Source organism: Malus sylvestris, chromosome 11, assembly GCF_916048215.2.
Source record: "Malus sylvestris chromosome 11, drMalSylv7.2, whole genome shotgun sequence".
In the NCBI taxonomy this organism is placed as follows: domain Eukaryota; kingdom Viridiplantae; phylum Streptophyta; class Magnoliopsida; order Rosales; family Rosaceae; genus Malus; species Malus sylvestris.
The window spans coordinates 29120868-29191913 of NC_062270.1; the positions used below are offsets into that span (position 1 = coordinate 29120868).

Here is a 71046-nt window from a genome sequence, read left to right on the forward strand (position 1 = left end):
GCTTTTCATGACACTTTTCCGAACTATCTGTCACCATTCTTTTGATAATATTTATCAAAATCTTGTTGCTGGCCTCTGCCTGGCCATTTAACCGAGGGTAGTAAGGACTGGACTTGACCATCTTTATTTTGTATTTGTTTGCAAATTCTTCAACTTCTTTTGAAATAAACGATGGCTCATAATCCGTGACTATAGTTTCGGGCACCCCAAACCTATGCAGAATCTTGGTTTCAATAAATTTCTTGACTGCAGCTGAGGTTATGGTCTTTACAGCTGAGGCTTCTACCTATTTGGTGAAGTAATCCGTCGCCACAATTATGAAAGTATGCCCCTTGCTAGAATATGGATAAATCTGCCCGATGAAGTTCATTGCCCACCCTCTGAAGGGCCAAGGCTTGACCACTGGATTTAAAGGTACTGAAGGCACATGTTGGAAGGGTCCATGCCTTTGACATTCTTCACAGCCTCGGGCATAAGACTTGCAATCTTTTTCTATGTCGGGCCACCCATACCTCATAAGCAACCACCTCATCTTCGTCCCAGCTTAATGTGCCCTGCATATTCCTTCATGTGTTTCGGCCATTACTCTCATAGATTCCTCTTGGCCTAGGCATTTCAATAGTAGTCCATCTGGAGTTTTCCTTAGCATGTTCTTCACCCATAAGACATACTTAGTTGCTTGCTGTCTATTTTTCTTGTTTGTGGGTGAAGAAGGATCTTTTAAATGATGAATGATAGGCGATCTCTAGTTTTTCATCTTGATTTCTAGAACCATTACATCTAGACTGAATCCCCTTTCTAGGATAGAAGAAAGATTTCTTCTTTGAATCTCAACATCTACTCCATATTTCCTTTCCTAGATTGGTACTCCTGAGGCTACTTGTGCCATCTCGTTGGCAGCCAGATTAGATCCCCTAGGGACATGATTAACTGATATATTCGAATCCCAGTAACTTAACAATTATGTGGCCGCCAAATAATACCCAGCCATAGTGATATGTCTATACTTGTATTTTCCATTTAGCTGGTTTATTTCTAACTCTGAATCACCAAACTCCATTGCCCCCAGATCTATCAAGATTTCCAAGCCAATTATTAAGGCTTCATATTCTGCCCGATTATTAGTGCTCCCTTGGTAATCCAAGAGGAACGAGTAATAATGGTGAACCCCTTGGGGATTTATTATGACAATCCTAGCTCCAAAAGCCTTATGAGTGCAAGAACCATCAAAATACAGCCTCCAAGGAGTAATCCATAGGCCAGTTACTCTTTTTATTTCTTGTTAAACCTATTCTTCTTTGCCTGAGATGCCCTTGCCTGGTGGGATCCAAACACTAGTCACCTCCAGGGTCCCCTGGATATTGATAATCTCATATTGAGACTCTTGATGCTCTGTCAAGAAGTCGGCAATTGCTTGGCCCTTGACGGCCCTTTGGGGTTCATATTGAAAGCTGAACTTTGATAATGCTAGAATCCACTTCCCAATCCTTCCTGTTAGCATTGGTTTTGACAACATATACTTTATCACATCTGTTTTGGCAATGATGTGCACATGACAAGGTAACATGTAATGCCTCAACTTACTAGCAGTGAAATACAGAGCTAGGCACAATCTTTCTACTGGGGAGTATCTTGTTTCTACCTCAGTCAGAATTCTATTGAGGTAGTACACCGCCTGTTCTTTCCCATCTTTATTGTTTTGGGCTAGTAAACTCCCGATTGATTTCTCTGAAGCAGAGATATATAGTTTTAAGGGTTTTCCCCTTTAAGGTGGTACCAACATTGGTGGAGAAGTCAAATAGGCTTTGATGCTGTCAAAAGCCTTTTGGTGTGGTGGTCCCCACTCAAAATTTCCTTTATCCTTCAGTCTCAGCAGAGGAGTCAGCGGCTGGATCTTGCCAGCTAAATTGGCAATGAATCTCATTAAGAAATTAATTTTGCCTAGCAGCCTCTAAAGTTGCACCTTGTTGGTGGGCGAAGGTGACTCTATTATTGCCCGAGACTTGTTCTTATCCACTTCTACACCTCTTTGATGAACCAAGAATCCCAAGAAGTTGCCTGATCTCACTTCAAACGCGCACTTCTTTGGATTCATTTTTAGTTTATGAATCCTTATCCTTATCAAAGCTTGTCTGAGATCTGTCAGATGCTGCTCTTCTATTTTGGATTTCACCACGATGTCATCGATGTACACCTCCATGTTCTGGCCAATTAAATCATGAAAGATAGCATTCATTGCCATTTGATAGGTTGCACCGACACTCTTGAGCTCGAATGACATGACTAGGTATTCATATGCCCCCACATGCCCGGGACACCTAAAAGCTGTTTTGTGTATATCTTCCTAGGCCATCTTTATCTAGTTATACCCAACATTTCCATCCATAAAAGATAAGACTTTATGTTTTGCCACTGCATCTATGGATAGATCAGCCATGGGCATGGGATATTCATCTTTTGGTGTAGCACCATTAATGTTTCTGTAATCAACACAACATCATACTGCTTTTGTTATGGCTTTTAAAACGGGTACAATGTTGGCCAACCACTCCACATATTTGGCAGGTCTAATAAATCCAGATTTTACTAGTTTTTCAATTTCTTCTTTAACTTTTCTTCTATTTCTTTTGACATCCTTTGTGGCGCTTGCTTAATAGGTTTATATCCCTCCTTGATGGGCATTCTGTGTTCCACCAAGGTTGAATATAAACCTGGCATCTCAGTATAATGCCAAGCAAAACAATCTTTAAATTCTTGCAGAAGACAAACAATCTTTGCCCGATCGTTAGTCTTTAACAAGCCACTGATTTGTATAGGTCTTGGATCTCCTTCTGTCCCCAAATTAATGACTTCCAAAGGATCCTGAACTTCTAGTGGTGGCTTGTCAGGCTCTGCACACAAAAATTCAACTAAATTCGAGCTTTCGGGCAAATCGTCTGGCCCATCCAAGTCACATATACACTCGGCCATTCGTATGGCCGCATCCAATTCTTTTCCACAAAGCTCTTCTCTGCTTTTATCCTGGTTGGTTGGAGTTCCTAGCTGCCATTCCTGCTCTTCTTTTTCTAAGAGCTCCCTTTCTTGCTTTCTTCATTTCCCATACACCAACAGTCTTTTGATCAGGGACCTAACTACCATTACCTGATCCTTTCTCTTTTGTTCTGTCATTGATGGCGTTAGGATGTTGGGACGATGCAGGGTCTATCCAATTCCTCTCTAGTAAGGAGAATTCCTTGTTCTAAGAGTTTTTGGCCGTCACCTTGGTAGGGCTGTCGTTCTTATCTGCCCTAAACACTGCAGAATTCTTACATTAGGATTGTAGAAACTTGCCTCCGCAACATTGGCGGTAGGGAGAAATGGCCGTGATTCGGCCTCCACCATCTCCCAAAAACCTGGTCCCTCCGTCTCTGCCTCATGGTAAACAACAATTTGTTGATGTAGAGTGAAGGGTATGCCGAGACTTTGATGGATCCAGTCCATTCCGAGTAATGCTTCATAGGTGGAAGTGCAATCCACCACAAAGAACGCCATCATGATTTGTTTGGACCCCAAGTCCACTTCTAAGGGCAATATCGCATGAGTTTTGGTGATAGTGCCCGAGAAGCTTGAAACCGTGAGGTCTGTAGGAATGAGATCTTCTACACATCTCCCCATCTTCTTCATTTGCTTGTCTGGTAGTACGTTAACAACCTCTCCACCATCAATTAAAACCCTTTTGAAGGGCACCCCCTCCAAATGAGCTGCGACATATATTGTCTTAAGATGGTTGGCTAGCAACATGTTTGGGCGGCTGAATACCATTTTATCTGTACAGATCCTTAATGGACTATCTTTGGATGTCTCGGATGATTCAGCTTTTCCCAACTCTCACTCTCCAGTTATTTCAACATTGACATGGGCCATCATTGGCTCTGCTGTCAAATAGTCACCTTCCATAGTGGCAGGTTGATCAGGCTCGACACCAAACATGGCAGATAACACATACGTCATGTTGATATGAAAATTGCTAGGCTCTGGAAAGTCTTCTTTCTTACTCTCGATTTGGCCCATAAACTTTTCTAACCAGGCTATCGCATCTTCTGGGAGTAGTGGTTCTGGTGCCCCCTTCTGTTGATTTATGCCCGAATCTGGTATCTGCTTTGGCACTTCGCCGAAATGATCCACCAATGATATAAAAGGGAGTCTCCTTTCGGGCGAAACAGTTCCAAAGCAAATAGGTTATGTCCTCTATTCGGGAGTTGGCATCATTATCATATCTTCTTGAGCTCTCCTTAAGATCCTGTACTTCCCAGGGTGTAGGCTTTGTGGTACATGGTTTCCTTCACCTTCTATTTTGCTATTAGCCATCTCCACCTCTTTTTTACTCCTCCAGTGGAATTGACTACTTCCCCCAGATGATGTTTTTTCAAACTTTTTATTCTTGGAGGCTTCAGATGTCGCGGGAGTCTTTAAAGAGTTCATGTAGGCTTTGTGCTGCCTATAGACCCTTCTAATCATGGAGGCTCCCATTTGTTTGGCGGGTTGCCCATTTTTCCCAACCACGTACCATTTCCGCCCGAGACGGGCATGATTATCCTTTTTGACAGGATTTGTTATCCTATCATTCATTTTGACTTCTCTTCCTGTATGGCCATATTGAGGATGCCCTATCTCCATTTCTTTTGGACCTTTGGCCTCCTTGTCTTCCGTCTCCTCAGAAGCTTCATGATTTCGAAACACTTCTGATAAAGCTCTAGGTTTGGAATCCCCTCCCAACCGCTGAAAAACACTTCAGGAAGTATCTCTTCCTGTTGTCCGCCTATCTTTCTTGCGAACTTATTTTCTTTCTTCTTCTTCTTTCCTCTTGATCAGCTCATGATCAATGAGGACTCCTGCTGGTGGTATTTCGAGCTCACATTCGCTTTGGCATCTACTGCACAGAACCATCATTTTGATTATGGCTACTTTTGGATGTTCGGGCAATTTGATCACCCTTTTGTGGATTTTGTTCGCCGACCTTTCTTCTTCTGTCTCCCTTGCAACCTTTCCTTTCCCCTTCTCGGCCCATGCTAAATTAATCATATTTACTGGGGCCTCTGAAAATGGATCTGCATGATTGTCCACCATTGCTTCGACTTGCCCCTGATCTTTCTGTAAGAATATTAATGGGCTAGGTGGATTTTTTACCAAGGTCATTTCTTCATCTGGCTGGCTGGCCTCAAGCTTTTTTCTTTCTTCTTCCCCATCATCTTTTTCCTCAACTAGAGGTAAAGATATGGGAATAGTTGATCCCATAACCAGGTCTGTTTTCCTTCTAAAGCCTGCGGAGGCGTTTTCCAATCTTTGCAACATTTGCAACAAGGTAGTTTGCAAGTCATCATTAATTATTTTTTATGGAACAGCCGGCCTTTTTAAATCTTCATGTATTTTTGACATATTTCTTTAACAAGTAAGATTTGATCAAGAGATCCCACCGGGCGTGCTAAAACTATGTTCGTCTGGAGGAATTTTCGATAGGGTCGTTTTCTAGCCGACAAGCACATAGCTTCCCAAGAGGTTGGCGCTAGTTGATATTGTCTGTCGGGCTTCTGCTTATTGGCAGGCTGTAAGAGAAGGACAAAGTTAATTCTGAAATGTGCCTTTGTGGGGCCTTAGGTGTAAGCCTTGAGGCTCACAATCAAAATTAACTTTAGGTATTCAGGCATGCCATTGCTATCTTTAGCATGACAGATGTAAAACAGATGTTTAGTTTTAATTGTATATGCCCAAGAGACCAAGTTAGCTATGAAATGTTCATTTGTAGGGTCTTAGGTGTAGGTCTTGAGGCTCGTAATCAAAACTAACCAAGTACTTGAACATATAGTGGTTGGTTCATTGTTCCAGAAGTATTACAACTGCTATACTTTAATCACCTGAGCCCAAAGAGCAGAACGAACCCAGATAGGTGCCTTTGTAGAGCCTTAAGTATAGGCCTTGAGGCTTCCCATCAGAATTAATTCTATACTCAAGCGTTCTGTGGCAATCATAATATAACAGAAGTAAAACTAAGAATAGGCTGATTACTTGCGCCCTAAGTAACTTCGGACTTCTTGTTATCAAGGATTGTCGTGGATGGGTTAAGTCCACATAAAGTTTTTTTTTATGCCTTGAGACCAAAGACTTTTGATTGATAAATCTTGTATGCCCGAAAGGTTAGAACTTAGATCTGGTCAAGCTATGAATGCGGATTCCAACTTTATCTTTTGCATGGTTGGGCACCATTAAACCGACCAAATCCAAAAACCAAGAAGCCTTTTAATCATAAACTTGCTAGAAATAACTTGGATACAGATGGAAGTATAAATCATATTACTAGATTTATGAATGAAAAGACAGAACAAAGATGGTCGGGCAAGGTTTCACCTTGTCGGGCAAGGCTGATTGTCTTGCAACTTTCTCTCTTTGTGATTTACAAAGGGTTTGAGTGCTAGAAGGGGAGATTGGGAGATGAGTTTACAGGAGGGAATCAATACTACATCAAGATTCAAACAAAGTGACAGAGTTTTTACAAAGGCTTTTGGTGAGGGTTGATCCTGAAAAGGATGAAGGCTTGGTGCTGATTACAGCTTTGTATGCAAATCTTGCTTGAGCAGAGTTTGTGTATTTGTTTGTTTGATTGAGTGTCCTTATCTCTGATTTCTCTTTCCCTTTTTATAGATGATTTGGCTTGGCTGCCTGCAGCATTGATCTTGCCCGAATGCGACTGAAGGGTAGTGACTCATCAGCTTTTTACTTGTACTGCCATTGTAAAGCACTTTTGGGCTGATTAGCTGGCTAGTCTACACCACTTGACTTCTAGGTAGGTGAGCAAGTGGCTCAAGTGATCTACACTTAGTCGGGAAGAGGGCTTCTTTCGCCTTCTGGGCTTCGGCTGAGCCTTGGGCTTCCTTCATTCTATACCTTCTTCTGGGCTAACTCCTTTTTGAGCCCAAAGTTCCAGTTTTAACCCAAACAGCTGGGAATGGAGATGGAGCTGAAATTGATGTATTACCTCGCCCTGGTAGCGGTTGGAGTCAGCGTATTGCTCGAGTGGTATGGATGGAGGGGAGGGTGGACGTGGGTAGATATTAGATAATTATGCGTTTCTTTTTGCTTTGTTGTACCTGTGTTGTTGCTGCATTTTGGAATTTGAACTAGTTAAGGGGTTTGAGTCCGAATGGGGCAAGTAGCAGCTCTTCTAGCTCTCTATTACATATGATTTTGTATGTAAATTTTCAGTGCGAACAAAAGACCAATCAGTAGAGTAAATTTTCTCACAACCAAAGAGAGAGTGAGGGACGACGGAATGAGTCTTCCGGTGCAAGGGTGAATGCTCTTAACAACTGAACTATATATAATAGCCTTTTGCACCCAAGATCTCATTTTAACTTGTGAATCATTAACATGAGACTGGTTGGCACGTTTAATTACGTATGTTCATCAAAGATGTGTAGAGGGGGTCATGTTGGCATGTGTTGTGCTTCGCTTGTATCTAGGAGGTTTGCAAGCAAAATATATTGGCTCATTACATGGAAGGATCGTTTTTGTCTTATCGACAAATAACAATTTGACACATGCATGAAAGCTTTTGTTATGTTCATTTTCATTTTTCTTTTGTCAAATATAAGGGAAAATTGCCAAACTGAAAACATTAAGCAATTCAAACTCCTCTAGGCTAAGATGATCTAGTTCAACAATTTTTGAATTTATCTGGGATGTTCTACTATAGGAATTCAGTTAATTAGACTTGCTTCTTCGTTAATTAATTCGTCTCAAAGAAACAAAAATGTGTGCTCGATCCAATAGACTTAGGTGTGTCAAATTTGGGTAAAAATTGTTATGTTGTTTTAGAGGAAAATAATTTAAGAGAGTGAGAGAATTCTATTCGAGAGTTTCATAGTAGTGTGTTACAAATGTGAGGCATAGCCACCTTTATATAGTGGTGTGGCTATCCTAGAAAATTACAAAAATACCCCTAATTCAATAGAAATAATCAATTGACTAACATTACAACAATCATACCAATTAGTGGACAGAAATAAATATCATGCGACTAATACCAATTAGTGGAAGTACATAAATATCTTGCAACATATGTCAACTAAATTAGATTAATTAATTTTAATTTGTGGTACTCTTCTCTTCCACCTTTGGAATAAGAAACAATAAAATGTCTCATGTGCATCTGGTGAGAATTTAAATAACATATATATTTATTTTATTTAGTAATGTTGACGATATTACAATAATTTGTGTAATAACTGAAGATCTTCATGCCCAGCAAATCGGCACGAAGAAGAATATTATTCATAAATTAGATACACGTAGAACAAATTTGGTAATGTGTAGCAAATAAGATTAGCAGTAATCAATGTTGATAATTCCTGCCACCGGGTTAGCAATTTTGGCGAAAGCCGGTTGAGAGAGGTCAAGTGTGGATTGACATCCAGGACAATGATCAACGATCTTTACTCTAACCGTCGAGTTGGTGCATGGATGTGGAACTGGATTTCGAGGTCCAGTGCATTTGACGTTATAAAACTTTCCACATCCAGCACCATTGTTCCATATGGCATCACCTGCAGCAGCGATCAAAATGCCTTGTGGTGTATTTCCGTAGCATGCTGAGGCTGTAAAAACAAAAAAGATATCCACCTTTGATCAATTTTCCTTAAAAAGGTCGAATATTGTTAGTTCTACCTATATACAGTTTATGAAAAGGACATTTCGTTAATTATATTTAGTTCGTGTTATGTCATAATTTATATACAATGTTTTCTTCGTCTCCAGAAGCTCAATATAGTGGTTCAAAGAAAAAAGAAGAGTGAAGAAGAAAGCAAACTAACGAATATAGCTTGAGTAGAAAGTAGCAATTCCTGGTGTGCCTATTGATGCCCAGATAAAGCTTGCAACAATGCATAACACAACTAAAATGTTCTTCGGCATTTGTTCTTCTCTCTTACGTTGTCAAAACTCAGATAAATATTATAACTTTATTCTTTTCAAAAGAGTTCATGCGTACTATAATACGTTGGTATGGTCACATCCCTTTATATAATGGATTGTATATTAATACAATACATGAATGCTAGGCGTTTCTTCAATCGAACAATGTATTTGTACCAGAATTTTTATTGGATGAGAAGTACATATACCACAAGTTTTGGAAGGATAAAAGTTTAAGGTATTCAAATTAATGTAATTCTATATTCTAGAAATACCATTTATTTACTTTTTAATAATATCCTTTATATTGGTTGCTTTCCATTTCAAGTTTTTGAGGCTCCCATTTTTGGTAATGTTTAAACCTTTGAATGAAGATAATGATGATTTAAAAATAAAAAATGAAGGAATTTTCTATTTTCAAATTAAAGTGTTTAACCAATTTACGTAAGTAAACTTTAAAATTTTGTAGAAAGACGAGTGATATGATATTATTAGTTATGAATTTAATAGGCCTTTTAAGGCAATTGGATTTAGGATTCTGTACATTTGTTTTCATGTGTGAACGAGTGAGATTTAACTATACGATTCGTTTAGCTAGAGACTAGAAGCATTCCAATCCAATCCAATCCAAACCTAACATGAGCCCTTTGAGAAGTTAATCTAAGATGAGCCTTAGCCCAAATGAATATGTAAGGCTGAACGAATTGAAAAGTTGAAAATTTGGGTGGGGTTGTGTAAGTGGTGTGGAGAGAGAGAAAAAGAGGAGAGAGGAAGGCACAAAGCACCCACTTTGTTTTCATCGAGTCCAAGAGTTGGAAGTGGTGGTAGGTCTCTTGGTCTCCGTCTCAGAAGACTTGAACACACATAGTCTCCCTCTGCACTCGGATCACACAGAGAAGCAAGGAAGAATGTCAGGCGTCACGAACCAGGAGGAGGACAAGAAGCCCACCGATCAGTCCGCCCACATCAACCTCAAAGTCAAGGGCCAGGTCCCCTTTCTCTCTCTTTCCCCCCCCCCCTCCCTCTCCTCCCTCTCTCTCTCTCTCTAGGTTTTGTTTTTGTTCATGGAAATTATGTGTTAATCGTGATCAGAACATACCCTACAAAATTGGGGTTTTTTTTTTTTTTGAATGTTTAATGAAGCATGTTTTGTTCTTCCTATGTTTGATGTCTGTCTTACCTTTGTTTGTTTTTTTTTTTGGTTGTGCCTGAAATTACTGTTCAATAAACCCTAAATTGACCTTAATTTCTCAATATTTTGGAGATTTTACTATATGCGAGTGTAAAGTTTGCTGACAATGGATACTATGGTGCACGTTGTATGTGAATTATTTTTAATGCTGGAAATGTATTGGTTTTGGTTATGTAGGATGGGAATGAAGTGTTTTTCAGGATCAAGAGAAGTACCCAACTGAAGAAGCTTATGAACGCTTACTGCGACAGACAGTCGGTGGAATTCAACTCTATTGCATTCCTGTTTGATGGCCGTCGTCTGAGAGCCGAGCAGACCCCTGATGAGGTTCGTTTCTTTATCTCTCTCCCGATATGTCAGTATGTGTGTGAATTTTTTTACTTCTGACTGATTATTGTTCTTCTCCTGCAGTTGGAAATGGAAGATGGGGATGAAATAGATGCAATGCTGCATCAAACTGGAGGTTCTTTTGCCTAATCAATGAATATAGATGGTTGTTTTCCTAGTAGGAGCGAAGTATATGTAGACTTTAAACTATCGCGAAGGCTGATGTTTGAACTTTGAGTATCTGTCAACACTTTGAGTATCTAGATGTTTGTCAGTACCTGGCAATTGTGTGTGTAATAAGTATGGTGGTATTGTTTCAAAGTATATGAGGTATGGCTTCTGCTTTACATTCTCTCCGTGTGGCCTATTCTTTTTATTCTTAGCACTAATATCTGGCTGTTCTTCATGCGACTTGTATTTTTTATGTGTGTGTCCTGAATGGTGGTCTACACATTTGTGAATAATGGTTAAAGTTTGATCATGAGGGAGCAGATGGATGCATTTTGAGATCTCTCTGTAACAAATCCTTGGCTGTCAATTGACTTGTCAAGATGAAATTGTTGCTTGACATGTCAACTGCATGCTGAATCTTGAGGATGATCGTCGTGGGTGAGTAGTGTTGGTTTTGGATATAATAGCATGAATCACATTAAAAATCAACAACATTATGACACGAAAATGTGTCATCATTGACGTTGATGAAGTGCTATTTGCATTAGGAACCAGTTTGTCCTGTCTAAGCTTCTCTGGTGGTCAGGTCATCTTAGGATGTTAGGGGTCTGTTGGGTTCCTAGGTTTGAAGTGGATTGGATAACTCATGAAGTTCAAGGTATGTTGAAGGTGGAGGTGATCAGACATGAAGGAAACAATTTATCTCATTTCTTCCTTCGACATTCCTTGAAGTACAAGGAGTTAGCCAATCTATTCGATTACTGGACACCAAACAAGCTCTGAAATTTGAGTGTTTTTGTAGTTCTCGTGTTTAGCTTATTGCATTTGCTTGGTATGTTTGACTTGTTTGACGTTTATCAAGAATTCGCTAAGACCATCTCCAACCCTGGGCTAAAAGCTAAATTACCCCCCAAATTACCCTCCCAAACACTCTCCAACCTATGCTAAAATTTTAGGCTAAATGCCAAGTGCTATTTCTGGGCCAAATACCCCCCCAGCTTTCCCTCCGGGCTAAATGCGAAATGTTTATCGGAATTTAAATTTTTTTAGATTAAAATGTTCATAAAATTAATTTACAATAATCTACATATTTATTTAAAAAAAAAATTGATTTAAGAAAAAAATTTAGGCTAATTTCATTCTTTAATAATTTCGGGCTAAAATTTTAGGGTAGAAGGGTTGGAGCAGAAAAGATGTTTCTGGGCTAAAAACTAAATTTTCCGGGCTAAAAAATTTGGCTTTTAGCCCAAGGGTTGGAGATGGTCTAAGGACTCAAAACACACTTTCTGTTCAACATCGAAATATATATGAACTTTCATCTCTGCAACTCTCTGTACCACGTTAACCAGCTTACGACCATCGATTGTTTCCAAAATTAAGGGGTTGAGAGTGGCTGCATCTAACTGGGTGGACGGACTGTGATGGTTGCAACCTCCTCTCGGGAAGACGTCGGCCTATTGCCAAACCAGGGGACCAAAATGGGGAAGGCATATCCCATACTCCACCAAGTTTTCTTTTGTGCAGCAAATTATGAGTGCGACTTTTGTGGGGGTCATTTTCCATTTGATGTGAGATGGAATTTTCTAGTCCAACTCTTATCTCTTGTTCCATGTATTCACTTGTTACTTATTACAGGCTGTGAATTAAGATGCACCAGCTTCCCATTTTAATTGTCTATTAGATGGATATTGCACTCTTCAAGCGTGTTACAAATATTTATTGATTGGTAACGCCACTGAGACTAAATCTTGGTTGAGTTTGATCAGAACCACTTTGGGTGAAAATTTGGTGTGGTCGAGACTAGTGTCAAATGACAATAAAAACGAACATCTACATTAATATCAACAAAAAAAAAAAATGTTAAAAGAGGCAGATTGGCTCAAAGTCATCCCACTTATAAACACCCTGTTGTTTAAAAGCAACGTAGCCACGTCGTGGAATGAGATCTAGTCCTGATCGGAACTCTGAGAGATCCAGAGCTTTCAAGAGAGAGATCTGCGCAGTTCAAACTTTTTAGTCTTTGTGAAGCGAATCAATGGGATGGTTAAAGGCGCCGTAAGATTGAAATTGAGTATTCCAGATTTTTTGGTCCGTAGACTCCAGATACAGAGATCCAGAGTGTATACTAATTTATTTCCGCATTCAACGTAAATGTATCTATCTATCAAAACAGAAAATAGAAAAATATGAATTTAATTGCACATTTCAATTAATACCCTCTTAAAATTATTCAATAATAAAAATTGTAGAATACGCTGGCTTTTCAAATTTAAAAATGCCCAGCCAACATCTTTATAAAATCAGATATCATTCCATATACAGAAAGGCTATGCGGCTAAAATCTGGCCAACAAAATATTTGGGGTTGTCTAATTTCTCCTAGCCGTTTGATCAACTTTACATGGGCCCACATAATTACTATTTGGAGCAAAATTATGCCAGATATTATTACTTGAATTTGGTCAAAAACATTCATTAGGGAAATTTGATTTCGCGTTCTCTAAAAGTTATAATAATTGTAACTGTTGGATAAAATTTCAACGGCCTAATGGGCTTGCTTAGGAAGATCCTCACCCTTAGCTCAGGAGAGGATCCTGATCCACGTGGGAGCACTTGATATGTATTTAGTCAATTTCAAATCCAAAGTAAAGCTCAATTGGTCTGTTTTTTCATTTTCAGGAATTTTGTTTTACAAATAATGTGAAACTATTGATAGAAATGAGTTTCATCTTATAAGACATAGTGTAATATGTGCTTCAGAATTGTCGACACGTTCGTGGATACAACTATAACTTTTTTCATTTGATGAGTTTGTACATTTTTTTCACACCCAACCAAAATCTTGTAAATATAATGGCTTATAAGTTATAGTCATTTATTTACTCGCCTCTTAGTGTAAATGTACCGTTGTATAAAAAAAAACTATGGTCATTTGCTAACTAAATCCTGGTGTAACATGTCTAAATATTTTTGAATACTTTTACCATAGATTGCAGCCTTTTTGGGGTAATTTGTGATTAACCAATCAATGGGGGAATCCATTTATTAAGCTCGCGTGGTCTTGGCCCCACACTACTGAGCAGGAGTTTAAATAGGGGCCTGTGGGAGGGGTAGGAAGAAAAGAGAGTGAGAAACACAATAATATTACGGAGGACATGAAGCAAGGTATTGTCCTCCAATGGGTTTCTCTACTCTCCATTTTCGCTCTCTTTTCCTTGTCTCAGACTCAGTCCTTCGACTACGGCGAAGCTCTCTCCAAGAGTCTCCTCTACTTCGAGTCCCAACGTTCCGGCCGCTTGCCCCACAATCAACGGGTCACCTGGCGTCACCATTCCGGCCTTGACGATGGCCTAGAACAAGGGGTCAGTTAACCATTTTATCATTACAATCATCAATCATATACAACGTGTTTGTAGCTCAGTTAGTTAGCATTCATTCGAGGCTCTGCATTCGATTATCCCAATATTGCTTGTATAAAAGCAAAAACATCAATCCTAATTATGTATGCATGTGTTTGATGTGATGTATTTCGTCTGGCGTTTTCACGTATGTTTTTCAGGTGGACTTGGTGGGAGGGTACTATGATGCAGGTGACAATGTGAAATTTGGTCTGCCAATGGCTTTTACCATAACAATGCTGTCTTGGGGTGTCATTGAGTACGGCAAACAAATAGAGGATGCTGGAGAGTACAATCATGCCTTAGAAGCTATCAAATGGGGGACTGATTATTTCATCAAGGCTCATACTCACCCAAATGTTTTGTGGGCTGAGGTAATAGTAATAATGAAATAAAACTATCGAAAACTCTCACAGTCTGACATGTTATTAAACTTTGATTTAAATGTGATATAGATTCATAGTCTGTCAACATTGTCATATATGATAATTTTTAGTACTTTAGACTGTCAATAGCTTGGGTCGGTCAATAAATTTACCATATGAGTCTATGATTGTTAGGTGGGAGATGGATCGACGGATCACTACTGTTGGCAAAGGCCGGAGGACATGACAACATCTCGACAAGCCTACAAGGTCGATGAGAACCACCCCGGGTCAGATATTGCCGGTGAGACTGCGGCGGCAATGGCAGCGGCTGCCATTGTGTTTAGGAAAACCAACCCACATTACTCTGGCCTACTTTTACACCATGCACAACAGGTAACATATTTAATTAGTCTGATGACGATATATACACAGAAATATACAAGGTTGATACACAACTATGCAAAGGTTGGTGTACTGGTTACCAAAGTACAATGGTTTTGGTTAAATAAATACGTACTCTTAAATATTTGATATAAATTTATTCAATCTATTTAACATATAATTAATTTGGGAATTGGATTTGTTGGCAGTTGTTTGAGTTTGGTGACAAATATAGAGGTAAATATGATGAGAGTATTGAAGTGGTGAAGGGGCACTACACATCTTGGAGTGGTTACATGGATGAGTTGCTCTGGGCAGCATTGTGGTTGTACAAAGCCACACAGAATGAGGATTATTTGAACTATGCTTTGAACAATGCTCAGTCTCTTGGGGGCACCACTTGGGCCATCAAAGAGTTTAGCTGGGATGTTAAGTATGCTGGTGTTCAAATCATTGCTTCAATGGTACATAAACTCAAACTTGATCACCTGTCTAATTCTCTTTAATTTCCATCTCATTAGTAAATAGAACTATACTAGGTTAGACGAATAGCTGATTGTAGCCGGTGGTGCATTGTGAGACTTACAATTTATCAACTATCATAATACATAGTTTCAAATCAAGTCATCGACCTGTTGACCATAAAAACTACTAAACTTACGTGGCGCACATGCTGAGTAATTAGTAAGTTAACTACGTCATTCGGTTGTATGCGGGGCGTGCCAACTCGTCGGCCAAGCTCAGCCGAGGAGTAAAATTTGTTGGTGTTGCATTGAGCGCACGGCTGACTTCTTGATCTTGCAACTGCGGCCGAGGAAGGAACACTCTCGGTGTTCGGGTTCTAGATAAAGACAAGGCTGCTAGTCTGCGAAGTTCACAAATCGTCGACGCCAGATTCGGTCATGGTGATTATGTTTGTGAGAGTATAAGCACATCAAATCGACACCAAAGTATAGGGACACAAATACTCAAAACAAATGTACTTCTTGATTGTGAAAGTGGTTCGGTCGTCAGAATGCCGAACTCTAAAACCTATTTGTGAATACCCAATCATAAACAACTTGGCGTTCGATGTGCCAAGCCTTAGTAACACCTCACTTCGCCGAGAAGGCTGATGAGATGACCTCTGCCAACAAGGATCTGAAAATCCTTCTCGACCGAGACTTGGATAGATAACCAGTCGACCCTGTTGCATTGTTGTTTGTCCAAACTGAAGGTGCTTCACGGTTGGCTGATTCTACGGCAACAGTGCTGTTTATCCAAACTGAAGATGTTCGCCGGTTGCCTCCACAGTGTTGTTTATCCAAACTGCAGGTATGTCGGCGGAAAAAGAAAGTAAAAATCTCAAAGTTGTTAAGAGGTTTTGCGTATAGCGAGAGTTTGCACATGGTAGTTTTTGTGTTGAATTGGAGGGAGTTTGCTCGATGTCCTCCCTCCTTATTTATAGTAGCCAACTTGCATTGAATCCCAATCATTCTCGAATTAGAACTCATTTCCCTGATCCAACCTTGTCTCGGCCAATCCTACTCCTACTAGGACTTTGAACTTAACTCGTTATTAGGCCGCATTAAATCTCAAACTCCAGCATCCTTATCTTGTCGAAACTCCTTCTTGTAATAGGACTCACCCGCATCCCACAGGTTCCCGACGGGATATGGCCAGCTTCGACAGCGCGACCCATAAGCTGGACAACCCCCAATGACACCTAAACACGGCCTCTGGGCCGAGAACAATTCTAAACTTGGCCCGACCAATAATGGACCAAGATCAATTCTAAACTCAGCCCAAACCAATATTTTTGAGCCCAAACACGACCACACAATTAATGCATCACTGACTCAAGATTTGTTTGAAATTACTTGTTTACAAAATACTCATGCTCATAAGTTTTCTACTGAAATAACTTCTATTAGAAGCACATAAAAAATTTCATGAAAAAGCACTTGAAATGCATTATTAAAAAGAAATAAAAACAAGTGCTTAATTGTTGAAAGCACTTCAAATGCCTCTCTTAACTCAAGAGCACTTTCCCAAACATTATCAAAAGCACTTTCAGTTATTTCAAAAGTTTTTCCAAAGAGTCCCTCAAAGCTACCCACCCTTACGTTGACTGAACTTAACATCCTTCTCTAAGGATAATACTTGCATTCCCTTCTTGGGGGATAAGCTCATTCCTCCACTTATAAATAACGTATTTAAAGATTGACATGGTTCTGATTATGAAATTTTTAGGTTGAAGATACGTTATTTGCAAGTGTGGAAATGACTTCATTCCTACGAAAAGAATTCAAGCATTATTCTTTCTCTAAATTTAAGTAAACTTTTTTATTCACACCATACAACGCACAACATTCTAATACAACTAGTGTGTCTCAAATCTTTATTAGATCTCACCTCTAGCATCAGTCATGTGACTAACTGTCTGATTTGTAAATTAACAAATATTTAGTTTGTTTGTTTCAATTCCTTAACTCTCACATACGTTTTCTTTTTCAGTTGCTAAAGGAAGAGAGACACAAGCAACACATGCAAATACTGCAACAGTATCGTTCAAAAGCAGAGTTTTACATGTGTGCTTGCCTCGACAGAAACAACGTAGCCAACGTGCAACGCACCCCAGGAGGCTTGTTGTATATCCGCCAATGGAACAACATGCAATACGCCTCAAACGCAGCGTTTCTACTCACAACATACTCTGATTATCTCCAAGCGACTCATGAGAATCTTACTTGCGACAAAGGACAGGTGAGCCCACAAGAAATCTTATCTTTTGCCAAATCACAGGTTGATTACATTCTGGGGTCCAATCCAATGGCCATGAGCTACTTGGTTGGGTATGGACCAAAATACCCTCAAAGGGTGCACCACAGAGGAGCATCCATTGATTCGTATAAGAAGAACAAGGGTTTCATTGGGTGCACTCAGGGGTACGATAGCTGGTATGGGAGGCAGGGTCCAAACCCTAACGTGCTTTTTGGGGCACTGGTTGGTGGGCCCGATGGGAACGATGGATTCATGGACGAGAGGTGGAATTACATGCAGACTGAGGCATGCACTTACAACACTGCAACATTAGTTGGGGTTCTTGCTAAATTGGATAGATTAAAAAAGGTGATTGTATGTGGCTTAATCAATCATTAATAGCTTCAAGCTAGCTAGTTAATAGGATGTGTATGTATGAAAATGTCTTTCAATTGGGCTTATAATTTTGATAAACAAATCACCATACAGTCCTAAATCAATGTATAATCATAGTACTTGGAAAAAAATGTATAATTATTATACAAAAGAAAGAAATACAATGAGGAATAAATTAATGAACTTTTATTTTGACAGACAACAATTAAGTTGACCAATTTTCCTTTCTATCCACACTCTTTCTTTTCTATTGATGAGTAATTTTGTGAACACATTTTAGTGGAACATGATCCTCTTCGGATTCAAACCATTTGAATTCTGCAGACAAATTAACTCTTCATGTAAAATCGTGCGGGCTGAGATCACTCATTCTCTTCAACTTTGTCACTATTTCTCTTTCTCCTCAACATCATTGCCTTTTTCTCCGACAGTGATCAACGAAGCAAAACCGTAGAGAAAGAAAAGAAGCAGAAGATAATGGGAGGGGTTGAAGGTCAGAAAAATATGTTGTGGGAATTGGTGTGGGAGAGGTAGGGGGAGGTGAGTGATGGTACGGAGGTCCGTAGGATCCGTAGAGGTTCTGTACCCCATTTTAGTCATTTACATGTGGTATTGATAGGATTTTTACCACACACACAAAGGGGTTAAAAACACCTATAATACTTGCAAGAATAACAAGGATATTGTAGTATAAATGTTTCTAGCAAGGTTGTTCTCCACAAGGATTATTAAATAATTCGTATCAAACCAAATTTCAGTTAATTATTGTAAAGCAAAGATTTGGGATGATTAATTTTATGACCTAATTTAATAAAAACAAAATTAATAAATGAGAGTAGAACAATCTACAATATTAAAGATGAGGAAAAGGAAATAGTTTTTAGAAGTCAATTTGAGAAAGCACTAGGGTTTCGCTGTCACCTTATCAATCATATATAGTTCTCCCAATTACTTATAACCTAGACATGCATATTTTGAAGGTTAGGTTTTCCTAATATATTCCTACTTGAACCCCCAATATAGAACGTATATCAAACATGCAATCTGTCTGTGGTATTCAGATCAAATATAAACATGCATGACTCATTAAGTTCTGTGAAACCTTTTGAAAAATCATGCAACCCTTAAGACATGGTATTCATCCTAAGTGAACTTGCACATATTAACCACAAGGTACATTCGTCAATTTCAGGGACCGACCTCCAACCAAAATTGCATTAAATTACTTTTATAAATATCCTAATGGTCATGAATCATCAAGAAACTAGATAGTTTAAACCAGTGATTAACAATTCAAAACTTGCATGCATAATATCATAAGCAAATTAAAAAAGAAAAACTATATATTTCTGCTAAGGCTCGTGGCCTCACCCTAGCATAAATGAAATTAGTTACGCATATTCATAACTAAAATCAACATAAATTGTAATGAAATAATAAAATCGAAAAGACCTTGAATGTAAAAGTCTGAAAATCTCTATACCTGGCCAATTTCCTCTCCCAATATCGCACGAAGAAGAAGAGAAAACTAGGGCCGGCCAAGCTTATTTATCCTACTAAATTAAATCCTCCTAATAAAAGGTCTTCCATCACGACTAGGAAACCAAATAAATTAAAATAAAATAGGAAACATAACCCTAAATTAAATGGTAAAATTAGCCCAAAATCTGCACAACCACGTTTTGGACCCATATCTGCCCCAAAACCAGACCAATATAGCTAGATTTAAAACTTGGAATATTCTGAACAGTTGTCCAGAAGACCACGAACTCATCAGAGGTCATCTCAGGCTCCAAAAATCACAATTAAGCCTATAAACGTCAATTGCCTACAACGTGCACCGCTTCTTTACTCTATTGCTAGAAACCCTAAACACGAACGTCCTCCAATTTGAATCACTCCAAAATTCGTCCATTTGATCATGTTTTGCTCCAGGGGAAGTCAAATGTCCTATATTGAAAATTCAAAGCAAAGTGTCAAAATTTTACCAAAATAATTACCAAAACATACTAAGAATATAGTAAAATATATAATATTAAATTGACTCGTCAGGTACCAAAAAGATTAAATAATAAATACTAATTAACTATCGCATCATAGGGTGAACGATAGACTATAGATTATGATTTAGTGACAGATCCACCATGAAGTCAACATGCCAACGACCGAAAAAATTGGTGGGAAGCACCTTTGATGACCCCTGTGTCATTTGGGTAGTAACCAATTCATGCACGTAAGGTGTTCGACAAATGCATGAGTGAGACATAATTTCGTCCGATCAAGATACAAAATTTGATCGGACAAACCTGGTCAACGTTTAAGTTTTTGTCAGGGACTTTGCGTGATGAAATTCGAAGGATAAGTAAAGTTCATCAGGCAAAGTAAGTTTTTCAGGAACGTGTATTGTATTGTGTCACCCTTTGCCTGACGAAAAACCAGTTCATCGGCTTTTGAAATGTTGCCCGATGAAATATTTTGTTGGGTAAAGTGTTATACGTGTCGGCAAAGTTCCATGATGACCTATCAAAAAACCCACCGACACTTTTTTGCTTGACATCGTTGTTATTCGTCGAGCAAAACCCAGTTCATTAAAACAGGCCGTGCAGCCTTCTTTTTCTCTTTCTCCTTTCTTTCTTCTTCCCTCCTGCGCGCTGCTCTCCGTGCTCTGCAAATCTGCTCTCTCTGTTTCACACATCTTACACCCTTCTCATACCAACCTCATCACCCATATCTCACTCTCCCTCTCCCAATTAATTTAAGGTTTTTTTATTTGTTATATACTTTTTGTTTAATTGTGTAATTAATTAAGTTTGGTTTTTGTAGGTTTGTGATTGAATTGGAAGAAAATTAAAGGAAAGGTATGTATTTGTCTCTCAATTTAATTTTATAGGAAATTTTAATTTGTCTAATTGGGTTATATATATATATATATATGTTTGTGTGTGTGTGTGTGTTGAAATTGTGGGTTATGTGAAATTTTGGATTTGTGTGTTATTGAAACATATGTACTTAGGTGAACTTAATTTGTGCACCATTAGCCTAGGAATCGCAATGTAAAATTTGTTGAAATTCATAATGGTTTATACGAAGTTTTGGACATGTGGTGAATGATGCTCACTATTTTATGCATACAATTCCCTAAACAAAGCTTGTCTACACCTAATGGAGGCAAACAAGGTTACTTACAGACTGGCACGATTGGGTCTAACTTTAGATCAACGATTTGGTTTGAGAAACCTCCTGATGTAATCACATACCTTATTTTGGAGGATGGTACAACTCTGTCATTTGTTGCGGGATGCTCATTTTCCTTCAATTGAGTTGAAATCTCAGGCAAGGTTTTTATCGAGACCCACATAAATGCACCCTATCCTCCAACATATATGTATTCTTTTCGTCATATCAATGAATATCCTACTTCATCTAAACAAAACAGGAATTCGAATATAATGTTTTTTTTAATAGTGGTATCAATCTTTTAAAACATTTCAGATAATGAATCTATATCTTTGATAATGAACATCCGTTAGAGGGGGGGGGGCAAATATTGAAGTTATTTTTCATTGATAGTCATCTTTCAAGCTCTAAATCTTTAAACCAACATTTTTTAGCAGGGTTGGCTTTAAGGGTGTGCAAGTAGGGATGGCAATTCAAACTGTTAAACCCGATAACCGTGGATAACCGTCCAAATGAAACATATTTGGGGATGAAAATTCGGTTATATTTCGGATATGGGGAAAACCGAAAATATTATTTGGTAATGGTTATAGGGGTCCCCGATCCCTATATGTCCCCAAAACCGACCCAAATAATACATTTTATATATAATATAAATTATATTAATAAATATAGTATTGTATAATATAAATATGGGATAGTATCAAGGGACAAATATTTTTACAAATACTTTTAGACTCTTTTTAAGCCTTTTGATTACATGACATCCAAGGGTTTTTATTTATTCATTAAATGACATGGATGCTTATGTGGATTTTAACTAATATTAAAGATTAAAAAAAACATAAAAAAACATAAAATCTAGAAAATTAAAAAGGGAAGATAATTTAATTAAAATTGGTTCTCCCATTCCCATTTCGATCAAGACTTGGATTCAGACTTTGAACCTTAATAAAAAAATCATGAAACTATTGTAACCGTGCAAAAGAAACCCTAAATAGATTTTTAACTAATATTAGTCGTGCAAAAGAAATCCCCCTAAAAAACCTAGGTGTTGTCGAAGGCTTGCAGCCCAAGTTTCAAGTGGCTCACCGTTATCGTCTTGGAACTGTCGCTCTTTGGTATGTTCTCAATTATGTTCAATTCATATCTTCCAAATCGTCTTCTTGAATTTTGTTGTATTAGTCGTCTTATTTGAATTTTGTCATCTGAATTGTGTTCTTGAATTTTGTTATATAACTTATGTTCTTTGAATTTTGTTATCTGAACTATGTAATCTCGTTATTAAAGAGAATAACACGGACACAAATCATGCAGCCAAATCTGCAATTTCGATGTGATTTACTCATTGCCCAAAATTCTATACTTTCCTGCATTCTAAAATATTTGTTGTATCATTCTCTTTTATTACTTGTCATCTTTGACTACACCAGTCAACTCTGTTATTTGAATTGTTCCCTAATTCAATTTTATGATGATTTACAGTGAAATTCGAAAATACCAAAAGAGCATTGAACTTTTTACGTTCAAAATAATCTCACATCAGATATTGGAGCGGCACAGTGCCACTAGTCCTGTAGTACATGTCAGGTTCATGCTGTTTTTTCACCCTGAGAATTATTCGAAGATGAATATAACCGTTAACCGATGTGAAATCTGTTACCTGGTGGGTATGGTTATGAATTTCGATGGTCAATTTGCAGTTATGGATATGGTTAATTTTCGTTATTATAGGAATGGATATAACATTTCCGTCCCAAACCGAACCGTTGTCATCCATATGTGCAAGTGGATACATAGTATATATATTTTAATGTGCTATGATATAGAAAATTGAGCTCTCAGAGCAATTGTCTTGAGCTCTCAGCGCATTTGTGTTTTAGTCACCACACCAGAATTTTTTATTTTTATTTTTTTTACATTATTTCAAGGGAACTTTAACGAAAAACTCCCGGTACTGTTCACTTTAACGAAAAACCACATTTTTAAACTAAAAAGTCAGTCCTGGTGCTATTCACTTTACCCTTTATTTTGTCCTTATAATTAAAACTCAAAGTTTTCAAGCCATTTTCATTAGTTTTCCTTTATTTCAATTTATATATAATCATAAAAATTAAAATGTAAAAGAAAATATAGCAACCAAAATGTTAGAACTTAGAAGAGCTTTTTTTTTGGGTATTTAAAAGCAAGAAGGTTGGAACTCAAAACCATAAAGAATGCAAATAGGTGGGTTTATCTCAATTTATACATAATCATAAAAATTAAAATGTAAAAGAAAACATAGCAACCAAAACGTTAGACCTTAGAAGGGCTTTTATTTTGGTATTTAAAAGCAAGATGGTTTGAACCCAAAAACATACAGAATGCAAATAGAAGCCACCACACTAAGATATATATATATTTCATTATCTCAGTTTATACATAATCATACAAATAAAATGTATAAAAAAAAACATAGCAACCAAAATGTTAGACCTTCAGATGGCTTTTATTTTATTTTTTGGTATTTAAAAGTAAGGAATTTCAAACCAAAACACATAAAAGATGCAAATAGATATCTAGCCACCACATCAAGAATTGTTTTTTTCTTTCTTCACATTATCTCAATTTATACACAATTATAAAAAATAAAATGTAAAAGAAAATATATCAACCAAAATTTTAGAAGAGCCTTTGTTGGAGTCTCACACAGGGCCCCCAAATTCTTAGGACCGACCCTGTCTTTTAGCCAACTTGCACCTTAAATCTGCTTCACCAAAAAGAATCGATTTAGATATTCAAAACTCCATAAATAACGTGAGAGCTAATACCAACTTTAATATTTGTGGATGCCCTAATAAATGTCTAATCTTCAAAAATGTTTAGTTAGGTAGAACGTTTTTATAATTGTCTAATAATCGTTAAATATTGTTGAATAAACAGTAACTTCTATTGCCTTTAGATAGATACTAGAAAGTTTTGCCCATGCATTTCTGCGGGATTAAAAATTGCGTAAAAAATTATGTTAAAAAAGTATAAGGGGTTTGTGTGACAGAAGATTAATGCTATTTGTGTTCACAATGTTAAGTAAATTTTCACATATGAAATATTTTAATGATACAATTTAATCAGAAATTGTTTGCAGCCTTCTTCTTTGCATCAGTGGTTTTGCTAACCTTTCAAAATTTTAAAAATAACAAAAACCAACCATTACTACTTCTTACTGTAATCAAGTTTCATGATTCTAAATAAAACCAGAGGAACATATAAACACAAAAAGAACAGAGTAAAAATATATCGTTTAAGAGTTTACTTCATCTTTGAATACTGAAAGTAAGAATATAGAGAGGAATTTCAGTATAGAAAATTTAAAATATACCTGCTAAGTAAAGCTACAATCCTAAGATGCATTCAGAATAAATTTGATGTTTTTACATTGTATATCAACGTTTAAAAGCTGTGCAACAAAAAGCAAAACAAAATTTCACAAATTATTGAAATAAAATTCAGCAACCAATTCCCTAAAAGCCGAAAAAAGAGAGAATAGTGTACCAAGTCGATGTCCAAGTCGTTATAGAGAGCTTCGGTCATTGATTCTGGCTACTCGGCTAAAAGATCTTCACGAGAAAAGTAGGCATTTTCGCAACTAACCTAAGAAGTGAATTTGACATCCGAAATTGGAATTTCAAAACCCACCGTAGAAGCAACATATGAAAACAACAAAGAAGAAATCTAGTGAAAGTTATTTTCTGATAAGTATTCTAACAACCAAAGCAATTTCCAACTTCAACATTGAAAACGAAAGCCTACAGAGTTTATCAATCACTCATAGTGATGCTTAGACTCGGCAGTTTTTGACACGACACGAAAACGACACAAAAATAACGGTTTTCGGGTCAACACGATAACTTATCGGGTCCTTATCGGGTAACGGGTTCTTAACGGGTATACACGTGGATAACCCGTTAAGAAAAAATTTATTTTGATAAATTTTAAAGTTTAATTATTAAAAGATTTATTATAAAATTCAATAGCCATATTAATATATACAATATATTCTATATCAATATAGTTTTGTATTATTATTCTATATAAATTTTAAAAAAAAGTTTTTGTCATTATTTATTTTTATTATGAGAGTTCCTTATTATCATTACTAGGATAAAGTTTACTTAACATGTTGTTGTCCAAAATTAAAATAAACTAATATAGTATTTGTATAGGCAAGAACTAAAAAGACATACGTACACATATGAAAAATGTGAAAGAATATATAAACACTCGTGATTCATCATTATTCCTCTACGAGTAGATAATGGTTATACTTGCATTATCATTTAGATTTTTAAAATCCTCCAAACCTTCGTGAATAATGTTTTTTATTTGAGGCAAAATTAATAATAATTATTGTAGAAGTGTAAAAAATGTAAAAAAAATATACAATCACTCATAGTGACAAACTTTACAATTTTCATGAAGGGGTCAGCTTCAAAATCCAACACTATAATTCATAAACCTTAAATTTATATTCAACGGTCGATTGTCATTTACGCTTTATTCTTCTTACTGAATTTCATTTTTTAAATTTTCTTTTTTGAAAACATGATCATCTGGGGGATGTAAGAAGATGAACGGTTCAAATCTTTGATATCACGTTTCGATATTTACGGTTAACTGAAATATGAGTCGATGTCATATAGTTTGTAGAATCTTTATAAACATCAAGCAATATTTTCACTAACTGTAAAAATTTGAATATAATATCAACGATCCAAACCGTTCATCTTCCTGCATCCTCTAATAGATCAAGTTTTCAAAAAACAAAATCTGAAAAAACAAAATCTGATGAGAACAATGAAGTGTAAATGTAAACAACAATCAACGGTTAAATTTTGATATATGATTTATATGATTATAGTGGTGAATTTCAAAGTTAAGCTATTCATGAAAGTTGTAAAGCTTGTCATTTCGAGCGTTTATATATTTTTTCTATATTTTTTTTACACTTCTACATTAATTAAAAAAATATTAAAGATTTTAGATAAGTGAAAATATACTTAAAAGAAAATTGCGTTTTTATGTTTTGGATGTGACAATATGGTATGTATATACTTATTTAGTATTATGTTTTTCATTTGATTATTTATTAGTTTAAAATATATTTTCCTTAACGGATAACGGGTCGGGTCATATTACCTGTTAATATTATCGGGTCGGATCATTTTACCTGCTTATTTTAACGGGTGTTACACGACACAACCCGTTAAGATATCGGGTATGATACGAAAACGACATGAACACGAAAAACACGACACGAATGCCAGGTCTAGTGATGCTTACATTTTGTACCACCATTGATGAATCTTAATACATACTCCATTTCAAGGTCCTTATTAACACTTGATCTCTTTTAAGCCCACCTGTTGAGAAAAAAAAAAGACACAAAACTTATAACGCTATTTGAACAAAAAGAGATTTCTTAATCAGAGAAAGCTTCAATTTCATGTAATTATTTTGTTAACAATGCAATATTGGAACTTGCATTTGGTTCAAAGAAGTAAGGTAAATTGATAAAGCAAAAGGAAACTAAACACAGAATCTATGCCGATTCATTCAGGTTTAAAAAGACAAAACAAAGAACATTTTTGAGCATCCAAACAATCATTAAACAAACAATAGACAATCTCATAATCAGAACACATTTTTTTTTTTAAAAAGTGATAAGTAAAAAATATAGTGGTTTTACCTATACTCCATGCGAGGAAAAAAGAGTGATCCAATTAATTCAAGTTCAAGGGATCATATCTGCAACCAAAAACTACAACAGCAAAGATCATTCTCAAAGAATATAACACACTCAAATATACAAAACCCCCATAACCTTTTATTTGACCGTCCAAATTTACGACCAACAAATTATTGATTGATAATGTAACAAATTATATAAGGCTTATAATTTACCTTAATTATTTTTTTTCATGGTGTTCAAATTATTGTCCCTGGATTAGCAGTGACAACTGCCTCTTTCGTAGAGAAACGGATTCTCTGCTTGTCTTGACAATGTTCCAACTTCTAATAAGAGTAAACTCAAAGACAGACAGAGACAGATACATGCTTATTCTCATTCACGAAACTACCCAATTTAATGTAAAGGCTCCATATATAGTGAGGTAGGAGAATGATGGAAGACACACCGAAATTTGAGGTCTATAGGTTGAGAAGAATCCATAGCACTGATCCATATATGGATTTACTACTTTGCACAGATCGACAGCTCAGGTTCCGAACAAAGAATCGATTTATCAGCAATTGTGACATTCATTATTCCTAAAAAGTTGTTGATTCACAAATAAATAAATGAAAGTAATCTGAAAAGAAAGGTTTACCACAGGTAGGCTGAATCCGAGCTCAAAATCACTACGATATTTTCCCTGCGATGATTGCAAGGTGATTGCTGCCAGTGACTTCTCCCCTGACAATAATGTCATGAACTTGAGCTTAAAATAAATGTTGATAAGAGAATGATGAACCCCTTTGCTAGAACTGAAGAATCAAGCAATAGCATCTATAACCCACTTTAAAATTTGTGGTTGACTTCAAAGAATGAACTACTTTATAAATAGATCAGATTCTTTATAAACACCTCTAGGTAACAAAAATAGGATATTCTTCACGAATTAACTCTCTTAAATAGCCTCAATTTTCAAATTAAATTTGGTCAGTCGTTCACCAAAAAAGCAAATCCACATTTCGATTAAAAAGTTGGGAAGTATTTGGTTCAGAAGACATCATTCCCAAACATTTATAGAAGTTGGGGAGTTTTGGACACAATTCTCGTATCCTTGTCAGAGTAAAATAGGTTCAGAGGCGTTAACATTTCACATATTGGTAAAGTAGCACATGCAATATGGAATCTGCAAATTGAACAAAAAAAAAAGCCTTCAAATCTTTTTCAATTCAACAAATATTGCAACAAAAAATCACCCAAAAAAAAAAAAAACTCTGTAAGGCAATTAACAACTAAAACATACAAAAACATCAAAAAAATCACCAAACCCAATTTTCAATCACTTAAATTAGATCGAGAAAGAGTATGCCGTGGATATAGGATACAAGAGAAGAGAAGAGTCTAAGAAAACGTGTTGTACTGGAATTGTATATTTCATATATATTCAATTAGGTTTACATTCTTATATACACATATATCAGTCAACACATTCCTATTCTATTGCCTACAAGTAAGGCTGAAACATAGGCTAAATAAGGAAGTAAATAATCTACATATCAATTTACGATATATAAAAATCAATCACAAATTTCTTTCTCAACATTCCCCCTCAAGTTGGAGTGTATGTTAATGACACCCAACTTGCCAAGTAAAACTTCAAACTGCGTCAAGCTTAACGGCTTGGTGAACAAATCTGCAAGTTGATTCGATGTCCGTATGTAAGCTGTCTTCACCATTCCTGTTTGAATCCTTTCACGTACTAAGTGACAATCTATCTCCATATGCTTCGTCCGTTCATGAAATATTGGATTCGAAGCAATATGTATGGCAGCTTGATTATCACAAAATAGTGTGACATGTTGTGCATGGTTCACTCCCAAATCCTTCAAAATGTTCTTTAGCCATATAACTTCACAACATGTAGTAGCCATAGAACGATATTCTGCTTCTGCACTGGAACAAGATACGGTGCTTTTCTTCTTCATTTTCCAAGAAATTAGGGCTTGACCAAGAAAGATACAATAACCGGTTACAGATATTCTAGTGTCTTTACACCGAGCCCAATCAGCATCACAAAAGGCTTGCAACTGTAATGAACCTGTGGAGGGTAAGAAAATTCCTTGTCCAGGTGATTGTTTAATATACCTAAGAACCTTGTGAACTGCTTCAAGGTGTGGTTGTCATGGCTTGTCCATGAATTGGCTCAACATATTAACCACATAGGTTAGATCAGGCCTTGTGATGGTTAAGTAGATCAGTCTCCCTACGAGTCGTCTGTAAGAAGAAGGATCATGAAGAAGCGTCCCATCCGTTTGCGTGAGGGACAAGTTTGGTTCCACTGGGAATCGTGAGGGTTTCGCACCAAGGAACCCTGCATCTTCCAGTATCTCCAGCGCATATTTGCGTTGGCACAAGGCAATCCCTTGTTTTGATCTTGCAACTTCTATCCCCATAAAATATTTAAGTTTTCCCAAATCCTTTAGCTTAAAATGGCGGGAAAGAAAGAGTTTGGTTTCCTCAATTTCTCTCAAATTATTTCCTGCAAGTATCACATCATCAACGTAGACAAGTAATGCCATGAAGCTACCTTGACTGTTTCGGACGAATAATGAGTAATCTGAGCATGATTGATGAAAACTAGCGGCCTTGAGAGCACTAGACAGCTTGATAAACCACTGTCTCGAGGCCTGTTTCAAACCGTAAAGAGATTTGTTCAATTTACATACTCGAGTTTCCCCCTTTCGTCCGAACCCAGGAGGCAAGGACATATAAACATCCTCGTTGAGATCACCATGCAAAAAGGCATTGTTCACATCAAGTTGATAAAGATGCCAACCACGGAGAGAAGCAACACTGAGAAGGACACGAACAGTGGTGAGTTTGGCAACGGGAGCAAAAGTTTCCCAATAATCAAGGCCTTCAATTTGACTGTAGCCTTTAGCAACGAGACGGGCTTTGTAGTGCTCAACACTGCCATCAGGTTTAAGCTTCACCTTATAAACCCATTTGCACCCAATGGGACGTTTATGAGAGGGCAAGGGCACCAGAGTCCAAGTACGATTGCCCTGGGGAGCGGCAAGCTCTTGTTGCATGGCGGCACGCCATTGAGGGTCCTGGATAGCCTGCAAAAAACTTGTGGGTTCTTTGGTAATGGTGAGGTTGGCAAGGAAAAGTTTGTGAGGGGAAGAGAGACGGTTATAGGATAGGTAACGAGAGAGAGAGTGAGGCGTACCTGACGACTGGACCATGCTGGTGGAAGATGAGGGAGCAACATAGGATGGAATGGCCACCTCGACGTGAAAGTCCTGCAAAAATGTGGAGGTTTTGGTGGGTCGGGTGCTGCGACGAGGTGGATGGGTTGGGTTGGGTTGGGTTGGGTTGGGAAGGTGGAGTATGCGTGGGAGGAGAGGGGAAAATATCGGGGGTGGGAGAGGGTGTTGAGTCTGGTGGGTGAGGGGAATGTGGTGTGGTTTCAGTGGATAGGGAAGGAGTGGTATCTAAAGGAAGGTTGGTATCGAAGGTGGCTAGTGGGGAAAAATGTGGATGAGACGACTCAAGAGAAGAGTAAAAAACAACCGGGATAGGGGGTGTCGTAGGATTTGAGGAGGTGGGTGCAGCGGAAGAATTAAAGTTTTGGAATGGAAAATGGTCCTAAAAAAACACAACATCCCTGGAAACAAATGTTTTATTTTGTTTGAGATCAAACAATCAATAACCCTTTTGACTATAAGGATAGCCAATAAAAAGACATGGTGTTGCACGAGGATCAAATTTAGAGGGTTTTTGGGCGTGTGTAGAAGCAAACATAAGCTACCAAAAACCTTTAAATGAGAATAGTTAGGTGCCTTGTGAAACAATTTTTCGTAGGGTGTTTTACCGTGAAGAAATGGAGTGGGTGTTCTATTGATGAGATAGGCTGAGGTTAAAATGGCATGCCCCCAAAAACGTTTTGGTAGGCAAGCTTGAAAAAGCAAAGCTCGAGCAACATTGAGCAAATGCCGATGCTTACGCTCAGCAACACCATTTTGTTGTGGTGTGTTGACGCAGCTAGATTGATGTAGAATGCCTTTTTGGGCATAAAATTGCTCAAGTTTAAACTCAGGGCCATTGTCACTTCGTATGGTTTGAACTTTCGTATTGAATTGAGTCTCAACCATTTGAATGAATTTGACTAAGATGTCTTTTGTGTCTGATTTGTGCTTCAACAAATAAACCCAAGTACTTCTAGTGTGGTCATCTACGATGGTAAGGAAATATTTTGCACTTGAAAGAGAAGCAACCTGATAACCACCCCAAATATCAATATGTAATAATTCAAAACAGAATTTGGTAGAAATTGAACTTAATGAAAAGGGCAATCTTGTTTGTTTGGCCAATGGGCAAATTAAACATTTGTCAGACTTGTAAGTCTTGTTATTTAAATATGGAAATAACAAAGAGGCTTTATGAGATGGATGGCCGAGGCGTTGATGCCAAAGTTGTGGGGAGACGGTATGGATAGTGTTGCATGTTCCTTTCTTTGAGGAGTCAAGGTAGTAGAGTCCCTCCCTTTCAATTCCCGTCCTAATCATCTTCCCCGAGCGAAGGTCCTGGATGACATAAAAATGGGTTAAGAAGATTGTGACATATAAGGAATCATAGGCTAGTTTACTTATGGATATGAGGTTGAATCTAAAAAATGGCACGCATAGGACATTATCAAGGATAAGATTAGAAGGAAAAACAACTTGTCCAACATGGGTGACTTTGGTGGCAGAACCATTGGGCAGTTCAACGGTATGGTTGCCAACTGCTCGTGAATTTGTAAGCAAACTAAGGCTACAGACTATGTGATCCGTGGCACCACTGTCCAGGATCCAGATGCTGTGGGTACCTTTAGATGAAAAAGAGAAGGTTTTACCTGAAAGGTCTTCATGAGTAGAATGATTACCGACTTGGTTGGCAAGTGATGACTTGTTCTTATTCAACATCTGAAGGATTTGCTTGCAATCCTCCTGAGAGAACGGGAAATTTGACATTGTCTCTTGCTTGTTATGTTGTGAAATTTGATTCCCCTTGGAAGAAAAAGGGTGACTAGACTCGGTTTCTACAGCAGCTTTCCGTTTGCGACAAAATTCAGAAGTATGACCTTTCCAACCATAAAAAGTGCATTTAAGATGTGCATGGAAATTTTTGGTGGTGTGATTGGATTTGTTGCACTTTCCACATCGCACCTCAGTGTTCTCCGATGCAAGTTCTTGTGATGAGTTTTTCACTGCAAAAACAGCAGCCTCCGGTTGTGTATTCTTCCCATTAGAGACCTCTGCCTGATGTTCATGTTGAAAGACCAACGCATATGCCTTGTTGACCATAGGCAGTGGTTCGAGGAGAAGAGTATTGCTTCGAACCGTAGCATACGATTCGTTCAGTCCCATAAGAAACTTCATGGTTTTCTGAGTCTCAACATACGATGTCATCTCCGTCTTAGTTCCATAACTGCATGCGGGAATGGAACACAAAGTGTCACGTTCATCCCACAAACTCTTGAGTTTGGTAAAATAAGAACTTATACTCATGTTGCCTTGGACACAATCATGAATCTCATTCTCAACATGGAATAATTAAACTACATTCACATGTGGAAACCTCTCCTACAAATCGGTCCACATCTGTCGAGCATCTTTGCAATTGATGATGCTCCCTGAGATTTCCCTTGACATGGAACCTAGCAGCCATGTCTTTACTAAGTTGTTGCAACGATTCCACTGCTGCAACTCTTCAAGATTGCCTTCACTTGGCTTTGTGATTGTCCCATCAACAAAACCAAGTTTGTTCTTGACCGTTAAGGCCATACTCATAGATTGAACCCATGTGTTGTAGTTGTCTTCCACCAATGGATGTGGCACAAGGATCGCACCAGGTTGGTCCGAGTGATGGAGAAAAAACGGATGATTTGGATTTTCCCATTTTGGATGAGAAGTCATGCCTGAACTGGTTGACTTCGATTCTGGCTTGTCGCCCATGGTCGTGTTTGTTTTGGAATTATGGTTTGCGTGTTTCCCAGATCAATGCTCTAGTACCATCTAAGAAAACGTGTAGTACTAGAATTGTATATTTCATATATATTCAATTAGGTTTACATTCTTATATACACATATGTCAATCAACACATTCCTATTCTATTGCCTACAAGTAAGGCTGAAACATAGGCTAAATAAGGAAGTAAATAATCTACATATCAATTTACGATATATGAAAATCAATCAGAAATTTCTTTCTCAACAGGAAAGTATCTTTGCTCAAAGAAAATAGAGAGTCACAGCGTTTCAATGAAGCTGAAGAGTTTGAAAAACCTCTCAGAGCAACTCCACCTTTGCAAAGGCCCCCTAGGGCAAGACTATTGAATAGCCTCCAGTAACTACCTTTTGCATCTTCAACCCTACACTGATAGCTATGACAATAGGCAATAAAATATTAGTTTTTTTTATTTTATAAAATAATAAAAAATAATTTTATTTGTAATTTCGGATATGATTTTTAATCGGTCTCGTTGTACCACGTGTCATTAAATAAGAAATTACAACCCAAAGTATTTGAGGAAATATAAAATTATGGTGTAAGTTGGAAGATTATGATAACATATTTATAGAAAAATTAAATCAATATTTTTTTTATTAATTTTTTACTTTTTTTATTAATATTTTATATTTGTATTAATTTTATAATGTGACTGACATCAGCCTTGCATCACCTCCACCTCGAGCTCTCGGGCCACCAATTCGTGCCGGGCCTATCCCTCGGGCCCCCTCCGGCTCTGAAGCCCGCATAGGCTGGAGTTCATTGCCCCAGCAATTGGGTCCTATGTAATCCACGGTCCATCGGGCACAAGCCCCCGCTGGACTTGCTCTCAATATCTTCTTCGCATCCCGATCTCTGCCCATGGATCTCATCGACGACCCAATTCCCTCCAGCAAGTCCCCCAAAGTCACAAAAAAAATAAAAAAATCAACAGAGAACCCATTTCTAAATCCAAAATCACAAAAAGGAAATTTCAACATAAATCCTAATTCCAAATCCAAAATCACAAAATCCCCATATTTGAACAAAAAAAAAAAACCCCCCGCATGTAAGATCTGAAGAACTCACCAAGAAACAGTATCCTTTCTAGGTAAAATTTTTCTTATAATCAAACCGAAAGCATATATTGGTTGGATGGTTTTTCAGCAAAGCAGAGATTTGTGTGAGAGAAAGCGAGATAGAGGGGTAGAAACTGAAGGAATAGTCCAGAAGATGTAGTCGAAGCAGAGCCTTCGACGATGATGGGTGCGTGGCCTAAAAGGGCAAAGTCGTCTTTTAGCTGTCTAAAAAGTGGAAAAAAATGGTTGATTACAAAGGAATTAAAGGGTAGTTCAGTCCGTTTACTGTTAATGTACAATATTTTTGTGTTAAGTTTTGGTATAGGTATAATTATTTGAAATCATAGTTATTCATACTTTAACCCTTTGTTTTATTGCTTAACTCAAACTTATATAATGTGTGCAAATGGCCCTCTATCATAGTGGTTGACACACCCCGACCCAGAATGTTAACCTGGACTCCGAATCGAGCTGTGCTGGCTGACACCAAGAGGGTGACGAAGCCATGAAGTGTAGTGATGTGGAAAATGTGAATAAATTTAAACCTAAAAGTGCCTAAATACAAGAGTGCGCTAGTGAGCGGGAATGAACCCATTTCACACGTGATGTCATAGCATAAGTAAAGTACAGTAAAGTAGGATGAGAATTATACCATCTGGAGGGGCGAAAAACAAGTGTAAGTGGACCTAAAAATAAAGTTTTATAAAAACCTTTTCGAAAACTATATAACCCATCACCGTAAAACAAGTATAGTTTCCAAAATATACATACTACGTATAGTATGAAAATACTTACCATAACCTGCAATATCTCAAGAATTTAATACAGCACAATATCTCGTAAATAAGCGCATGATGTCCATAATCACATAATCTCGCATAAGCAACATATCATATCGAGTGCTCATCGGCACATGCTGATACACGAGTTCATGCAAAGATATTCTGACATGAACAAAACTAGGTGTAATAATGATATACGCTCATACTACAATCACGAGAAGGCATGGCGCTATGCGCAGCACATATGAGTCCTAATTACCTATAGAAATCTAGGACAGGACTGGCACCTACAAAGGATTCAAAGTGAGAGTACGGTGCGATGTGCACATACACATGAAAGACTGGCCCTAGCCCAAACAAGTACTAACATTGGTGCAGCAAACGATGAGCAAATAAGATAAACATAGTCATGCAATGGTAAATCGATAATTCAATAACCTTAGTCAATGAAATACTATTCATAGTTGTAAAGTTAATTAAGGCATCCTGTAATATGTATAATGATTTTCTAATTCTCAACGTTACATCATTTCCTACAAACGTTAATTTAATTACGACAATCATATAGAAAATTCATTAGTAGATGTATATATGGAAACTAAATAAATATATGTATATATCAAATAAAAGATCCACTCACAGAGATTTGCAAGCTCGCAGCCATTCGAACTAAGAAAGCTGGAGTCACCGATAATAATTGCACCTAAGCATAATATTAGGACCCATTAGTAAAACTCCACTAAATAATTAAATTTGGGAAAACAGAGTGTGAATTTGGAATCAGGGGGTCAAAATACACTAAGGAGGGTCCCCGGCAAATTTTACAAAAAGTCAACGGTCAACCGAGACGACCCGATGGTCAACTACGTTAAAACTTTATAATTTCACTAAATGGATGCCAAAAATGGACTCGGGATGTCAAAATTAGCCTATGAGGGTTTCCGAGAAAATTTCATAAAAGTCAACACAGGGAATATTCCAAGGGAATTTTCCCTCAAATTTCAGAAATGGGTCTGGGCCGGATCTGGCCCACGGATCTAGGCTTAGGTCATTGTGGAGCCAAAAATATTCACTAGGCGACACGTGGACTTTTGAACGAAAGAGGACAAAAATACCCTTGAGGCATACCGGGATTCCTACGCGCAAGTAGTGGGTAATCATCCTCAACCAATTCAAAAATGCTCCAAAAGAGGTAACCAATTCCAAATTATCTTATTTTAGGTAATTATTTCCAAAACTTAATTTCCCTAATATATTATTTAGTTAATTAATTATCTAAATAATATATTCTTCCCATATCTCCTAAAATCATCCCTTAATTATCAATTTGAAACATCCACTCAAACCTAAAAAATGATATAGGGCCGGCTACCCCATTCAAAGCCTATTCCATCACCTTTTTTCTACCTTTTCCACCTTTCCTTCCCTTTTAAATTAGCCAATCAATACCATAAATACTAAAACATCTCCTTTCATATTTAATTAGCCAATTAATTGGCTAATTAAACCAAAAATAAAACCCAAAACTCATACCTAGGAGCCGGCCACATTCCCTCTCTTTTTCCTTACCTTTTCAGATTTCCTCCACTTCATTAGCCAAATAATGATAACCATTCAATTTGGTAACTTCCCATTTATTTCTATTGTATTTTATTAGCCAATAAAGTGGCTAATTGAACCACAAAATTCACCAAAAAACACATAAAGGGGCCGGCCACTTTGTTGAAAAGGTGGACCAACTTGGTCCTATAAATAGTCACCCATTTCTACCAAACACTCATTCCAAACCTCTTGCAAAAAATCCCAAATACTCTAAACACTATTTCTCTCTAAAAAATTCTAACTTTGGCATCGGAGGTTCTTCGGCCAAAGCCCCCCCCCATTCATCGTGGGCGCGTGAGGCTTTTGGCCTTAACCTAAGGTGCTAGTTGTTTTGTAGGTGCAAAATCGTCCAAGATCGAAGAGGTGGAAATTTGCATCCACAGTCATGTGCCGGGTTTTGAGCTTAAGGCCTTTTTTTTCTTTTCCTTCTTCTCCGGTCGATTGCCACTGCAACCGCCAGATTTTGGAAATTTCACCGGAGAACAAAACGAGGGTTGAATAACCACAAATCTTCACTAAACCTAATCACCTAATATACCAAATCGAAGATCAGGGAACAAGGATTTGAAATGTACCATTAGTTTCCTCAGAGATGGCGGCCGATGGTTTCTCTGCACTTGCAGAGAGAGATAAGCGAGATAGAGCTGAGGGAAAGATGAGGAGAGTTAGAGTGAGAGTGTGGTAGGGTGAGGTGGCAGCAAGGGAGTGGAGGAAGTAAGGTGAGAGAGAATGTAATGGTAGAAAGAGAGAGGTCCGGGAGATGGGGAAGGAAAGGACACGGGGAAAAAAAATGAGAGAAGACCCATATGGGTGGTTCCCATGGACACAGATAACCCATGAAAATAATAAAATAGTAAGGGTGAATATCTGAGATAATGAATTTACTAAAATGCCTTTCTACTTTGTACTTTCGTAAAATCTTCATTGTAGCTCCAAATTCGATTCCGCTTGCACCTACGCGTTCGTACCGTCGAGTATTTCGAGAATATGGTAAAATGAAGGCTCGTAGTCATCACAAAAAGATAGTCCATGAAAGTCAGTATCCTCGACTCTAAGGGTATTTTCGTCAATTCCCTCCTTTAAAATTAGTAAAATCATAAAATTAGGGATGGGTTATCACAGTGGTTGAGAGGAGTATTGCCCTTGTACATCAGTGTGGATCCGAACTGTAATACCCCGTATTAAAAAAAAAGTTATATATGTGTGTGTGTGTGGGGGGGGGGGGTAATTATTTTTACATAATGATTTTATGAGATTTATTTTATGCAAGAACCTACTTTCGATATGTAAAATAGTTTCAATGTAAAATCCTTTTTGCTTCAAATTATTTCAAAAACTAGCTAGCAGTATTTCATGTTCATATGTAATTAGAGATATTTTTAGTTTGAATTGGAGAAGGAGATTATGATGAGTTTGGCTTATTTTCTCACAAAAGCAAAGTGCCATTTTGACAATCATTAAAGAGTAAAGAGTAGGTCTTATTCATCACCTAAAATAAGAGATGGAAGTCTACATAAGGGTGAGTTGGCAAGTTTGTAATCATTAGGAGTTAATGATTAGTGATTATTCACCACTCCAAAACGTGGAGATGGGAAGTCTATAGCTTAAACGTGTGTCTAAGTGCATGAGTTATATTTTGTGGTTTTAGAGTGTTGAGTCACTAGTCTAGAAAAAATCTTAATCATTTGGTTACAATATTCTCTATTCAATTTTGTTCCAAATCTTCCAATGAGGTGAGAACATATGGATTTGAAATGCAAGTGCGGACGTGTTCCAAGATCTCCTTAACATTCAGAAGTGGCAGCCTTGATATGATTCCATTCTCTATAAATGAAGGAGAAGAACTAAGGGAATAACACACGGGAAAAAAGAAACAAAACCTCCTCTTCTTCGTAGACAACTCTTCTCATTTTTTTTTCCATTTACTTTACATTATAAGGTTTTTAACCATTTTTCATTGTATTTGTAAAATCCTCCACATATATAGTGAAATAGAAATACGAAGCCCATCTCAGTGGACGTAGCTGAATTGGTGAACCACTTAAATTCGGTGTGAGATTGTCTTAGTACAAGATTTATACCATTCTCTACATATTTTCTCTCATGGTAAAAGCTGCCAAAAATATACGATCAATCCACAAAGATAGTTACCTTGTGCAAGCAAATTAATCATGCATGAATCAAAAGGAGAAGATTAGTGGTGGGTTGAAATAAAAATAAAAGATGAGTGGGATGTAAGAATAGAGTGGTTGGATCAACACGAAGAAAACATAAAAGAAGTCTGATGGTGTACGTACTAAAATTAGAGAAAAATGAGTGAATTTGGAAAGATGAGGTTGGAAGGGGAAATTGAGTCATGGTTTCATGCCTTGTTTCTTTGGAGACATGTATATATTTTACTCTTATGATTTTGTTCATGTTTACAGAGGCAAACAAACAGCAAGTACTGGTAAGACGAAAGTGAAAAAGACGATGGTAATTCTATAGAGTGGTAAATGATAAATATTTTAAATGATGGCATCAAATATTATTACATTGGTTACTAGTTAGTTTAATCTATGTTCATATTTTTATATGGTGAGTAAGTAATTATTACTCTTTATGTGCAGTACATATACATATGCATTGCAAAGCAAGAAAAAGAGTTGTGTTGTGTCAAGTACTCACTTGTGTAAAGTGTTTAAGTTGTGAGAATATTCAAGGGCTGAAGTTTGCCCTGAATATACAAATAATGAACCTTGTATATGTCAGGCGTAGGGTACAGGGCTGAGTATACAAATTGGTTGATTATAAAATAATGAAATCTTGTATATATCAAGCGTCAGGGGAAATGCTTGAATAGACAATTGGGCATCAGGGGAAGTGCCTGTATAAAGTGGAAACTGAGAATTTAAGGGAGTGAGTACATTCATGCATCTCATTTGCATACATTTTATGTATTTGCAAGAGCTACTTACTTCAATTATTATTTTAGTTGGTACTTTTGTTATGAATTAATTTTGTATACTAATAATTTATTTCCGTTGCGTGTTCAATAAATTATATGTGGTAAACTCAAGTTTTATCATGTAAGATTTTGTGATGTGATGTATTGTGTTTCAGTTATTAATCAATTTTATTTTAATTTTTCCACCATATCTTGGTTGTAGAATTTATTTCTATAGCTAAGATATGGCTCACACCCTAACTCGTGAATAACCTTTATTCGCAGGTTGGGGTGTGACCCGAACCTTATTGATTATTGGAGTGTGGCCTCAACCGTGAATGTATGCTCGTCTGTGGGCCTAACCAAGGTGCATGCTCCTCAATGCTAAGACGAGAATATACGCTATCTCGAAGGCCCATACAAGAGTGTACATTGCCAAAATGCTTGGTTTGCGGCTAGTCGAGAGGTTGCTTACCGGGACGTTGTTGGAGAAGGTCATCGTTTGCCCTTGTCTTGTTTTGGGACACCTCGTTTGAGGCACGCTACATCTCGGTACGCTACACAAGCTGATTTACCAAGGTCATTTGCTGCGCGAGGGTGCTTGTCAATTCTATGACTTGCAGAGACAAGTGTTGTTCACCATGCGGAATGGAAAAGGTTAGATGGTAAGTTTCTCCATAAGCGGTAGAAGTGTAGTGAACTCCGGGTGCAAAATTTAAGCTGAGATATGTCAAATCTGCAGAAAATCAAGTTGAAAATACACCCAGTTTAATTGTCGGTTTAGAAATCTAAAGTTAGGATGGTTGAACTAGTCTTGGACCGGTCGGGATCGCTAGGTGGACCACGAGAGCTAATTAGGCCACAAAAGTTGGCCAAGCCACGTGCAGGGCCCGTGGGCATGGTGCGGTCTGGCCCACTTAGCCTTGGGTTAAGGGTGCATTGGGCTTGTACTGGCTTTGGGCTCGCAAGTGTTGGGTTTCTCTATATGCCTCAGTTGTAGCTGCTTGGATTGTGTTTTGGGCCTTAACTGCTATGGCAACGTCGTGGGCTTGCTTGATCTAGGATGCCTCACGCTGGGTTGGCTGCCTTGTGGCAAGGGCCTAGGCTTGTTGCTGCAAGGTGGCAGCTATTGTTGCTTCGTGGCCTTGCTACTATGGAGTTGTCCCACTCCCCACTGCCATGGTGGTTAACGTGGCTGCCATAGTGATGGTACCCCGTGGTGGCAAAGTTACTCATTCTGCCACCACCCTGAATCTCGTGGATCATTGTGGTGTAGCTAATAGCAATCTCCATCATTTGATCTAAATCTTTGAACGTAGGAATTTCCGTTCGTCGTGGTTTCCAAATTTCCACCATTGTATTTTTCTCCTACATTTATTCAAAGAATTAAAAAATTCTAGGAACAAGAATGTATGAAAAATTTATGTATGAACGAGAAATGAGAAACTTTGAATGCAAGAGTCTTCTTCGAGCATGTGAATCAAACTTTCAATGAAAGTACCAATTTGTGGATGCAAAACTCAGCCATCTTCTCCTTTGACAAAAATGCACTTGCAAAATAATCACATTTAAGATTAAGGCCAAAAGGCTTACACTTCCACGATGAATGGGGAGATGGACTTTGGCCGAAGAATTTCCGATGCTAAAGTTAGAATTCTGAAAAGAATGTATTTAAGAATTTGTGGGTAACAAATAACTTAACATTTTAGTGGGATAAAAAGGTATTTATAGGAAAGTGGTCAGCCATTTGGATGGAGAGTGGCCAACCATATTTGGTGGTAATAGGTGAATAATTACAAGATATTATCTAAAATAATATCTTGCAACTAACATAGTAATTATTCCTAATTTAAATAGAAAGTTTTGGAAGTTACCTTTTGAAAAAAAAATCAATAAGGAATTGATAAGGAATGATTGATCACATTTGACTCTTCCTTAATTAAACCGTTATTGACTGTTGCATGTACATGAGAATTCCGATGTGCCTCAAGGGTAATCTTGTCATTATTATCCAAAAATTCACGTGTCATCTTCTGAAATTATTTTTGACTCCACACCATGCTTAAAAAATGTTTTTTTTTATCAAAGCATAGTACTCATATTTTACAAAATTGTAATAATTGCTCCTACGTTATTCTCTTTAACAATTATTATGTCATATTAAATACATATAATTTTTAGCCATTTCACATATTCACAACAATTTATATAAAAGTTTATCAAACACTTAGACATTATTTTTTTTTGTTAAAAACGCTTTTACCAAAAAAAAAAAAAGTTTACCAAACCCTCAACAACTTTATTTTACAGCAATTTATTCTCACATCAAACTAACCATAAATTAGACCCAATTTAAAAAAAAAAACACAGTAATATCAAACTAACCATAAATTAGACCCAAAAAAATTGTTTTAGTCGTCATGTGGCCTCCTTCTGTAGTCAGCCCCGGGTTCATGTTCCTTGTACCTGTTCTTGACAGATTCAACGTTAGAGTCACCCAAGATAGCTTCCTCTGTCCCATCGTATGCCTTGTCCGCTGTCTGGCTGGCCACACCTTGCTCCGCCACCTTCAGCTTCTCCTCCGCCTTCCGCTTCTCCTCCGCCACTCTCTTGAACTCCTCAGCCGTAGAAGGTGCTCTCTCTTCTATACCTGTGTGGCCGTGGTGGTGCTCTCCTTGCTCCCTTGGCTGCTATACCTCTTAATTGAAATTTCAGATAGCATAGCAATCAAGTCCGAATTCCAACATCGATCAAAGAGTTCCATTTCCAACTGATTCACTCAATCATAGTACAAATATCACCACCAAATCAATGTTATCACATTTGGATTCGTAGGTTATTTTTTTTCTTAATTCGAATTGCATCGTTAATTTATGTTTGAATTTGGGACATAGTACAATAAACTGGAGAATATTGAAATACTACGAGTGATTTTCACATTTCTCCGCATACTTTCTAAAATAAAATCGTAAGATTGAATAAATCAGACAAAAATCAATTATCACACAATTAATTAGTTACTTGACCTAAAACCAATGGATCAATCATTCATTATTTATGAACCAAATTAGTGATGAAACTATAACTTACCTGGTTGGTTGTGTAATGACATGCAGCTAATGACTTCAAAATTGTGGACCTTGACCTTGAGGAGAAAGCGCGGAGAAGAAAAATATGCCCTCCCATGTTGAACTTGAACACACTAATATAAGTAGCTTAATTTGATATCTTGATTTCGGATTGCAATAGAAAGAGAAGGAAAGGAAGTGCCAAATTAGATTTGTGTTGGCATATATATGATATATGGATGAAGGTGCTGAGGTAAATGGCATTACACGCGTCTTCTGTTCTGAGCAATGTGGGTGCTATAGAAACGTGGTCTTGTGTACGTTTGCCATGTCATTCGAAGCATGCAAACGTTTTGTACATATTTTGTTTCCCTTGGGATGTGTACATTTTTGGTCTATCTGTTGGAAAGTGATATAGGATAACAATACATTACCCTATATTGTATTTAAAGAGAGATAGATGATCAATAAAAAGCTTAAGAAATCTATTTACAGAATCATTTGTGCAAATTGAAGAAATCAAGAACTGCTTCGTTTATGTCGATATAATTTTGTACAAAAAGTTGCACTACAAACATATTTGTCTCACAAATTTGAGATGAATGATCTCAGTCTTAAAGTATTTTTTGGAGATTGAGTTGTACAGAATCACAAGGTATCTTTTTGTCTCAGCGAAAGTATATGATGGAGTTATTCACAGGGATTGAGATGCTTACTTGTAAACATACTAACACATCTATTGAGATAAATCACAAGTTATGTGAGTAGGAATTGTAGACATCGAAATTTTGGTGAAATAAATGTTGATCAATAATTTGAATTCCAATGTTCACGTGTCACATAAATTTTACACATAGCATGTGACTCAACAAAAAATTTAGAATCATCAAAAAAGTCATCAAACATGACACGTGTCAACACTTGGCAGAAATGATTTATTTCATCTGATTATTTAAATCCAAAAATCAGGTTTTGGAATTCTATAAATAGGAAGCCAAGGCACTCATTTTGGGGAACCAATTCAGAACCAATTCAGGACCAATTCAGCACCTCACACCAAAACCTTGAAGCTTTGAAACTCCAAAGCTCCCAAGCAAATCCAGAAGGATCAAGAAAGCTTTCTTCGTTTTTCGTCAAATCCTCCTTCAAGATCAAGCCCCGACAACCCTTGAAGAACTTTCACCAATTCAAGATCAAGCCCCAACGGCCCTTGAAGAAAGTGTTCATCGTTCATCATCCGTTCATCCTAAGATCAAGCCCCAACGGTCCTTTGGATCAACAGATCAACAAATCCACACATCCAACTGTTCTTCAAGATCAAGCCCAAAAGCCCCTTAAAGATCTGTTCATCACTGTTCTTCAAGATCAAGCCCAAAAGCCCTTGAAGACTCGTTCATCCATCAACCTTCAAGATCAAGCCCAAAAGCCGCTTGAAAATCCGTTCCCTCGACCTTCAAGATCAAGCCCCAACGGCCATTGAAGAAACTTCCAAACATTCATCCAAGATCAAGCCTCGACGGTCCTTGGATCAATCGCACATCCACAAATCAACACCTTACAGAGATCGAATCAGAGGATCAAATTTGAGAGAGATTGTAACCCTAAATCATTAATACAAAATATTATTTTGTACACGTGTTCTTGTCTCGTTCGCTACAGGAATTTCCGTGTTTACAGGAATATTACTAGCTAGCTTGTTGTTGGAAGGCTAATATATATACTTGGCCCCCACCAGACCATATATTGCTTATAGTAAGTGTGGTAGCAAAAATCAATTGTCTTTAGTTTTGACAAATTTGTATTTACAAAATAATAAACACATATGATCAAGGTCAAAGCCTCACACGTTCACTAAGTTGCGGGAGGAAGGTTTGGCCAATGGATCTCCAATGCCTAAGTCAGTTTCTCTGAAAAGAGAAAGAGTTTAGGGATTCTATTGCGTAGCAAAAGTTTACCGGAAACATATGAGGTATTTATAGGGAGGTGACCAGAGGGTTAGGATTTTGCCTACACATGGTGGCTTCCCACTGGTCATGGTGTGTCATCCGTAAGATGGATCAGGAAAGAATTATCCCAATATATTAATTATGAGATAGTATCTTGGGATTATTTGGTAAGTCTCATTGATTGTGGTGAGTATTCCTTACTTGTTTGAGTTGATATTCAATCAAGAATGTATTAAAGATAGTTTTGATGATTAATCATATCTTTAATGTCTTTGACTTTTCCATGCCACTAGTAGGGGAGCTTGGTGTAGTCATAATCAGTTGCTCGAGCCTCCAAATATTGAGTTGCGCGTGAGAATATTTGTATGTTCTGTCTATTTAATGAGAGCAATCTTATCTTCTTCGGAAAAAGATCAACGTGTAGTTTTTTGAATTTTTGAATTTTTTTTTACTCCACAGTGGTTAGTTAATTCATGCATACTCCTAATACTAAACATAACAGTGTTATTGATGATTTTTGAGATACTTGGTGTCCGCATCGTGTAAATGACTTGTGTATTTAAAGCATGCTCACTTAGATGTTTTTGGATATAAGAATGCAGATTGGGCATGCTCAATCATTGACAGGTGTTCAACTTCAGGTTATTTCACATTTGTACTTGGAGGCAATCTTGTTATCTAGTGAAGCAAGAAACAAAAGATTGTTGCTAGATGAAGCATTGAGGCTGAGCTTTAAGGTATGCACGTGACATTTGCGATTTATACCTCAAAAGCTTACGCAGTTGAATTGTGGTAACAAGGTTGCGATTTACATTGTTCACAATTTAGTTCAACATGATTGATCGGCCTAAACATGTTAAAGTAAAGAGACATTTTATCAAAAAAGAAATTGGAAGCTAGATTAATTTGTTCAGCGTTTGCTCTGTGAGGATCAACTGGCAGATATTGTTACAAAGTTGTGTTTAGCAAAGTCTATCATACTCACTCGATAAGTTGGACTTTGGTAATATTTATGCACTATTTTGAGAGGGAGTATTAACTTATGTGAGCCCAACCCAATTGAGTTTGGTTAACTTATTACTAGCCTAAGCCCATACATTTGGCGTGTAAATAAGTTTTTTTTTTATTTTGGAAAATATATGGGAGAGAGAAGTTGGAGAGAAATGTGGGGGAGTGAGAGGAAACGTTGGAGTGGAGAGAGGTTTATATTTTTATTTTATTTTTCAAAATTAGAGATATACTATGATGATATGTGGGTGAAAGATGAAAAAATTAGCAAAACTTAGTTTGTGTAAAATTACATTACTGCTTATGATTTTATTTTGTGATTAAAGATCGAATTGACAAAGAAGATTTTATTAATAAGTAGCTTAGATAATTAAGATTTTGTATAACTACGACTTACTTATATATAGCCCTCTGCGTTATCTATTTATATTATTCCTCCATATTTTAGCATTGTTTTGTACTTTTCCTCTGTAATTCTTTCAGTCCCATCTAAATCTCATATATGTTCGAGGGCATTTCCCCCCTATTCGTCCAAAAGTTGTGCAAAAGTGTGTACGTTCAAGCTCCATAGTATATACGTAATCGGACCTTCATGTGCATGAGGTCTCTAACATATGATATATATGAGGCCAGCTGGCAAGCAAAATGAAGCTTACCAGTTTGCTCTCTGTCACGCCATTTGACCCACTCTAATCACTTGAATTTTATCATAGAGTTGCCCCCAGAAATGCATCAAGCTAATGAAAACCTCGTTCATATCTCACGAAATTGTTTGTCTCTCCACATGAACAGCATCCACCGTCCATAACTGACTACAAAAATCCTCAAATCATAAACCATGTAAGAAAAGCATGATCTCTGTTAAGTCAAGACCGCCCTTAATTAATTCTACAACAAGAAATAACTAACTAATCACATTAATTAATTAAATTAAAACGTACAGGTACATGTGTTAATTACGTGTATATATATGTTAATTACGTTTATATATATCACAGTAAAGTCCCCTCCCTCTTCAAAACCCTAGACGATGCTGGTTTCCAAACTTCAATTTGTGATCGTTTCCACACTTCTACTATTGCTATCGCTTTTTGTGAGCACAATCCAAGGGTATTATTCCAATGCCACCACAACTGCTGCTGCCGGTGCATCCACGTCACCGTGGCTGAAAAAAGTAACAACGAACTGGCCACGCCCACCAAGGCCACGAGGGTGCCGGGGCCGGCCTTGGATATGTCGTAGGAAGGAAGAGTTTTCGGAAAAATGGCCGGATCCGTTTCGGCAAATATGGCGGTGCTGTAGAGATCGTTGTGTTGACGTCAGCTCCGATGTTTACAATTGTGGGTTGTGTGGAATCAGATGCCCATTTAGTTGGCAATGCTGTGGTGGTTTTTGCAGTAATACCAATATTAGCCCATTTAATTGTGGGAGATGTGGAAACAGGTGCCCTTATGGTATGCGTTGCTTGTGTGGCATGTGTGGCTATGCGGAACCGGACTTGCCTCCATGACCTCGTCCTCCGTTTCCTTTTCCTCCTAAAAGACCATGGCCGCCGCGCCCTTCGTTTCCTTTTCCTCCTAAACAACCGTGGCCACCGTGGCCTCCGTTTCCTTTTCCTCCTAAACGATCATGGCCGCCGCGCCCTCATCCACCCCCATTTGTGGAGCAGTAAAGTTCTTAATTTTTCGACTTGTTCGTACGTAATCGTGTACTCTTAGTTTGGTCACCTCTCCCTTTTAAAGTCCTGTGTGCCAGGAGAGTTAGTTTGGTAATTAATTTGGAGTCTTGGTTCATATTGCAGTTCCATGCATGGAAATAGCTAGGGCTTTCATGTTTTTAATGATGTTTGTTAGAGTATGATCAAGCCATGCATATGCAATTTATTTGTCTATGTACGTGCCCCTTGGTGTTGATCCTATATTTGACTTTTTTACATTGTGATCACTATTTTACCCTTTTATAGCTTTTAAACGTTGTCCATAGATTTCCTACGTTTTAGATTTGTATCATCATCAGTTATCCATCATAAAAAAGAGTAATTCTTCTGCTTCTTTCATCTTCTGCTTTCCGATTTCTTGATAATATTTTTTTGAATTTGAAATACTTATCAATCTATTTTAAGGAGGCTTTTAATTACTTATGTCAGGTTCCTTATTTATCGGCATTACCTAAATTTCTGTTGATCTTTTACAATCTAAGCTACCTCTCATATAAGTGTTTTACAATTTAAACTACCTGTCATATAAGTACTTGTACAAGCTAAACTACCTGTCGTATTGTAACTACCTATCCTGGTGGAACATGTAATTTTACATTTTTTATTTTTTTTATCAGAAACATGTAATTTTACATGATTCTCGTTTTCAACAATATAAGGTGCAGTCCTCCATCTTGGTAATGTCAAAAGCTCATGAACACACAATCAATGTCAAAAGCCAATGGAGCAATACTTATATAACACAATCACATATAAAGCTCGCGAATCATGTATTTGAAATCTCGTGGGGATGTGCCATACCTGTTATCCAGGTAGCAAATACCAGAAAAACTCAAACCAGATATTTGTCATGTTTGCCTTCATCGTCTGCAGAGATGTTCCTTATAGTTCTAATAGCTTCATACGAATTCGAAATTCAAATTTGGATGCTAATTAGGAATCGCAAGGTATATTCAAAACAGGAGTGGGTTAGGGTTGTTGAAATCGTGATTTGTAATTTATAGTTCAAGTTAATTTCTGGAAGAGTCCTAATAAAACATTCAATGGCAATTGATGTAATTTGATTTCAAAGTATAAACACTTTAATTGCTGATGTGGATGATTGCTCTACTTATTAGACCTCACCTATGACTGTGTAATACATTGGACCTATATCAGAACAAGCTTATAAAATTGGACCCATATCAAAAGACCCCAAAAAACAAAACTTTAAAAATTCACCTAGATCTTTTGGTTAATAGAAATCCGACTACAACACGACCGATATTCAATCCAAATCGACCCTCTCTTATTAATGTCATGTTTACTTGAATTGATTAGCAGAATTGTTGAGAAAAAAAGAAGAAAAAAATCACCTAAACTTAGGAGGCGGGTTCATAATATACAAGTGTATTAGATGAACCAACATTAAGGGACGCTTGAATTTATGTGACTAAATTTTGACTATCACAATTTAACCATTTAGACACTGATACATTCGTTTACTATTGAGTTGGGTTTACATATACAAGAATAAATTTCTTTTCCTTGTAGTTTTGTCCGGGTGAAATCTTGTGCTCATGCAGACATGACCTTGTGTGAGTGGTTTATGACATAGTATTGTGTGAGTGGTTGATTTTTAACCATTTGAAGTCTTGCAAGTGAATCGCGAATGAAGTTTGGCCCGACTCTATTGTCTAATTTGCACTTTAATTTTAATAATTCCCTTGGGCTGTCTCCAACGGGAAAATCCAAATTTTGGGTCCAGCCATCTCCAAGAAATGCATTTTGGGAGGGAAATATAGGAGCTTAAGTTTTGGGGTGGGTATTTGGGTCTTGCATCCACGGTCCACCATAGATGGATAAGAAATGCAAGTGAGAAGAGTGCTCAGCGAGCTGCAACAACACACGAAGCGAGGAGAGTGGCGAGCCCGCGCGTCAGAAGCAACATGGTAAAGGAAATTCGGTTCGGGTAGGCTTACAACAAGCTCATTTTCTACGGCCGAGATGCACGAGTCATTGCCATCCATTAACTATTGCTCCAGTTGGGTTTTGACCGATGAGGCGCGATAAGCTTCATTATTTTTAAATCTAACTACTCAAATTTATTTTAACAGTCTTAAGAAAGATCCAACGCCTCATATTTAAACATGATGGTCAAAATAATATTATTAATTAATCCAAATCATATCCAACACAAGAACTCATCCAAAACTCTATAAATATCCAGCCATTTGTCAATGATTCATAAAAATTCGATTTTTTCATATTTCACTACCAAAATTGTATTTTTAGGAATTTGAATTTTTTTAAATAAAAGTGTTCATAAAAATAAAATATAGATTATAGAAAAACTAATTTCAAAATTATTAGCAAAAATCAAAGAAATACAAAAGTTTAACAAATTATAAAGTTGCGGGTGAGAATTATAAGTGCAGTACCGTAGGAGAAAAAAACTCACTAACCCAAACTATAGATGAAGAGTTGAAAATTCGGGACTAAATTTTAGAATTTTTCACCTTTCGGTTGAAGATAGCCTTGAGATTATAAGTTGAAAAGAAGAGAGTAAAATATTCCCAATTGCACATAAAGAAAGAGTAAAATGGCTTGTTTAAGTGGAAATTAACATGACCAAAATCTTAATCCGAATTATCCCTTCGTGTGTACATACATGAAAATGCAACACTAATACCCAAAATAAATACTCTATATCAAGACGTATACCTGCAAACTCAGACCGGAAAGACCAAAAAAGGGTATACAGTACACAAGTTCCAGAACTAATCAACTCCTACTAATAAGTAGGGACGTTTGGATCGACCTCATGCGCCCAGCCCTCCAGTCCTCCGATGATGTCTTTGGCCGACGTGAAACCCATCTTCTGGAGATACTGAACAGCCCTTTGAGAATCGTTACCCCTTCTACATATTACATATACTTGCCCACCTGAACCAGAATCAGTACCCCTCTGGTCTTCCTTTTCCTTTAAGGCTGAAGTTATTTCCGGCAACCGAGCCTCCAATCGTGGGAGTGGGATGTTCAAGGAATTCGGCAGAGAAACAATCTTGAAGTGATGTTCTGGACGAACGTCGACCAAAACATGTGCCTCGCCACTAACTAGCTTCCCCTTGTACTCTTTGCTGTTTATTCTGGAGTCTGGCTGAAGTAAGTTCAACTTCAAAGGTAACTGTATTGAATAAATAGCGTGATTGTTAATACCAGTTCTCAATCCAATCATACATTTAAAATCAGATACTTTAAAAGAGACAAATTGTGAGACAATTTTTTACCGGAGTCAGTGGAGAATGAGTGAAGTTTTCATAATCAAATTCTTGAAATTGCTGCTTAGAGAATGGTGCTTTCACACCGCACACTACGCACTGCGGCGACCTTCCTCGAATCTTAACCTGGAATACAAAGAAAATTTCTAAAATGCACACCAACAGACAAATAAGCCGTATCTGATAAACGTGAAACGTCAACTGTGAAGCTAATTATTCATTTTCAGTTCTAAAGGAAAACAAATCAGATTTCAAAAATGCAAATCCATGTAGCAGGATGGTAACTAACTCCTTATTAAAAGTTAGGCACAATCGACCTGAAATCGAACATGTAATCCAATATCCAAAGAATGGAGAGGTGTTTAGGGGAAGGGAAGGACGAATGGTCATTGTGTAGGGGGTGGGGTCCACTCGACCAAAAGCCTAAATAACTAGCATACTGAGGTGACATTGATTACGTACATGCAAAGCCATATGGCTTCAACAATTCTTGTTCTAAGACTAATGCATTCATAAAATCAAAGCAAATTAAAGTCTACTGGATTTCAGTGATACTAAGATGAAGCATACATTACGTATCCGTCCTGACAATGCATCAAATAAAAGCATGCGTTCTGAGAGTGGTTCTCCAACTGCACTTGCAATCTTAATAGCTTCTAGGGCTTGGAGACAGCCAATGACACCTGGAACTGAAATAATTGAGTAGTAAGAAACAGGGACTTGGTTTCTCAAGCAAGGAATGAAAATACTAAGTGAGATATTTTAAATCACACAAGAAGTTAATGATGATTAAACTCCTGATTACCAAATTTTCCTCCTAACCACTACACAAGTCATCAAACTACTTCTCTTTGTAGAACATTTCACCTTGTACAGCAGCAGACTGGGATTGTTAATAGGTAGTTTTCCAGAACTTTATATTCCATGATTTTTTAATAAAAACAATTTATTGACATACCAACTCCTAGGACACCAGCGTCAGAACATCTTTGACATGCGGTTGTAGGTGGCGGAGTTGGAAATAGGCATCGATAGCATGGACCACCATTATAATTGAAAACCGTGAGCTGCACAAATATATTTGGAGTAAATACTTGGAAACTTTAACATGATAAAATACTGCAAATGACAATTTATACTACCTCATTATACAAAATCATATATTACAAATGAACCAAATAAGATTTCTACACAACATACCTGCCCTTCTAATCCCACTGCAGCACCAGATACAAGAGGCTGTAAGAGTATATCAGCACCCATTAGTACTTAGTGGAGAAAATTGAATAAATGAGTAAATGGAAAGTTAAAACAATACAAGAACAACCTACATATCCATACAATATATATATATATACATGTTGCATATATGAAAACCATGAGCTGGTAAATAAAAAAGGTAACACAGAGTGCCTTCGTAACATCATCACAAGGAGCCAATTTACCTTCCCTAACACCACACAACAATCGTTAATCATGTAACGACTAGGAGCATTGTCCGTTGCATCTACTATTATATCAAATCTTAGAGATGAGTTAAGGATGACACTATATTTCAGCAATTCGGGACCAATAATAAATATATAAGATTTTTAAAGTGTATCTCTGAATTACTATAAAGGAACAAAAGATATTAAAAAATTGAAAATCTTCAAGGATACTTGCTCATAATTTCCAAAGCATTGGATGTACGTAGTGGTTCTTGGTACTCCACAACCTGAATAGTGGAGTTAATCCTGGGACATGAATCCATGTTAGAATGATGCGAAATAACTATAGTAAACAGGAGTTTTTTCAACCAAATAAAAAACAGGAGTTTGTCTATTAGAAGTTAGAACCCAGCAATTGACTGTGTTGACCTGACCTGGCCTGTATTGAAAAAACATTGAAAAAGTAAGCTAGATCCCCCATGCAGCCTCCCTTCCCCAACCCCCAAACCCTCCACCAAATGACACACCTTCCTTTCCCATCCTCACAGCCAGTGGCGGAGCTACATTCTTTATCTTAGTGTGGGTGATGGGGGTGGGACCCTGGTTTGAAAAAGACTTTCACAGAAATGCAGAGGTTTGGCGGTTTTTCTTATCAACTTTGCATACCCTTCTGGGACAGAGTAGATACGCCCCTGTCCACAGCCACCTACCTCCAAATCAACCATTAAATAGTCCCCCCTCTCCCTCTCTAGCTCTCAGAGGGGTGGCGAAGGGATTTTGCTGGGTTTACTCAACAGACAAGGGTAAAGTTGGAAGTTCGTTGAAAAAAAACTTAGTGCTGGTGTATCGTACATTCTGAGTGTTAATAGAAGCCCTCAAACAGAATTTGATAGAAATCAAAGGCCAGTATATCATTTGCAATACTACTCCAATTAGGTCATTCTTTTAAACACTGAAAAATATTCCCAAAAGAGAGACATACGAATGACAAGCAGCTGCAGCAGATTTCACTTTTGGCTGACCAATAAAACTTTCAGTGTGGATAATCTGAAATAGGAAGGGAAACAGTAAAAGTTAGATTAATATAAAGCGAAAAAATATCCACATACATTTGCGCACACACAAACTCTGCTTAACAAAGCGCACTAAGTCTGCATCACAATAGTAAATTAACTGAGCTTTACCAGTTAGCATTGCTATCTTATATACCATTAAATACATGACATAAAGTCAACAATATGAAGAACAAGCGTAGGAACATGATTTCCAACTTGTACCTGTCTGTGCATATTATTGAGCTCAACCACATCATGATCAACCACCCCCAATCGGCCTAAAGATTCAGTTCCCAAAAAGCAGAAGAGTTCAATTTCAGTTTCATGGTATCAAATCATCATAAAGACAATATCTATAGTAGGCATTGTTAAAATCCCAATTAGCCCGAAACATTACCAACACCAGAGGCTGCAAGATACAGCAGAACAGGCGAGCCTAATCCTCCGGCTCCGACCACCAAAATCGATGACTTTAAGAGCTTTGACTGCCCTGAGTCAATCAGGATATAAAGTCCAATTAGAACATCTCAGCCATTAAAAAAGATGCAAAAATCATCTCATCGTTTACATAGATGTTATATGAATTACAAAGATCAAAAATCATTCTTTCACCTCTATGCCTCAACTTTTATTTTTTTCACAACAAGCCTCATTTGGTGTCTAGGATTGGATAGGATCACATAACCCACTAATTCAACAGGTATGTTGACTGAAAAAATACAAAATTTGTATCCAACTTGAACATAGAAGACGGATTACTCATTAAGTAAACTTGTCCATTCCAATCCCCCAAAATGGTAGAATTCCAATGGATAAGTTTCCTTCGTGTCTAACCCCCATTAAATCCTACAAACTGTAAAGTCATTCACCGCTACCTTTAATCCACCTTTAAAATACATATATAACGGATTATCCGTTCCAATCCAATCCTAGATACCAAATAGAATTAAGTTCTTTGTGTTACGAAAAATGAAAAAGAAATTACCCACAAAAATTACTATAAGAAGTGAGCTCTTTTGGACAATTCTAAATCCTAATTAAGTATAATTTATAAAGGTTATAACTTTGCAACATATGCATGCCATACATGTATACATACATACATATACATATAAAATAAACATATACACACAGACACGGGCTCATAAAATTATACCTTGGACTCCGAAAGAAGGGAGCAAGAGGTGGCGACTGTAGCGGTAAATCATCTGAGGCGACAAATCGTGGCCGTAGCCCGAACCAACGGACGGGATAGTGGGAGGACAAGAGCCATTGGAAACGCTGCCGTTGGGCTGCGGAAGGGTAATCTCTTGGAGCCGAGCTTCGAGGGCTGAGATTTGACTCTCTATTTCGCTCTTACTGGCCTTCAAGTCTTCGAGCTGGCGAAGAATCGCAGAGGCCTCGCCGCCGCCGTCGTGATCCATGGAGTCGCAGTCGCAGTCCCAGAGAGTAAAAGCTAGCTGAGCAGGGAGCTTTTGAGGTTTGGAAGAGACGGGCGCAGCGCGCGCCTCTCTGCGGGTTTTGTCCATGTTTCACTTGTGAGGGGCAATCTTGTCATTTCCGTTATTGGATCAAACCGTTCGTCCTTGACGCCGTTATCATACAAGCCCCCCTCCTCCCTCCCTCCCTCCCCTATTGTGCAAATGCATCAGAGAGTAAAGTAGGTGAGTTTATCTTCTGAATTTCTAGTCGCATGCATTAATTTGGTTTCAAGAGGCTTTGGATTGATGTTTAGAATTTCATATTAGCAAAGTTAATTTGGTTTTATAACTTTCTTAATTGCCAGAAAAAATAAATTAAGAATTTTTCTGTTAAAATTGGTTCTGTGGAGTTATAAGAGTTCGGGTGTTTGTGAAAATTCCCCATCGAGTTAGAAACAAGGATATGATGCAAATCTGAACGTGGTGTGTTTGGGTATGTGTGTATGTGGGTATAGCGTATGGGGGCGTTACATTTAGATGACAGGATGCTTAATATACCTATTTTTTCGATTGTTAGATCGAACAAGGAAGTTCAATTTATCAAGGATCAAGTTTTGGAGTAACAGACGCCACGCCACCTTCGGTTCGAGGTATGGAAATCTCGAACTTGGAATCTGGCTGCTTTCGTGTTGTGTTTTTCTTTGAATGCTCTGGATTGTATGTATGAAATCAAAATTGAAATGCTGTTGCAATGTTTGATGAGTGGGGTTTGTTTTGGTCAGTATTATATCCACTCTTCATGGTTATGCTTTTACTGTTAACTCTTCCAAGTGTTGTTTCGGAACGGAACTGACTCGAAACCATGTTGAAATTATTTGAGTCATGTTTCGAAGATAAACCATTGCTGTCAGAAGGTAACTTGGATTTTTCCGGCAGAATAATGAATTAGGATAGTCGTTTGAGCTGCAAGTAGCAAAAGCTACACCTGATTTTCTGGATTCCTGCGTCACCTTCTTCACAGTCAGCTGTGGCTGGACTTTGGTTAATCAGCCCGAACTCATGAAATATAGGATTATGAAAGGCTTTTGTCTATGTTACTCTGTCAATCTCAATTTTTTTCCACTAGACATTTTAGTAAGGTGAATTTTTACTTGATTTCTACACAGCAGAAAGACCTTTTACGTGTTGGATACTAATATTTGATCAAGTTGGATTGAGAGAATGAACAGATGGTACTTTATCTGTTTCCATTTTTTACCATGCTTAATTTTCTATTCAAAATGAGTTGGCAAGATGCGGCAGCTCTCTTTTCACTTTGGGCCTTGAGAGTTGTTGCATCATGCTAGAAAAACTAGTAACTTTTAGTTTTAGAGAGACGAAGGGATTCTTGACCACCTAATTGTAAAATAAGGCATAATTGGCTGACAGAAAAAGTTGGCATGTTTGGCTTCTGACATTGGCGTAGATATGTTTGTATTTGTGGTTGTGTTGCATGTATGTGTGCATTTGTGTCTGTTTTGTTAGTGAAAGTAGTACAGCAATTATTTTTGCCTGTTTTTGGCACCCAGAAAATATGTTTGAGGAGCAGAACCAGTAATAACATGCAGAGCCACTTTTAATTGCAGTCTCAGAACCTTTAATTCATTGACGCAAGTAACTGGTAGTTACTCCCCTTCGGATTTTGGTGGACATAATGCCTCGATACAAAGATGAACCTCCAGCGGTTCGCGTTTACACAGTTTGTGACGAATCAAGGTCTCTCCATGGTGCTTATGTATGTTTCCAGAAAGTAGAAACTTGTTTTCAGTGTTTCGTTTATGCGTATATTTTGTGGCAGGTATTTGATTGTGAGGAACGTTCCATCTTTGGGTTGCGGCGATGATCTGTTGAAACTGTTTGCATCCTACGGAGAAGTAGAGGAGTATTTTACTATCCTTTCTCTTGTACAAGTTTTAAGTCTTTGATAATCCAACTGTAAAGTGTAGACTGTTGTCCTTCAAATCGTTGTAACTTTGGTTGTTTTCCATATTCAGGTGTAAACCAATGGATGAAGCAGATTGTGATCAATTCACCGACGTTTATTGGATAAAATTTCGACTGGTCACCAATGCCAGGTGATTATGTCAGATGATAACTTGTTGATAATAGTTAAACATAGATCTAACATCTAAGTACCAAACCCTATTGGTTTTAACATTTTAGGTTTGCAAAGAGAAAATTGGATGAGTATGCTTTCCTCGGGAATCGACTTAATGTATCATATGCTCCTGAATTTGAGACCCTTTCTGATACAAAGGATAAGCTGGAAAGCAGGACAAGAGAAGTTCTAGGACGATTGAACCGTATGTTCTTTTGTAGTCATGTGACCAATTGATTTAAACTTATCATATCTCCCAGAAACATGATATATTTATTTATGATTTCAGCCAGAAGATCTAAGGGTTCTACAGTCAATAAGTCCGGTGCTTCGACTGACCCTTCTTTGCGTGCAATTCCCACTCAGATTGATTGCTTTCCCCACCATGTAAACTCAAGTCAAAGGTATTGCGAACTTTGAATTGGAAAATTGCTCTTCTTGTCACAGACACAAAACGCATTTGAACCTTGGTGTTCTGAATTGCCTTTCTTTTTCTGGTTAGGGACTCTGGAGAATCACAACTTGCTTCACACGTTACTAACCCTCCTCTTTCAAGAGTTTCCTCTGATCAGGTTTGTTATTATTTTCAAATGATTACCTTTAGGCCTCGTTTGGTGTCTAGATTGGATTGGAATAAATAACCCACTATGTTCACAGTATATTGAAGGTAGAGGTGAATAATTTTTCTTTTCGTGGGGATTAAACGTGAAGGAAACTTATCCCTTCTATACCTACCATTTTTTGGCAGATTGGTCGGGATAAGTTTCCTTAATGAGTCATTTCATATTCTACCTTCAAGTCAGACACAATTTTTTTCATTTCTCCACTCAACATATCTTGAATATAAAGGGTTATCCATTCCAATACAATCGTAGATGCCAAACGAGACCTTAATCTTATGCTACTTTTGTTGTGTTAACTGGTTAAACTGACATTTGATCCGCTGTAATTCATTGAAGGAGTATTTTCCTTCCCAATCTATGAATCAGACTGTCAAGATGGTGAGGGAGAAGCTCAATAAGGTGATAACATCAATTGCATGTGTTTTTTCTTCGACCTTTGTTCTGGGTTTTGTAAAATGTAATGCATTTTCTCCTCTACCAGGTTCAGTCAAGTAGTGAGCATCTGCAAGATGAGCGTGCATCCAAGAAAAAGAGGGTGGACAATCGAAGGAGAATTTAATGATGATTTTTTTTTTTCTTTCAGAGGAGCAACCCTAGAGGATGGAGAAATTGTCCTCTCGGTCTCACATGGCTATCATCAAATTGTGCAAATCAGATCGCAAGAATTTTGTAGGACGGTCCTAAAACTGATTGATACTGGTGTGGTACGACCTTCTACTCAGAGTGCGCCATGTATTTGTAAGACAGACCTACAAGTTTACTTGCCATGTAAACTACGTTGAGTAGCAATTTTAATAGATAATATTGTAAATGCTACCTGTTTTGTAAGGGACAAAAAATCCCCATCTATTACTGCAGCATAAATGAAAGAATTCTACTAAACGTATTCCATCTCGGAGGGCTGGGTGGTTCTGTGATTTTTTTTCTTTTGCTTATATTTTTTAAGAAAATAACTCAGGGTCACAAATCCTTGCTAGACCCCTATCCGCCACTGACTAGTGCCTTCGAACCTTGTTTTATACCAGGTAGCATTGTAGATTGCACATCCAGTGCGATGCTTGTAATTTAGTTCTGCCGCAAGCTTTACTTGGAACGCAAATCTGAGTCGGGCGCAACCCTCGCTTCATTGCCACAAACATTACAAAAGTCGTTTGCACAGGTATCAAAATCTCACTCAGGTATCAAAAACATCGTTTGTAAACACCAAACCTACACAAACTAGAAAGTTCCAACTTCCAAGGCTCCATGCCCAATTGCCACGATGAATCAGAGCAAACGGATCAAAACCAAATCATTCGGGTGAATGAGAGAATAAGACCACCATGATGCAAAACCATTTAGATGCCTATACAACATATAACATGAGCGGTAAAACCTATACCAAGGATAACGTTGAATTAGAATTGCATAAATAGCGAAGAAAAGGAACAACTCTTAACTCCAAATCCAGATTAATTCTACTTCTGATAGAATATCAACAGTGATTAGCATGAAAGACTTTATCCACTTTTCCCTTTGACTTGAACAGAAACTTCAACTTTTCTCCAAGTTAAACAAAACATAGAGTGGCAAAGCACAAGTGCTTAAAATCTCACAAAGCAAGTTCATCTTTATTCCGAAACAAGGTTGTTAAAGAATCCAAACCTTTTCAATCCATAGGCACGTTGACTTAGCAATCACGGTTTATCTCTCGGAGCAATCTGCTTCTCGTAACGCTGCCTAAACTTGGCCATCTGGCTCATATGCTCAGCCATTTGGCGTTTCGCCTTCAAGTGGTAGACTTTACCAGCGTGGTGGATCTTGGGCATCATAACCTGCATCAATCTCCCACTCTGTGTCACGTACGATATCCATTGCATCTGAGGGTGCATCCCTTTCTTCATCTCCTCCGATAATCTGCAGTTTCAAAGCATCACTTCTCAGTTATCAAAACATCACCTTTCACAAATTCACACCCAAATCTATCAAAAATCAAACGAAATTGAGAAACAAAATAACTATCACAACTCAAAAACACAGAGCATTTTTCAGTGTATCAAACGGTTGGTAGAAGCATTTCATCAAACAGTTGGTGTTCATCTTCACTTTAAGCCCCAAATTTTATTAATTTGACTGGTTCCCTTTGAATATTATAAAGCACCAAGTTTTACTTATACGCATTTCATCAAACAGTTGGTGTGCATTGACACTGTTTCCTTCGATGTTCATAGTCACGTTAGCTAAACCCTAAACCCTAAAACCTAAACCCTAAACCCTAAACCCTAAACCATAAGTGAATGTGTCACCAGTAAAAACAGAGGATTCGAAAATATAAGTAAAAATATAAAAGGGATGGGAAATCTAATGGCGTGTGAAGTGGAATACTACTAGTACTTACAGAGATTAAAGCAAAGCCGACGACAGAATGAGAGCTTCCAAATACGATCGTCAGGTTCCGACGCCCTTCTTGTTGCTTGGTCGTCAAAACAGAGTGTAATAAAATGTGTCCGACGGCCTTGCTAACGCGGGCTTACAATTAGATTTGGGCCTCCACCTTACAATTATGATGCTTGCTCCCAATCTTCGATGCTCGCTATAGTACATTGAAATACTCAGGCCTCCTTTGGCACACCGTATAAATGACCGGATAAGAATAATTATACAAATTCAATTTTGGTGCAGTTTCGTATTAGATAGACTCCGGATTAATTATTCTGGCCCCACTTATTATATACAGCTCACGTTGTATAACTAATCAATAATGTTATTCTTACCATATTTTTGTACAACAATTATATACCACTTTAGGTGGCATCTAATGTGGACAGTCACATCATCTAAATTAATTAGCATTTAATTTCAAAATGTTAATCAATAATTAATAAAAAGATTGTTAATTAAATGATGATTGTGGTATACGAGGAGTCTCATTCTTTCACCTAAGATTATTTAAGTGTTCTAATTAATAAAAAGACTCCTCATTCTTCCACCTACGATTATTTAAGTGTTCTAATTAATAAAAAGATTGAAATTAAATGATGTAGCTTGTCCAACTCATCTGTCACCTAAGATGATGGTAAAGAAATGTGGTACAAAATTGTGGTAAGAATAGCATTACGTATAACTAATACACTATAAAACCTTAGTATTATTTAGTCGGGTAGGAAATTGCTCGCTTTCTCCGTCCCCTCAATCCACCGCACCCACCACCAACTCTCGACGTCGTGTCCTTAGTGAACCACAAGGCATTGCTAAAGACCAGACAATGCCTCGCCGACGACCGTATCACCAACGAACTGATGCCCTGATTGTAGATCTGAGGAGGATGGTGAACGTGATGATGGAGCAGGTTCTCTGTCACTGCATCGGCTTCGATTCGTCCTCCAGAAAAGGGTTTTATAGACTTCATCCTCCATAAAAGGGTTTTACATACTTACCCAGCATTTTGTGTTTAGGGCTTTTTTCAATTTGGAAATGCAAAATTGTGAGCAACTTTGTTCGGTTTACTGGGTTGGGGAAGATGCGGTGGCGAGAAGCCATGTTCAACAATTGAGATGTTCACAAATTGACTGAGGTTGGGGTGGGTATGGTGTTTGTCACCGGAATTGAATGAGGGTGGTGTGGCGATGGCGTTTGTTAGTGTGTGGGATGAAGGGACAAGGGCGCTGATTTTTTTTTTTTCTGTTCTTAAAATTTTTAAAACATATTAATAGAAAGTTTAAAAGAAGACTAGAAGATGAAAACACACTTTGTATGTGAACAATTTCATTTTCTTTTTTGGTTTTGATTAAGGAGTGATTAGTTTTTAAAATTTTTAAAAATAGTATGAGATAATGATGGTAGGATCTCTTAATAAGGGCATATTTTTCTTAATATTACATAATTACCATTTTTCCCTCTTTATGTAAATATTATTGTGTATCAAAAGTGAAGGTAAATAGGAAAAATAGGGATATGATTGTCATTTTCTTAAAAGATACAATATTACTATTTTGCCCTCTCATGTCAATATTGTGTATTGAAAGGTGAGGGCAAATTTGGAAAAAGTGGGGAAAAAAGTTGACAAAGGATCTTCTCTTAATAGAACAGAATGGATAATGGTTTGAAGGCAGAATATATCATCACAAATTTGTTCTTTTTTGGTCTTTTTTCTCATTAATAAAATTAATAATAGTTCGAACTCTTTATTTGGAACAGTACTAAACACAATATAAATAATACGTCATTAGTCTAATACTGCACTAAACGCCCAACTAATTTAGTCAGTACTATCTGGTGGTTATTTATCTTATCCAATAGAAATAGTCAGTACAGTTCGAGCTGCCAAACAAGGCCTTAATATAATTATTTATTGACGGTCGATGTCTCTGTCATTATATATGAATGTAAATAAGTGATTGTAATAGTATATGGATGTATTGTACTTAATCTCCAATTTCGAGTGCTACTTATTTATGCTCAGCTTTCAATGATATTTTTGACTAGTTTACCTTTTTGTTAGAATGACGTAGAATCATTTTTTTTCAATCTCTCATAATACTTTGGGAAATACCCAAAAATCGAACAATTTTTTAATCTTGGGACAAAAATAGGACAAACCGGTCATGTACAAGCCATGCACACCATGCACAAAACCAAATTTAATAAATACTCACATATAAATACTAAAAATCAGAAGCCCATTGCATCATTTTCTCATTTGGAAGAGAGGGATGTCGAGAGAGCTCTATGAGCTCTGAGTTTCTAGGTTGAGGTCAGATCTCTGAGCTTCGATTTCAAAGAGAGAGAAGTCCAAAGAGAGGTGAGAAGAGTGAGTTGGGTTTTGGGTTGACCTCATACTTGTGATTTCGAACAAAGAGATGCGAAGAGAGGTGAGATAAGTGGAGCTGTGTTTTGTACTATATTTTCTATTTTGGCCAGAAAGTTCCATTTTTTCCAGTGACTGAAGCTTCGACATGCATAGTAAGGTAGGGTGTTTAGTTCCAAGTTCCTTCATCAATGATTTTTGTTTGTAAGATGAATTAATACATAGAAGTTAAATTAGGGTTTGTGTTTCATGTTGGGGCCTATGGATTGTGGAATAAATTTTAGGCTTTGACGTTCTACAAAACTAGGATGGAACCATTTATAGTTCAAGTGTTAAATTGCATAAATTTGTGAAAATTTTTCCATAATGTGCATATGGTGTGCATGGCTACATCTTAATATGAAAAGCGGGAATGTTCACTAGTTATGATACACGTATGTTGTGCCCCGGAAATAAGCGAGTATGACCACAACCTAGTTGGCCTCAGCAAAAAACTAAATTAAGAAAAAGCTTAGAGGATGTTAAGGATCATGCGTATCCATTAAATAACGACAACGAGTATCATGTTTTCCACGTGCACGATTAAGCAGTGATCGATATACATAACAAGACTTTTCAAATTGCCATTGTAACCTTATATATGTAACAATTATGTTACATTGAACTACTTAAATGTAATTACATATTGATGGTCAAATATGGTCCTTGATGTCTCTGTCATTATATATGAACGTTAACAAGTGATTGTAATAGTATATGGATGTATTGTACTTAAATCTCCAATCTTAATGATGTGTTTTTACAAGTTTACCCTTTTATTAGAATGACCTTGAATCATTTTTCTTTCATCTCTCATAATAATTTGGGAAGTACCCCAAAATAGGACAATTTCTTAATCTTGGGACAGAAATAGGACGAATCGGTCATGAACAAGTCATGCACACCATGCACAAAACCGAAATCACTAAAATACTCACATATAAATACTAAAAATCAGAAGCACATGCATCATTTTCTCATTTGGAAGAGAGGGATGTCAAGAGAACTCTGTGAGCTCTGGGTTTCTGGGTTGAGCTCATATCTTTGAGCTTCGATTTCAAAGAGAGGGAAGTCCAAAGAGAGGTGAAAAGAGTGAGTTGGGTTTTGGCTTGACCTCATACCTCTGATTTCGAACAAAGAGATGCGAGAATGTTCACTAGTTATGGTGTGCATGGCTATATCTTAATATAAGAAGCGAGAATGTTCAATAGTTATGATGCACGTATGTTGTGCCCTGGAAATAAGCGAGTATGACCACAACCTAGTTGGCCTTAGCGAAAAACTAAATTAAGAAAAAGCTTATAGGATGTTAAAGATCATGCGTGTCCATGAAATAACGACAACGAGTATCATGTTTTTCATGTGCACGGTTAAGCGGTGATTGATATACATAACACGACTTTTCAAACTACCATTGTAACCTTATATATGTAACAATTAATGTTTAATTGTATCCATGGTCTAAAATATCCATAATATCCCGATATTTTCATCGAAATTTCCGTGTTTTTGGACTACCGATATTTCCGATATTTTAGACCTTGCTAAGTCACTCATGTATCTTACCATGCAATGTATAAAGTGTAAAATATTGTACTAATTCATTATATATAAATGATTATGGTGTGTTTAAACTTTTTTCATTAATTACTACATATTTTCTATACTCACAATATTTGCCAGCTCGCTATATAATCAACTTAAATCAGTTTTATCTATCATGCAATGCATTTCCTTCCAATTTTTTGTGATAAACTAATAGATAATTGACTAAATAATCATCCTGCAAAGTATCAATAAAAATTTCCAAGCTTTTCTTACAATTTTCGTGGTTTTTATTCAATTTTTATCGATATCAATAATATCCCGATATTTCCATCGAAATTTCTGTGTTTTTGGATTACCGATATTTCCGATATCATCGATATTTTATACCTTGATTGTATCCACTATACCAATAGGTTGCCGTTAAAGTTTCTTATTAATGTGAAAAGCAGCTCGTTGCTCGATCTCCAGTTCTACACATGTACTGTACATATGATGTGCATATAGTGTATATGAACAGGTGATGGCATTATTTTTCTGATTTCAAAGAGAGAGTTGTGAGCTCTGGGTTTTTAGGTTGGCTCAAATCTGTGAGCATATCATGTGCATGTCGTGTACATACAGTGAGCAAGTCTTGAAAAATTCATCAAACAAAACACTAGCATTTAATGTATGGGCTTTGTTCCACCCTCGATGTGAGTCCAGTGGTGGTGATCTCGAGCCTCAATCGTTTGCCGTGTTGCCAGAAAATGGCCAGAAAACTCGTAACCTGCTTGAGTTTTAATCCCAACTATCAGGGATGAGATTCGTGATAAGGCTAGGTGTTTTGGACTCGTGAGGACGAGATGAAATTGGTGATGGCTTCGATTTGGACGGTGTTGGTCGGGATGACTATGCACCGTGTGTGCACAGTGACAAAGGGAGAGAGAATGCATGAGGGAGAAAGTGAGAGAAGAGAGAATAAGGGAGATAGAGAGTAGAGAGAGAGTAGAGAGAGAGAGAGAAATCAGAAAATTGGAGGAAATAACTAATTTATATATGAGCGTAATTTAGTCTTCAAGGTGTAGAAAAGTCATATTTCTGTCTAATTGTTGTGCATGGCATGTGCATATTCAAAATGTCCTATTTCTGTCCCAAGATTAAGGAAAAGTCCTACTTCTTAGTATTTCCCTAATACTTTTGACACAACTATATATTTGCAATAGAAGTGGAAAATTTGAACTAAACCACACAATGAGTTAGTTATAATAAATTAGTATTGAACTTGTTATTTATGAAAATCGAACGTAAGTTCTCACACTTACATAGTCCTCCTATACTAATTTTACCAATACTAGACAAATAACTTGTTAGGCACAACCACGTTAGTTAAGTGCTTCCCCGACACTCGAATTCAAATCTCCTAAATAGTTTAGATAAGTAGAAAACGGTACTTTTTTTTTTCGGAAACAGAAAACGGTACTTTTGATATGGTATAATTTATGGGCTTTTTTTTTGTCAAGGAAATTATTCTTAATTACGAAGAAATAGATTTACGTACTAAAGGTCCAGAGGAGAAACAAAAACAAGCAAAAAAAGGACCAACCAAACAAACCAATAAGAGCCCAACCAAACAGCTAAAGCCTAAAGACAGAAAAAACATAAAGTCGAGAAACCCGTTGCTACCGCCTCCGCCGACATAGTGCATCTTGACCAACGCAAATCTATGCCCATCACCAAACATTGCCTCGCCAAACTCATCATCCAACCCTAAATAGCTCTCTGTGCACATCCACAAAGTAAAGAAACCAAAGCTCTACACACCATCTCGATGGGAAGTATGACTAAAGGTCGAAGCTCAGATGAACGATAGGAAGGGATGCCAGTAAAGTAAAAAGAGGAAGACAGATCGAGATGTGGAGCAGAGGAAAAAGCACCAGAGAAGGGGAAAAGAAGAGACAAAAGAAGAAAGGGGAAATTGGCAACCGACCCAACCGAAGCTAGAGTTGGCACCACCGACTTTTAGTAGGATTGAAAACCCCATGCTAGAGTCGGCGCCACCTATTTTTGTGTGCAACCTATGCATTTAGATTTAGTTGTGGGCAGCTCTTTTAGATAGCGATCAAATAGGGGCGTTTTGATATAGACCCCTCATTTTTAGGCTTCTTAGATTAAATATCTGTTCAATTTAACAATTTGATTAAACATTCTCCTACAATTTTGGTGTCATGTGTATTTTAATTAACCCATTGTAACGTACCTAAATTACATATTTTGCCATAGCCTTTAACATATCTCTTTGCCGTATCCAGTTTCTTCACCCCAAAATGCAAGCAAGTTTCCTAGATTCTTGCTAACTATGTCTCAGAGTTTTAATCCGAGTAGAATACTTGTTGAATATCAGAAGGATTTGAATTTAAGGATATTAATAATGTTATTTTTCTAGTGAATTTTATTTTCCAACGGCACTTCCTACCTATGAACATACCATAAGTTTCAAAAGCCTTCTTTTCGTACCGAGGTCGACGTTGGTATTCAGGTTCCAGTTACTGATTTTTATTCAATTATCAGTTGGGTGCATTGATTTTGATTGTCTTTCGAAGTCGCAGGTTTTGATTAAACGAAAAAAAATAAAAGATGAAAACTTGATTAATCTAGGTATAGCTGAAGTTGTTATCGAGTTAAAAAACATGATTCACACGTTAGGGTCGATGCATGTTGTGTATTAGCCAAATTATTAATTATGGTTTTAGTATTAATTGAATTAAGAATCCCATATTGAGCTTCGGTTGGATCTCAGATCCATCCAACTTGCTAGGAGTTACACCGCAACGTACGTAGCTAGTATAAGAAGTTGAGGGTCCTGAGCAAGGCTATGATTAGTACATTATTAATGTTATGCTGACTCATATTGGACTGCAACTTTGTAATGTACCAGTTAACATTTTTAATTTGGTACATTATTGGACTGCAACTTTGTAATGTACCAAGAGTTTGGTACGTAAAGTTTTTATTTTTGAAACGTATTTGTCTGGAAAAACGTTATACAGTGTGTGTTTGTAATGTATCAAGAGTTTGGTACATTACTTAATGTTACACCGACTCATATTGATCATTTGGTTCATGATAGAATGTTAAATTAGATCATTCAAGACGTTTGGTACGTAAAGTTTTTTTATTTTTGAAACTTATATTTCTGGAAAAACGTTATACAGTGTGTGTTTGTAATTTACCAAGAGTTTGGTACGTTACTTAATTTTACACTGACTCATAATGATCGTTTGGTTCATGATATAATATTAAATTAGATCATTCCAGGCATTTGGTACGTAAAGTTTCAGTAATTTTTGAAACGTATTTGTTTGGAAAAACGTTATACAGTGTGTTTGTAATGTAACAGGAGTTTGGTACGTTACTTAATGTTACACTGACTCATACTGATCGTTTGGTTCATGATATAATATTAAATTAGATCATTCCAGGCATTTGGTATGTAAAGTTTTTTTATTTTTGAAACGTATTTGTCTGAAAAAACGTTATATATTGTGTTTGTAATGTACTAGGAGTTTGGTACGTTACTTAATGTTACATTGACTCATAATGATCGTTTGGTTCATGATATAATGTTAAATTAGATCATTCAAGGCGTTTGGTGCATAAAGTTAATTGCATAGGGGCAAAGTTGTACTCACTGGTCATTAGCTCCTATCAAAACGAGATTATACAAAGAAATTAGACTAGAAGCTAGAAATGGACGACGCCATTGGGCTAGTATCGATATATGTAGTAGGCCAACTAAGAAATGTGGTTCTCTGTTCGGAGGCTTTGATTTTGAAAAAAAAAAAAAGAACATGAGTAAGAGACTTTCATAGATGGGATTGAATTAAAAAAACGTGGAAGAACCGGCTTCCTAAAGAATAGGCACGTACATAAATATATCTACATAAAAGGATATATATGGAATTTAATAATTAATATATTAAATTAAAAAAACACAATAATGACTTGTAATCTAAATAAATATAAAAATGTTGACATAGCTATTGTTTAGGCGTCCTAATCAAATTTTGTATTAGAACCAATGTTTAATCTAAAGAGGATTAGAAAAGTGATGGGGATTCTAATTTTCCCAATTATAATTTCTTACATGACATGTTAACCCGACTCAAAATGATTCGAAAATAGCAAGTTGAGATCAACACGTTAACTAATGGGGTCGTTATCAGATCACACTTGGGTAGAAACTTCTTATTTTCCTTCACGCAGCCAATTATAAAACCGAGGGATCAAAGTAATACACCACGAATTATAATACAGGTAAATGTCATAACCAATATGCCCATTTTAAAATATATTTTCAACGTCGCTTCACTTATTTCATAACACGTGATATACATTCTTGTGTTTTATGCACACAGAAAAATCTTTGGACCAGGAGGGGGTAAAACATAACTGACATGACACCGTTATACACAGAAAATAACATTTATTCACCCACAATAGTAACCACAAGGGATTTTACGTATCCATAAAGCACCCTAAACAAATAGATCGAAGTTGTTACGCAGAATACACAAACACTGCAAACCATGAACAGCTGACTATGCAAAACCAGTTTTGCTTATTTAGGCATCGGCTAGCATCCAATAAAAGGTACAGACATTAACCCAAATCGAATACTGCAATACTAGATTCACATTGTAAACACCCACCAATCTGCTCATTTACTGCAGAACAATGCATTCTTGTGTCTCACCAACCATAGCAGCGCGGGAGCTTTTGTTAATGGTAGCGTCGACTTCTTCATGAGAACGAGGCTTAACTTCTGGATCCTCCGGCAAATTTTCATTCCCATTATTACCGGAAGCAATACGTTCGAAAATAAGAGCATTCACTTCTTGGAACCTCTCTTCAGAAAGGGAAACCTCTGCCAGGAGCTTCCAAGCATTTTCATCTGAAGCCTCGTCGTAGTCCTTTTTCCTCTTCAAGACCATATGCCCACTAATTTCCCACACCGCTGGATTCACCTGTGTATCCAGAACCTCTGCACTCACTTCTCCAAGAGCTTGTTTCTCAGCATAACACTGCATTTCATACGATATGCATGGAGGTGAGTGAAACAGCCTATGCACAACAAAAATATTACTTACGAAGCATTTGTGTTTCATTGACTATATACCTGTGGCAGGAGAAAGATTCGCTTTCCACAATCAGAGATAAGGACATTGTACGGTACGTTGTTTTCTTGAAGGCATATGCAGGCATCAGAGACGGTGTAAGACAAATCTTCCAGAGTGTTTCCACCCTCAAAAACAAGACCTCTGACAGGATAGTTCAGAAGCTCAGAGACCTTCACCTCAGCATTCAGAGTGGATATTTTCTTGGTAGGAGCCTTCTCAATGGGAAAGGTCACGGCCAAGTAGTAAGCCTATAAACGGAAGAAAATTTGTTTGAGTGACAACTATAAATAGTGAAAAAATCAGAAGCTGAATCCAATAATTAACGCCAGCTTGCTAGAAAAGTATGCAGTTAGAAACCTGGAAGTGAAGGTGATTGATGGTAGCAAATGCACCCAAGCTGTTGTAACCCAATCGAAAGTAAGGACTCCCAGCTTCAGCCGCCATGTGAAGTGCAAGCAAGAAGCTTTCCCGGTCAATCCTTTGTGGCAAACGCTCAAAAATACGAGGAATCAACAGCACATGGCCATATTCAATAGGACTGACCTGTTAAATGGGGGACAGTAAACGATAAATACTTTTTTCTCAAATACCTTGTTAAGAACAAATAATGCACAAGGAGAAAGAGCTTACATTAATGGCAACAACGCTCGGAGAATTTTCAACATCAATGGGTGCACTAGGGAAAAAGTGAACTTCACCATCTTCACTGGCTTCAAACCGGAATAGAACCTCCTCTTGTCCAACTTTAGTGAAGTTAAACTTGCTGCTATCAAAGGGCTGGAGGACCTTATCAACTCGAAACTCAGTTGGTCTCTTCTTAAGATGGCGACCCTCATTCAGCTGGGCAATGAAACCATATTGCCCTGGGATCACCTACACCAAATTATCAAAGAAATTGGTCCCCATATGCCAAATAAGTATATAGTCCATACACATTGTTCCTCAGCTCGAATTTCAATTCCCGTTAACAAACACTACAAAATTGAGGAAAAGTAAGTGAATCCACCTTGGTTTCACAAGAAGTGACATCATAGCGAAATAGCCCTCTCTGCATGCGATCCTCCCACTGTACCATTAAGTGGTAAGCAATTTTACTCCAAAATAATTGCTAAACACAAGAGGTAATAAACAAATCTGGTGATCTTTCTTCATCTCCTGTAAATCAATTTACCTCCCCGAGAAGCAGCGAGTCAAGAAACGCAACGGGAGGCTCTCTTTTGTCATGTCCGGGCACACCCGTGTCACCATTATTCACGTTCCGCTTCTTGAAGGCATACAATGGAAGTTTTGCCCCTACACAAACCGAAATTGGTACAAAACCCAGTCATAACTAGAGCCTATACCAAGCGAAAAACCATGAGAACCCAACATAAAATCATTTTCTTCAAATCCCATAAAATAAAATAAACAACGTACCGTACAATGTCCTTATCTCTGATTGATTCCATAAAAGAAAAAAAAAAGCAAGAATCTTGACAACTTATCACATAGGTAGGCTTTGTTTTACAAAACACCTATTCAAGTGCATAACAAATAAAGCACAGAAATTCAAATTCAAAGTGGAGGGCATTTCAACAAATACCTGGAATGCAACATTGGTTAAGGCAATTGCGGCCACAACCCTCGACGCGGCGAGCACCCTCCTCCGCCTCATCTTTCTGGTAATTCGAAACGACGGTGGGAACCCTCTTGATCCTCAACATCATGCTCCCTCCCCTTCTTTCTCCCTCTCTTTTTTTTCCCTTTTTTTTTCTTAATTCTCAGTAAAATCAAACACCACCAAACCCAAAAACCCCCGAAAACAACAATACGATCTACTCGTGCACTTTATAGAAGAAAAAAATCTCTAAAATCTTCTAAGAATCTAACCAAGAAAGTCTAAAAAAGCTAATATAAGCAGAAGAGAAAAACAGAGGATGCAGAACCGCCACCAGCGAGGAAGAGCAGGTCGGAGGGGCTACCGCCTTCGGAAGGCAAAGCGCCACGCCCGCCGTGCGGCGAAGGGTTGCTCTCAATTACACAACCCTTTCGTCGGACAGCCCGGACATGAATGAGCGGCCGAGGAGCTCCGTGTATAGCCGTGATGTCTACAACTCGTCGAACCTGGGTCTTACCCCTAAAAATATACCAAAAAATTGATCAAACACCTTCCTTTCTTCTCCCTCAGATAAAATAGGAAACAAACCAGAAAGGCGAGGATCGCCTGTTTCGAACTGAATCGAAAAACCCAGATGGGGATTTGGGGATTCAGGGGAGTGAGTGGGGGTGTGGGGAGGAGATGAGGGGGTGGATTTATAGGTGTGGGGAGAAGAAGGGGTGTTCGTGGCTGAGGGTGTACCGTGGGGTATGTATTTGTATTTTAAGGATAATAATTGAGGGAAAAAAACCCACATAAGCTGGTTAGTAAGTTCATTATTTTTCAAAATATATTTTCCAAAAAACAACAATAACTAACACAACTAAAATTTAAAAAAAAATAATAATAATCATAACGTAACAAACTATTACGAAAAGGGTATAGTATTTAGCTTAATTTGCATGCAATTTTTTTCCTTCCTTGTAAAGTAACCAACCTTTTGTTTTATCACAAACGCAACCGTCCACCGTAGGAAATTTCCCAACCGCA

At 37.4% G+C, this 71046-nt stretch overlaps 7 protein-coding genes and 1 long non-coding RNA gene across 9 annotated transcripts; 3 read left to right on the forward strand and 5 right to left on the reverse strand.

The window, feature by feature from the left end:
* Positions 1-8355: 8355 nt before the first annotated feature.
* LOC126590362 (putative EG45-like domain containing protein 1) lies at positions 8356-8943 on the reverse strand. The gene is made up of 2 exons (XM_050255834.1): positions 8844-8943; positions 8356-8627 (listed from the first exon to the last, which is right to left on the reverse strand). Exons 1-2 carry the CDS (start codon positions 8941-8943, stop codon positions 8356-8358), a joined length of 372 nt encoding a protein of 123 aa, XP_050111791.1.
* A 728-nt stretch (positions 8944-9671) lies between these two features.
* LOC126591247 (small ubiquitin-related modifier 1) lies at positions 9672-10811 on the forward strand. Its single transcript, XM_050256835.1, has 3 exons — positions 9672-9932; positions 10313-10462; positions 10547-10811. Exons 1-3 carry the CDS (start codon positions 9852-9854, stop codon positions 10610-10612), a joined length of 297 nt encoding a protein of 98 aa, XP_050112792.1. The 5' UTR covers positions 9672-9851; the 3' UTR covers positions 10613-10811.
* Positions 10812-13768: 2957 nt separating this feature from the next.
* Positions 13769-18122, forward strand: LOC126588698 (endoglucanase 11-like). Its single transcript, XM_050253806.1, has 5 exons — positions 13769-13994; positions 14192-14404; positions 14591-14791; positions 14989-15243; positions 17276-18122. Exons 1-5 carry the CDS (start codon positions 13788-13790, stop codon positions 17918-17920), a joined length of 1521 nt encoding a protein of 506 aa, XP_050109763.1. The 5' UTR covers positions 13769-13787; the 3' UTR covers positions 17921-18122.
* Positions 18123-41419: 23297 nt separating this feature from the next.
* On the reverse strand, positions 41420-42486 carry LOC126590939 (uncharacterized). The gene is given in 3 exon segments (XM_050256457.1): positions 41420-41898; positions 41901-41924; positions 42317-42486. Coding segments are annotated over 3 exon segments (381 nt in total). The 5' UTR covers positions 42413-42486; the 3' UTR covers positions 41420-41637.
* A 7051-nt stretch (positions 42487-49537) lies between these two features.
* On the reverse strand, positions 49538-54239 carry LOC126589788 (adenylyltransferase and sulfurtransferase MOCS3-like). The gene is made up of 11 exons (XM_050255184.1): positions 53867-54239; positions 53108-53200; positions 52933-52988; positions 52638-52702; positions 51887-51961; positions 51671-51749; positions 51426-51464; positions 51184-51292; positions 50796-50914; positions 50235-50351; positions 49538-50131 (listed from the first exon to the last, which is right to left on the reverse strand). Exons 1-11 carry the CDS (start codon positions 54237-54239, stop codon positions 49739-49741), a joined length of 1518 nt encoding a protein of 505 aa, XP_050111141.1. The 3' UTR covers positions 49538-49738.
* LOC126589789 (uncharacterized) lies at positions 54234-57773 on the forward strand. 2 transcript variants are annotated; one of them, XM_050255186.1, is made up of 10 exons: positions 54234-54374; positions 54709-54781; positions 55757-55886; positions 55969-56052; positions 56165-56245; positions 56334-56473; positions 56558-56672; positions 56771-56840; positions 57228-57290; positions 57373-57773. In XM_050255186.1, the coding sequence occupies exons 3-10, from the start codon at positions 55825-55827 to the stop codon at positions 57448-57450; spliced, it is 693 nt and encodes a 230-aa protein (XP_050111143.1). In that variant the 5' UTR covers positions 54234-54374; positions 54709-54781; positions 55757-55824; the 3' UTR covers positions 57451-57773. The 2 variants fall into 2 exon arrangements, with proteins under 2 accessions (XP_050111143.1, XP_050111142.1); XM_050255185.1 differs by having other exon boundaries at positions 57475-57773.
* A 505-nt stretch (positions 57774-58278) lies between these two features.
* LOC126589790 (uncharacterized) lies at positions 58279-60712 on the reverse strand. Its single transcript, XR_007611929.1, has 2 exons — positions 59269-60712; positions 58279-58787 (listed from the first exon to the last, which is right to left on the reverse strand). It is a non-coding gene; the product is annotated as an uncharacterized LOC126589790 (long non-coding RNA).
* Positions 60713-67706: 6994 nt separating this feature from the next.
* Positions 67707-70720, reverse strand: LOC126589652 (GDP-L-galactose phosphorylase 1-like). Its single transcript, XM_050255018.1, has 7 exons — positions 70003-70720; positions 69592-69713; positions 69427-69486; positions 69051-69293; positions 68778-68963; positions 68420-68668; positions 67707-68324 (listed from the first exon to the last, which is right to left on the reverse strand). Exons 1-7 carry the CDS (start codon positions 70124-70126, stop codon positions 67965-67967), a joined length of 1344 nt encoding a protein of 447 aa, XP_050110975.1. The 5' UTR covers positions 70127-70720; the 3' UTR covers positions 67707-67964.
* Between the last annotated feature and the right edge of the window lie 326 nt (positions 70721-71046).

Bases quoted from the DNA above. Each gene is read 5' to 3' on its own strand.
- LOC126589788 (XM_050255184.1), bottom strand. From the start codon at position 54,239: ATGGACAAAACCCGCAGAGAGGCGCGCGCTGCGCCCGTCTCTTCCAAA. The intron at 52,989-53,107 runs GTAATGTTTCGG...CTGAATCTTTAG, and splicing joins TCTTGCAGCCTCTGGTGTTG to GCCGATTGGGGGTGGTTGAT. The intron at 51,465-51,670 runs GTAAATTGGCTC...ATACTCTTACAG, and splicing joins GTTGTGTGGTGTTAGGGAAG to CCTCTTGTATCTGGTGCTGC.
- LOC126591247 (XM_050256835.1), top strand. From the start codon at position 9,852: ATGTCAGGCGTCACGAACCAGGAGGAGGACAAGAAGCCCACCGATCAG. The intron at 9,933-10,312 runs GTCCCCTTTCTC...TTGGTTATGTAG, and splicing joins ACCTCAAAGTCAAGGGCCAG to GATGGGAATGAAGTGTTTTT. The intron at 10,463-10,546 runs GTTCGTTTCTTT...CTTCTCCTGCAG, and splicing joins CCGAGCAGACCCCTGATGAG to TTGGAAATGGAAGATGGGGA.
- LOC126588698 (XM_050253806.1), top strand. From the start codon at position 13,788: ATGAAGCAAGGTATTGTCCTCCAATGGGTTTCTCTACTCTCCATTTTC. The intron at 14,405-14,590 runs GTAATAGTAATA...TATGATTGTTAG, and splicing joins CAAATGTTTTGTGGGCTGAG to GTGGGAGATGGATCGACGGA. The intron at 14,792-14,988 runs GTAACATATTTA...ATTTGTTGGCAG, and splicing joins TTTTACACCATGCACAACAG to TTGTTTGAGTTTGGTGACAA.
- LOC126589652 (XM_050255018.1), bottom strand. From the start codon at position 70,126: ATGATGTTGAGGATCAAGAGGGTTCCCACCGTCGTTTCGAATTACCAG. The intron at 69,487-69,591 runs GTAAATTGATTT...TTAATGGTACAG, and splicing joins ACTCGCTGCTTCTCGGGGAG to TGGGAGGATCGCATGCAGAG. The intron at 68,325-68,419 runs GTATATAGTCAA...TATGAAATGCAG, and splicing joins GAATCTTTCTCCTGCCACAG to TGTTATGCTGAGAAACAAGC.
- LOC126589789 (XM_050255185.1), top strand. From the start codon at position 55,825: ATGCCTCGATACAAAGATGAACCTCCAGCGGTTCGCGTTTACACAGTT. The intron at 56,474-56,557 runs GTATGTTCTTTT...TTATGATTTCAG, and splicing joins AGTTCTAGGACGATTGAACC to CCAGAAGATCTAAGGGTTCT. The intron at 56,673-56,770 runs GTATTGCGAACT...TTTTCTGGTTAG, and splicing joins CATGTAAACTCAAGTCAAAG to GGACTCTGGAGAATCACAAC.
- LOC126590362 (XM_050255834.1), bottom strand. From the start codon at position 8,943: ATGCCGAAGAACATTTTAGTTGTGTTATGCATTGTTGCAAGCTTTATC. The intron at 8,628-8,843 runs GTTAGTTTGCTT...TTGTTTTTACAG, and splicing joins TTTCTACTCAAGCTATATTC to CCTCAGCATGCTACGGAAAT.